This window comes from Tenrec ecaudatus, chromosome 11 (assembly GCF_050624435.1).
Source record: "Tenrec ecaudatus isolate mTenEca1 chromosome 11, mTenEca1.hap1, whole genome shotgun sequence".
NCBI classification, from domain to species: Eukaryota; Metazoa; Chordata; class Mammalia; order Afrosoricida; family Tenrecidae; genus Tenrec; species Tenrec ecaudatus.
The window spans coordinates 46,244,379-46,315,952 of NC_134540.1; the positions used below are offsets into that span (position 1 = coordinate 46,244,379).

Below are 71,574 nucleotides of genomic sequence, written 5' to 3' on the forward strand. Positions count from 1 at the left end.
CTGCTGGCAAACCTCCTGTTTCTTCCCCAACCCAGCCCAGTGGGGTTGCCCAAAAATACTGCCCCTGGTTGGTTGCTGAGGCTGGACCCTCGTTGGGTGGGTTCGGTTCCTTTGCTCATGAAGATTGATCGGGGCCCTGCCGCATGCTCAGTCAACGCCTTCACTGTGCTGGTGGGATGAAGGTTGCTACCTGTTCCCGAGAGGCCATCTCCTGGGCCTCAGTGACTGGTCAAACAGCAAGCGCTGTTCCAAGTGACGCCAAGCCCGATGTGCATTTCATAGCTATAGTTTCTGGCCCAGGGATGGCCATGAGGTCCTGAGGCTTCCAAAGAAACTAGGAATGAAGACATTGAAGTCCTTGGACTCAGTCCTTGAACTCGGTCATCCTGGTTTTCTATGGTTTGGTGAGAGACAAACTTTAATTTTGTTTATGTCACCGACAATTTAAAAAAATCCTGTATAAGCCAGGAATGGTGTTTTTGAAGTGACAGACCCTAACATGTGCAACTGGCAGAGTTAAGGTTATTGTGAAGGTTTCAACATGTCTGCAAAGAGGTCTGTAAACAAAAGCCGGTGTTTCTCGGTGGTTACCAGGGTAGTCTAGAGGGAGAGGGAAAGGAGGATTCAATGCTTAGGGGACACTGAGCTTTTGTTAAGGGTGGTAGAAAAATATGGGAACAACTCTCCGTGAGGTTGGAGCAATGAGGTGAACATACATCCATGCCACATGTGAAGAGTGTTGGAATCGCAAATGCTTTGCAACATATATATTTACCACAAATTGAAAATTGTTTTATTTTGACTTGGGGGGTGGGGGGAGAGTCTGCAAATTATTTCATTCTTCCCTTTGAGGAGTAGGGAGAAAGACAAAGCTTTCTACTCCCATAAAGAGTTACAGTCTCCGAAACCCACAGGGCAGGTCTACCCTGTCCCGTAGGGTCCCTATGAGGCTGAATGAATTCTGTGGCAGTGAGTTTGGTTTGGGATCTGTCAAGAAGTAAGAAGCCCCAGGGACCAGGGGTTCAGCACTTGAATGCAACCCAAAAGGTCTGCAGGTTGACCCCCCAGAGGTTCCGTGGGAGGAAAGACTTGGTGGTCTGCTTCTACAGAGATTAGAGCACTGGAAGATCAGCGGTGCAATGGGACTGGGTCCTAGGTCACTGTGAATCCGAATGTACTCCGCTGCACCGGCAGAATCTCATAAGTATTTTTACAGGCTTGTCAACGTCCCTTGCATTTGGATACAAAGACTAGTGCTCATACTCTGCTGGGTAGGACTTTCTCCAATTGATGGATACTTAGGTGATGTCTGATACTTAGGTGGATCATAATCAGAAACTTTGATATGTATATTCCTATGCATTCTTCTTTATACAAATGAGTGAATGTCAGAAAGGGCCCCCAGCATGGCTACGCCCATATATAGCTTTCAATAAACAGAAGAAGTCTTTTTTTTTGTTTTGTTTTTCTTTTTTTTAAATTGGGGCTCTTATAACAATTCATACATCAATTGTGTCCAGCACATTTGTACATTTGTTGCCATCATCATTCTCAAAACATTTTCTTTCTACTGAAGCCCTTGGTATCAGTTCCTCTTTTGTCCCTCCCCACCCTCCCATACTCATGACCCCTTGATAAGTTATAAATTACTATTATTTTCATATCTTACCATCTGCTATCTCCCTTCACCCATGTTTCTGTTGTTCATCCCCGGGGGTGGGCGGGAGAGTATATTATATGTCAATCCTTGTGATCAGTTCCCCCTCTCTCCCCCTCCTTCTTCACCCTCCCCCCTACCCTCATGGCATCACTGCTCGCATTGCTGTTCCTGGAGGGTTACCTGTCCTGGATGCTGTGTGTCAAGAGCTCTTATCTGTACCAGTGTACATGCTCCAGTCCAGCCGGGTTTGCATGAAGTCATTCTGGGGGTAGGCCTTTGAGGTTGCCTCAGTGAGCAAACTTCAGTGGGACTGGCCTGCAGGACTGACCAGGTTAGAGAGAGTCATGCGCTTCCCCTGGTGTCTCTCGGAACAGTCACTGAGAGCCTTCAGCTTCCTGTAAGATGGCCGAGGCTACCTGGCTATCTGGAGAGACCACATGGAGAGAGAGAAGGTGTCCAAGGAGGGCCAGCAGTTCCAGCCCCCAGCTGTTGGAGATTTCCCATCCCACACACATATTCATGCGATAAAGAAGCCTTTCCGTGAACCCCAGCCGGAGCCCTGGTAGCATCATGTTTACATGTCGGGCTGCTAACTAAATTGGCAGTTCAGAACTACCAGCCACTCTATGGGGGAAAGATAAGACTTTCTACTCCCATAGAGAGTTACAGTCTCCGAAACCTACAAGGGCAGGTCTGTCCTGTCCTCTACGGTCCCATGAGTCAGAATCGACTCCATGGCAGTGAGTCTGGTTTCGCGTAGTTGCCAGTCCAACTCCTATCTGATGGCAGCCAGTTAAGGAACCACAAGTGTGAATTGCTCAGCTGGGCCAAGTCATGAGCAAAATAAGTGACTAATTATCTTAATCCACTTGTCTTAGTTATCTCCTGTTGTTAAAGTCGAAATCCCAGAAAGCTGTGGTTTTAACAAACAAGAATTTGTTCTTTCAGTTTGGGAGGCTAGAAGTTTGAACTCAGGACACCAGGTCTAGGGGAAGGACTTCTCTCTCTGATGACTCACAGTTTAGGAGAAGAGTCCTGTCTCCTTCCAACATCTGTGGAAACTGTATCCCTTGAAGGTGTCTATGTGTCTTAGCATCAATCTTCCCCTAGGTCTAGGAATTTCTCAGCACTGGTACCTAGGGTCCAAAGGACATGCTCCACTCTCTGCTCTTCTTTATTGGTAGCACTGAGGACCCTCTGACCTCTACTTGTTTACTTAATCTCTTTTATAACCAAAATATATTGACTCACGATACAGCCTAATCCTGTAAATTGTATCCCGCCTTGGTAACATCAGAGAGGTTAAGATTTACAGCAGAGGATAATTACAGCAGCCACAGAATACTGAGAAGCATGGCCTGGCCAACTCAACACATCTTTTAGTGGAGGGACACGGGTCAACCCAGACATCAGTGTTTCGGAGTGGCTTGTTTTGCAGAAATTAGTAACCAGAATAGCAAGTGGAAGACAGTTGGGAACCCTTCTGAACAGCAATATTTGAGATAGTAAATAGTAAAGCTGTTTGTGAAACAATTACTGCCTGTGTCTTGGGACTCTGATCATGCCCGATCCACTGAGACTAACGCCTTAGGGATGTGAGTAAGTTGAGAAAGATTAAATTTGTTCTGTTGCCCATTAGTTGCTAACTCTGGAGCTGATGAAAATGAATGGATGCCACCAAAGATAGTGAATGTTGTGCCATGATTGAACAGGCTTCAGAATATATCAAAATGCAGGAGAAATAAGCATATTTATAGATTTGCATGGGATAATTGCATTATGTCGAAGAAAACGTTTTCAGAAATGACTTAGAAAAAGCAAGGGGTGTGTATGTGTCCTTGAGTCCCCACCTGTACGCCGTCACTGTAAGGTTGGAAGCTACCATCATCAATACCCCTCCTCACTGACCACAATGAATGCTCCGGGTGGTGACGTGAAATTGCTTGGTGTGGCTCTTCCATTCATAGTCTGTAATTCTTCTGCAGTGCCTGGGTGGGAGCATGCAAATAAGGTGTAGAGGACTCTAACTTGGGGATCGTTTTGCCATCCCTCTGGGCATTGGGGAGCCATCTCCAAAGGGGGAACAGGACATTCCACTATCATGAGTAAAGAAGAGCCACTTGGGAGCGTGTGCAGAGCAAAAGGGCAGAACTGAGACAACGAGGCAGAGTGGAACAAGGCAAAGGGCACGGGGCCACGTGTGAGAGGCTAAAGGACCAGAGAAAGGCAGGGCAACTGACTGGGAAGAGCTGTAGACCAAGGCCTCTGTCTTGCCTGTTTCCTGATCCTGAATTGTAATGTGTTAGCTTCCCTCATAAATCCCCAACATCCTGGGGGAGCCCGCTGTGACCAGTGCAATGACATTCCAAGCCCCGCAGAGAAGCAGCATGCCATGGGAGGAGAGGTCGGCAGCCGAGTAAAGAGGGTTGGGAAGGAGAGGCGTGTCTGACCTCTGCCTTGGGCAAGCAGCCTGACTTCGTGTGGAGTCAGGTTCTCCCGCTCCTTTGTAAAGCCTGGGGAAGTCAGAAGTGGGCCCGACACCATGTCTTCAGTCCGGAAGTCAAGAGCTGGCCCAAACAAAGCTAAGGAGAAGTCCCCCCAGCATTCTGCACAAGTGATTTGGGAGAGGGGAGGCCGGTTGGAGGAAGAGGCCCTTTCTCTCTAACTCTGAATCTCTAAAGAGGTAAGAACACATCTGTCTATAGAAACAATTCTAGCTTTTGGTGAAGAATAAAGCCAGAGAAAAATTGGTGCCCCCTGGTCTGTGCGTCCAGGCCTGTTCTCCTGCAACGGAGAGACCCTGGAACCCTGCCGGGGACGCAGAAAACATCCAACAAGTGTTTCTCATGTCTAGCTCGTTCCCTCTGCTGCGCCTCTAACCAGCAGGGGAGACGGCAATGATGACTCGGAAAGTGTCCCAGGACACACGCCACTGCGGCTCAGCAGACCACGCAGCAGTTCACGCCAGCACCCCACTATGGTGCCCTCAAAATGCTGGGATGCCCAGGTCCCACCCCAGACCCTCAGAATCTGAATCTGCTGGGAGAGAGTGTGTGGGACTGACTAGATCTGAAATCCCACACGGGGAGTGGGGGGGGCGGTTCTAGTTAAATAACTGCAGGTGTTTATCTCCACTCCCTCATCAAACTCATTAAAATGACAGCAGAAGCATTTAAAAGCTAAAAATACACACACACACACACACACACACGCCAGAAGAGGAGCCAACAGCAGATGAGAAATGTCAATCACATTTCGGAACATGGAAACTAAAGTGTGTCAGCAGAGAAAGCTGGATCTAAGTGCCAGCAGCCTGTTTGTTCCGCGGCGTGGAAAGGCGTAGGAACTGATCCTTAGAGGTACCTCCGCAGGCAGGGGTGCAGAGTTATCCTTAGAGGTACCTCCGCAGGCAGAGGTGCAGAGTTATCCTTAGAGGTACCTCCGCAGGCAGGGTGCAGAGTTATCCTTAGAGGTACCTCCGCAGGCAGGGGTGCAGAGTTATCCTTAGAGGTACCTCCGCAGGCAGGGGTGCAGAGTTATCCTTAGAGGTACCTCCGCAGGCAGGGGTGCAGAGTTATCCTTAGAGGTACCTCCGCAGGCAGGGGTGCAGAGTTATCCTTAGAGGTACCTCCGCAGGCAGGGGTGCAGAGTTAGGCTTGAAACAGAGGGATTCGTTGGAAAGTTTGTGTGAGGAGCTCTCTGTGTCCCAGATGCCTCCTTCCCCACACGTAGCCGGGCAACGGCCCTCAGGCTCCCGGCAAGCACGGTGTATTCTCTGAGGAAGATGAGGTTCACTCTCTGAAGAGGATGAACAAGTGAGGCACTGGACTCTGGGACTTAGACACAGGAGACGAGAGAGCAAGCCCAGGTGCCTCTAAGGCCAGGAGAATTCAAAACAAAAACAAAAAATGCCAGGGTGGAATGGGAGAACCCCCATCTCTTTTCAGCTCCCCAAAGGCTGGAAAAGCTCACACTGTGGAATCTGTTGCCACTCACAGGGACTCTACAGCACGGAGCCAGGCTGCTCCCTAGGGTTTCTGAGACTTAGTCTTCATGGGAATCGACAATTTCATCTTTCTCCCTCCTAAAGTTACGGTGGGTTTGAACTGACAACCTTGTGGTTAGCAGCCCAGCCCACAGTGCCCACAGAGCTCCTTCCGAATGCCAGGAGTAAGTTGACACTCTCCAGAATCAATAGAAGACTCTGTGGAAAGAACTAACAAGCCCCCCCTCAAAAAAATGCCCACAGATAAAGACATTGGTTGTCCACAACAACAACAACAAAGAAAACAACCCCCCCACCCCTCCCCATGGACCAAACCAACTCATAGCCTTTTTCTAGTGCACGGAACCTCCAGAAAGCTTTCCAATACCTCTCTTTAACATGGGTGACGGGCAAGGATGGCAGAAGCTTGAGAAGAAGCCTGGCAGGAAATGAGGGATGCCAAGCAAAGCTCCGGAAAACAGCCCCAGAAGCCCAAGGCACACTGCAGCCAGTCAAGAAACACTGCTGTTCACTGTGAACAAGGGGAGTGCAGAGTGGACACCCAAAGCCCATCTCTAGGCAACTGGACACCCTCTTACTGAAAAGTCACGGGGAGGAGAGGAGCCAGTCAGAGTGCAGGGTAGCAACGATGAAACATTCAACTGTCCTCTAGTCCTTAAATGCTTCCTCCCCCCTGCCCACTATCGCGATCCCAATTCTACCTTACAAATCTGGCTAGACCAGAGGATGAACACTGTACAGACAGGAACTGGAAACACAGGGAATCTAAGGCGAATGATCCCTTCAGGACCAGTGGTGAGAGTAGCGATACCTGGAGGATGGAGGGAAGGTGGGGTAGAAAGGGGGAACTGATTACAAGGATCTACATATAATCGCCTCCCTGGAGGATGGACAACAGAAAAGTGGGTGAAGGGAGACATCGGACAGGTCAAGATATGACAAAATAATAATTTATAAATTATCAAGGGTTCATGAGGGAGGGGGGAAGGAGAGGGAGGGGGAAAATGAGGGGCTGATATTAAGGGCTCAAGTAGAAAGTAAATGTTTTGAGAATGATGATAGCAACAAATGTACAAATGTGCTTGACACAATGGATGGATGGATGGATTGTGATAAGAAATGTATGAGCCCCCCAGTAAAATGATTAAAAAAAACACTGCTGTAAAACCTCACAGATATGAGATGGCATGACAATAGTGAAGCCGGAACAAACCACGATTCTCAAGAAAATTGGAGAGCAAGAAATATAGCAATGCTAAAAAAATTGAATAGAAGAGGAGGAATATAAAATTGCCAAAAGCTCACAGAAATCAGATTTTTTTTTCATGGAAAGTAATAAAGAAAAGATGAATGACCATTCCGCAGCTAGTCCAAAAAGGGAACGCATCGGGAAAGAAACTGCCAGGAAAAATAATAATAATACAAGAAAATGTTCCTGAATTGAAGGACATGCAGGTTCTGTGAGGCTGTGGGAATTAAGACGCTTGGGGATAAGCAAGGAGCGGCCGCTTCTCAAGGGTGTGCTTTAAGCCGAGTTCTGGCTGGGCTGTCTATCTCTTTTCATCCTCACGACAGTCCTGGGAAGAAGATGAGAGTACGGGCCCGCCTACCCAGGGAAAAAATCCAGACAAAAGAACTAACTTTTGGCTTTGATTCAACCCAAGACGCTCTTTCACTACTTTTCAGAAAGTTGCGCTCCTTTGTGATGCGTCGTGTCCTCCGTTTTGAACTAAATTGGCCATTTTCTGCTTTGCACAAAGAAATGTGAAGAACAGACCTGTCCTCGGGTCGACCATTCTAGTGCACATCACCCTCTGGCCTCACAGCCATTCTTTGGAAGTCAAAACTCTCCCAGAAAAGGAAAAACGCTCCTCTCTTGACCCCCTTTGGTTTGGTGAGAAGCGGCTTACCGAAGGCTGTGCCGAGATGCAGCAGAGTAGAGGCTGGACCTCAGGGCGCCTGTGAAATGGAAAGAGGGCCTTCAGAGCCCATGTGGATAGATCCTGCGGTGGGAACCAGCCCGCCTTTCCCCGAGGAATGTTTGCTTTGAATCTGCAGAGATAATGTCAACAATGTCTGTCTGTGGGCTTCAGGAGCACGTGGTGGGCTGGACTGAGCCAACCCGCCCTGAAGAAAGGAAAGGAGGGGGCCTGATGCCGTCGCTGTGGGGACGCCAGGGCGCACTGGCGCTGGGAAACACAGCACCAAGAGGCCTTTTTGTTCCACCTGCCGTCGAGCTGTTCTCCACAGAGGCCCCTCTACTGCTCGGCGAAGGCCCAGCACGAGCAATGCCAGCGTGTGGGGAAAACCGTCTCTGGTACTTGCGGCGGGTGAAAAGAGCAGCGAGGGAATTGGAGTTGGCTCCAGGCCCGCGCGGACCAGCTGTACAATGCGGAGAGAAACCCTAACGAGATCCGAAAACAGGGGCGATATCAGCTACCAAAAAAGGAGAAAAAGTTCTCCTTCCTCTAAGACTTTCCCTTCCAGTCTTTGATCTCTCCCCCTCGCCCTTAGTCCACCACCCTCGGCTCCCCTGCCCCATCTGCCTCCACTACCACCTCCCCCCACCCAACAGAGCTAACTACCCGACACCCTTCCAGCGGCCCTGACAGCTACACCAAGATGCCAAGGAAACAACAGAAAATCTCAATCCACACACAAAAACGAAAGGGTAAGCACAGGGAAGGACCAACTGGAAAGACGGAGCTGTCCTGGGAAGGACTTTTTAAAAAATGACTCATCGGCGGTATGAGACCATGACTTTCTTAATCCATTGAATTATAATTTTACCTGTGCCTATGTAAGGGATTAGTTGTTGTTCTTGGGGGCCACCGAGTTGGTTCCGGCCCATAGTGACCCTAGGCACAACAGAAGAACACACTATGTGGTCCGGCACCAACCCTCTAATTCTTCCCATGTTTGCGGTCCTTGTTGCAGCCACTGTGTCAGTCCATCTTGTTGAGGGCCTTCCTCTTTTCCGCTGCCCCTCCGCTTACCAAGCATGGTGTGGTCCAAGGACGAGTCTCTCCTGACAACATGTCCCTAGGGTGTAAGAGAATGCCTCACCAATATTAGAACCTGGGAAATTACCTGTAGATTGACTTTAACAGATGACACCATTCAACAAAATATTAATGGTGTGGCAGCTACATAATCTCCTGTCAACTTGAGCGAAAGGGTGGAGTCTACCCTGTCAATCAGGTCATAGCCAATGATGTCTCTGTGTGGGAATGGCCTTCTCCTGAGGATTCTGGGAACGCCTGTCTTCCTCCCGGAGGCAGAACACACACCCTCTCTCCACTACACCTTATTGACAAGTCACATGGTGCCATGCTGATGGCAGCCAGAGCCCTGGAGCTAGAGGAGCCACGTGGAGACCCACACCAGGGCTGAGATGCTTCCACCACCACTGGATCCACTGGCCTGCAATCTTCCTGCATTCAGTATCATTTGATGTGCTGTGGGAGTCTAAAGAGGAATTTATGGACTAGTGTCGATATATGGGCTAATATCGGACGATGCCTCGATTTGGACAGGGCTGGGATGTTTTCTCCGTAGACAATTACTCTTTGGAACAAAACTCGCTCTTAGACACATATGCGTGTCACTGGATGTATTTCTTCGGTCAACCCCGACCACCACAAATGGATAGACAGATGGATGATGGATGGAGGTTGGGTGGATGTACAAGTAGATGGACGATAGGTAGATAGCACTACCTTACATACAGGAGAATGAAACACAGCTGAGTCCTACATCATCCTCAGGATCACTAACATGTTCAAGGCCGTCGTTGTGGCTCTGGTACCAGTCCATCTCACTGTGAGCACCCCTGCTTCCCCAGCCACGATGCTCTTTTCCAGTGATCACGCCCATCTGATGATATGTCCCCGGCAAGCAAGTCAGACGGCGTTCAGTTCTAATCCACAAGGTTTTCACTGACTACTTTTCAGAAGTCTGTGTCCCGACTTCTATTCCTAGTCTGTCTCAGTCTGGAGGCTCTGCTGCAGCCTACCCACAATGGGCGGTCCTTCTGCTTTCTAAAGCACTGGCGGTATTGCTTCCAGCATCACAGCACCATGCAAGTCGCTGCAGTACGACAAACTGATGGTGGCAACGAAACCCGGACACTATCCAATCATTCCCAAAGTGGCCGATACAGAAGGCGTTTCACCATGATTGTGTTTAATTAAGTTAGAACCACTGCTAAGATAATAAAGCCGTTTGCAGTTTGCCCAAGATCTTCACATCCTTTCATTTTGAGCTTGAAGATGACTTTATTAAGTAGCAGAGTCTGCCATGCGCCTCTCCTTAGAGACCACTGTTGCTAGTTAGTCAACAAAATAGGGCTTCTGCTGAGCCTCTGAGAGGCAGAAAGTTCTCATTGGTAAAGTGAAGCCAATGACCAGGGAGGTCGATACCAGACTCATGTTTCCAGGTGCCACCTCTCTCACCCCCTTTCCACTGGAGTGTGAGCCCAGGTCTGCTGACTACAGATCCATTGCATGTTTTGCTAGTCCACTCGCCTTGGGAGTGGAAGTCGTCTGTCTCTTTGGTTAACGTGTGTGGAGCCAGCTAGTTTGAGCTCTTGCCTACTGGGGCTCTCTGTGGATTCTTACAGCTTGGTGTGCCTGCGAGACATCATACAACAGCGGCCGTTCAACTGACTTCCACTCACAGTGACCCCAACGTGCCAGAGTAGAAGTGTCTGCTATTCACTTTCAGTAGCTGGGTTTTCTGAAGTAGATCATCAGGCCTTTCTTCCACAGGCCCCGTAGGTAGCTCCATCTGCTAACCTTCCAACTGGGAGTGGAGTGGGTTATTCATCTGTACCCCCAGGGCCTCCTGGATGGGAGCAATAGCCTAGCCAGAACATTTCATTTTATCTAATTTTCAAAGGAAAGGGACTATAGTAACTGCAAAAGTCTTAAGGAAGCTATCTCTATTGTAATACTGGGGACATTTAGTGTCACCCAAGAAAAGGCTAAGGAGCCCTGGTGTCACCGTGGTTACGAGTGAGCCTACTAACTACAAGATCGGCAGTTTGAAGCCAGCCGCAGGAGAAAGACGAGACTTTCCACGACAGTGATGATTCACAGTCTCGGAGAGCCACAGGGGCAGGTCTACCCTGTCCCGTAGGTTCACTGGGAGTGGCACTCAACTTGGTGGCAGAGAGTTTAGTGTGGCTTTAAGAAAAGGCTTTCGACCTAAGACCTAAATGTGCCTCAGCATGCCTTCCCAAGGTCAAGGTACTGAAAGCCTCCTGGCCAACCTGAGGGTCATCAAACACTGCGGCACCCCCAGGGGTGGTGCGTCATCTGCAAAATGTCCAGTTGTCCTGTGTCCCCTTGGGTCCCCCTCTCCAAGTCATCTAAATCAGCGACCCGTGGGGGGATATGAAGCTATCTGCTCACAAAATAGCTCCGAAGTTATTCATCTAAACTGGGCATTCTGTCACTTATTTTTCCATTCAAAGTTAACTTCATTTTGGCATTGATTTTGGTGTCCAGTATAATTTCATTTTTCAAGCAAAATTTAGGGCCTGTCATTTCCACACACTTGCACCCAATGAGAAACAGCTTTGGTGACAACTTTTTTTTTTTTATGAAAGTTCCTCAAGACCAAACAATGGTGTTTCATTCATCTGGCGTGAAAGACAACGTTGTCAGAAAATCTGTAAACGGTTTCCACACAAATTCCCAAGCGCAGCTGAATAGAGCCTCTGTCCCGCACCTCTCTCAGCTCTGGCTGTGGCAGGCACACAACCGGACTCCAGAGGTTTCATCAAACTGACCTTCAGGCACCATGAATGCCCGCCAGGTTTTCCGTTCGCTCTGAATATACAGTCTGGAGTATGCAATCTTCTCATGCAGCCTGCCCATTAGTTTGGTTTCCACATTCCCGAAATATTGGAAGAGTTTGGTTTGCTCAGGGTGGACTTTGGAGGCATCAAAACAGCTGATTGCTGTTAAAGTTTTGCACAAAATAATAAGGACCAATTTTTCCCCCCAACAACATTTTTACTTTCCTAAACACACTGAAGGTAGAGGGAAGGAGGAAAAAGAATGAAAACAAGCAAACAAACAAACAAACAAAAAGCATACCATTTGGGGCCAAAATTCCAGAGTTATTGTTTCGAGTTCTTATGTAACTCTGAAGGTATTCTTTGAATTCATATTGAATCTCAGAGCTAATGGGAATCTTGTTCCCCAGAGAACTGCCGGGAATTTAAAACAGAAAATAGCTCACATGCTATATGTAGCTGGCCTAAATCTGAGACGTCAGCTTATTAGGGAAGCGTCCCTTTGAATCTGCGCAGGAAAAGCTAATGGACGCACTGCAGACTCGGTCTTGACTCAGAGAGGGGAGGGCGAGCACGTGCTGAGCATGACTCTCAGATTATGCATCTGATTATTTTTTCTTTTTGCAATTCAATAAGAAGTGAGGAGCCTCTCGATTGCTCATGTTTGCTTTGTTATCGCAGCTCCCAGGAGAAACGGTCTTTTTGCCATCTGTAAATTGGCAGTTGCTCCCAGCAGCCGGACCATCACAGCCTCTGCGAGCAGCAGCTTCCTGTTTCTCTGCACTTGCTGTGCCCCTTTGGCCCCTCTTTAAAACTCACTTTGACCGCAGGTCAACCCGAACCCCATGCGTGCGCCTCTACCCATTGCCGAAGCATGCTTCCACTTCTCGTCCTCTGGCCACCTTACAGTTAGCATCTACGACATGCCCCGGTGGCGAAGCGGTTATACTTGGGGCTGCTAACTTCAGGATCTGCAGTTGGAAACCACCAGCTGCTTATAAAGAGTTACAGCCTCAGAGATCCACAGTGGCAGATCTATCCTGCCCCTACAGGGGCACTGTGAGTCCGAATCAACTTGATGGTGGTATGTTTGGTTGGGTTTTTTGTTTTTTAATCATTTTACTGGGGGCTCATACAGCTCTGATCACAATCCATACATACATACATTGTGTCAAGCACACTTGTACATATGTTGCCATCATCATTTTGAAAACATTTTCATTCTACTTGAGCCCCTCCCTGGCTTTTGTTTTGTTTTATTACACCCCTGCCATGAAACCTGGGCAGATTCTGGATGGTTCCCATGGGGCAGATGGTTAAAGTGTGGCTCATCTAAAGCAGGGTCCTGTGGGGGAGACAAGAAGCTGTCCGCTCAGAGCACCAAGGTTAGTAGTCTAACTTGGTATTTTATCACTTATGTTTTTCATTCAAAGTTAACTTTATTTTGCCATTGCTTGGTAAGAACTCGCTCACAGACACGAAACTAGCAGGTGCAAGAATGGGGCTGTGGCCCAGGGCTGTCTGATGGCACACCTGGTCTAGCCAGTACACGGTTATTGTTCTTGTCACCATTGTTAGCTGCCCGAGTGACTCCATGCACAACAGAACTCACCCTGTCTGGTCCTACTCCGTCCCCAAGATTGACTGCAGTCTAACGATTCCGATCTAGAGGGCTCTGCTTGGCTGGTTTTCAGAAGTAGACCACCAGGCCTTTCCTCCTGGTCTGTCTTAAGTCCGAATGCCCCCACTGAAACCTGGTCAGCAGGCGGGCGATATGTCAGTAAGCTTCCATAGACAGGCAGCTGGTGGCTACGCCTGAGGTGCCAACCCGCACTGCCATCGAGTCCATTCCTGACTCATAGTGACCCTACAGGACAGGGCAGAACTGCCACTGTGGCTTTCCGAAACTGTCACTCTTTAGGGGAGTAGAGAAGCCCCATCTTTCTCTGGAGGAACAGCTGGTGGTATCGAATTGCTGACCGTAGAGTGAGCACCCCAATGCCTAACCACTATGGCACCAGTTGGAGGCGCATCTCTGGTGTTCCTGAAATCATGTGTATTAAGAGCCTCAACTGTGTAGAAGGGTCACATGCCTGGGCCATGTGTTAGGCACACAGAGTCAGCAGACCTGCAAGGTCTTGGAGTTCAAGGTTCTATCCAGTCAGCCTGCAAATGGCTTCCCACCTGGAGCTTGAGTTGTTTCTTCCCCCTCTACCCCCTCCCCCCCCTCCCCCCGTCAACCAACCCGTGGGGGTGCGCGCGCGCCCGCCCTGCGTCACACAGCTCCCGGGGGCGTAACCATGCCCCCTTGAGTTGTTTCTAAAAGAAAAAAGGAGCGTGGTAAAGGGCTGCGAGTCCGATTGCCGTTGCCACAGGAAGAATGGCCGGGATGGCGAGGATGGCGCAGGACTGGTCGTTTTATTGTGCATGAGGCTGCTGTGGGTCGGAATCAACTGGGTGGCACCTAACAACAACCGATGTTCTTGATAAGCTCTGATGCACTATATAGACGCTGGGGTAGCAGTGCAAGGGACGCTGGCCAAGGAAACAGTGATCTTGTGGGGAGCCACGAATGTGAAAGGTGCCCAATGGACAGCCAGACAAGAGGAGGGAAAGAGTCTCCGCTGATGTCACCATCGTCTATTCATCTTGAAATTGGTGTGTGTGTGTGTGTGTGTGTGTGTGTGTGTGTGTGTGTGTGTGTGTACAGGGGTGGGAGGGTTGCATGCAATTAGAGATTGCCTCTGGGCGCTCGTTCCCCTTGCTACGCCCCTGGCAAGCAAGCGCCAACAAGCATGGTGAGTTGGAGCCGAGTATTCCCACCAGACGGCCCAGGTACCCAGGAGAGCTGCCGCCCGGCCGGCCGAGCGTCCTCAGGAGCCGCAGCCCTCCTCGCTGTTTATGCTCCTTCCTGAAGGTTCCTCTGACAACCTTCAAAGCTGTCCCCACGCAGCGGAGCAGCCTCCCTGGGAACCTGCGCAAACAGCACACGAACCCTAACAGAAAACGCAGAGGGACAAGCAACGACCCCCCCCCGCCCCCGCCCGCTCCAGCCTGGCTAATCATCTGTTTGCAGCCGTGTGTAAACATGCTGTTCAGACTTCCAATCCATTACGCGCGTGATTGGATGTTGCGCTTTCCATGCTTCACATTGTATTATAAGCAGTTTGCAGCTTTAGGTTGCTGCCCGCGCCGCCGAATTATCATTTTAGTGACTGCATGATATGCCATCAAGTTGGCACAGCGCGATGACTTGACTACTCTCTGTTCCTCCTTTTGTCCTTGTTATAAATGACTCCGCCGCGACCGTCTCCATTTTTCTTAGGTTTTCCTCTTCTCTCGGATTGTTTCCTCAGAGGCCACAGTCCAGTGTCCTCTTCAAAAAGGAACGTTCCGTTCAAATGGGTCCCCTTGGGGTAGGGGGACCCACAGGATAGTGCAGCTGTGGGAAGAATCCACACTGGGGTGGGCGGTTCTCACACAGGGTTACTGAGTAGTGGGGCCGAAGTTGGCAGAGTGCCTGGATGGAGAGGTCGCCCACTCACCTTTCAGACCCACGCTCCTTTTTTCTTTTAGAAACAACTCAAGGGGGCATGGTTACGCCCCCGGGAGCTGTGTGATGCAGGGCGGGCGCGCGCGCACCCCCACGGGTTGGTTGACGGGGGGAGGGGGGGGAGGGGTGGAGGGGGAAGAAACAACTCAAGCTCCAGGTGGGAAGCCATTTGCAGGCTGACTGGGTAGAACCTTGAACTCCAAGACCTTGCAGGTCTGCTGACTCTGTGTGCCTAACACATGGCCCAGGCATGTGACCCTTCTACACAGTAGAGATATATCAGAAGAAAGACCTAGCTATCAACCTCGGACAGACAGAGCAGCGTAGACGCAGTGGAGCCCAGGTCCCCACTGACGTGTGGAGGCCACTGGCCCGTGTGTACCGGTCTATCTGACAAAAAGAAAAAAAGCTAAATTCCTGGTCTCTCAGCGGGCTTGTGTTCTAAAAGAAAGAAAACGAGGTTTTCACAAAGAGAAAATAATTGTCAATCTTCACCCAAATAAATCGTTTGGACTTCCGTTCTCACCCTGTCTCACGTCTTCCGCATTCATCTTTTACAGTTCATCAGGCATGAGTTTTTAAGCAGAAAGCTGGTGCCATTGGGCTTGTTGTTCCAGCCAACCATTTTGCCCCAGCGTGGGAAGTGGACTGGACCAGGAAAGATCAGAGGGGGGCATCCAGCTAGGGGGCCACAGCTCTCAGGTAGGCAGGGGTCGAGGAGGCTCTGAAGTATGGTCATAGCAGTGGGGAAGGTCTACCAGTGACCATTGAGTTCAGTTTGACTCATGATGACCACATGTGCTCCAAAGGGTTCGTGGTGGCTAATTTTTTGTCAACAGATTGCCAGGCCTTTCTCCTGAGGCTCTTCTTGGTGGATTCAAACCCTTGATTGATCACAGAACATGTCAACCACTGTACCCCCTAGAGCAGTGGTTCTCAACCTTCCTAATGCCACGACCCTTTAATACAGTTTAACCATAAAATTATTCCCGTTGCTACTTCATAACTGTAATTTTGCTAGTATTATGAATCAGGTGACCCCTGTGAAAGGGTCCTTCGACCCCCAGAGGGGTAGTGGCCCACAGGTTGAGAACCGCTGCCCTAGAGAGTCGGGGAAAAGAAAAATAAGGTGCATGGGCTACTGGGTGCATGTGGAAGCCAGTTCTTTGGGGCTTTTCGGAAGAGTGGCCCTGCCTCAGGCTTAGGTGGAGGTAAGGTAGAGGGCATGGCCAACTCAAGATCAGTAGAGGCACTCCGATATCTCTGCTCTCGTCTGCTGGGAAGGACGCCACAGAAGAGTCAACCATGTGAGTTGACGTGCTATCTGTCCATGAGCCTCCAGTTCCCATGCAGCCTGACTGACCTGCAACAGCATTAACCCATCAACCACCACGTGGTATTGAAGAGGGAGAATTAGGTTAGGGAGTCAGAGGGCCTGAATTCTAAACCTTGGCTGTATGATTTTGCCAAGCTGTAGTTTTGTTGTCCAAAACATGGGACTAGCAATAGCTGTTTCACAAGTCGGTTTGGTGTGAAATAATGTGAGCCTATCCCCTTTTTCGATGCATTTGAATCGTGGTGCTGGAGAAGAATATTGAAAGTACCAGGAGCTGCTAAAAGGACAGACCACTCCGTCTTGGAAGCAGTATGACCACAGTGCTTCTTAGAGACAGGGAACGCAAACGTTCATCTTACAGACTTCGGACATGTTGTGAGGAGAGACCAGTCCCTGGAGAAGGACATCATGGTTGTTATCGTGGAGGCACAGTGAAAAAAAGGAAGGCCCCCAAGGAGACAGATGGACAGCGTGGCTGCAACAATGGGCTCAGGCACAGGAAGAATTGTAGGATGGCGCACGAGTGTTCATTCTGCAGTGCATGAGGTTGCTGTGGGGCGGAACTGACAAATGACATCCAACAACCGGGGCTCTCTATAAACTCTGATGCACTACATAGACACTGGTGGGGAGGGGCAAAAAGAGGGACCAGGAAGTTGTTCCTGAGCAGTAGAAAGCAAAGCCCTCAATGAATAGACCCACATAAGGTGGGATTTGATGAGAGCCTGAAGGATTCGTTTGGGAAGATGGAACATCCCAAATGGGATGCTGATAAGGCTGCTGAGGGCGCTCAGAGCATCTGAGGCAGAAGGATGGAAGAGGGTGTGTCAGAATGGGTAGACTAGAGAAACAAATTCATAAACACCCATATGTATATAAAAAGAGGTTTATTTATAAGAGTAATTGAATATTGAGAAAAAGTCCCAGCCTAGTCCAGATCAAGTCTATAAGTCCAATATTAGCCCATCTTTCCAATACCAATCCCCAAAGTCCTCTTCAGACTCATAAAACACATACAATGATGCTGAATGCAGGAGGACCACAGGCCAGTGGGTTGGAAGTCTTGTGGATTCAGTGGCGTTGTAAGCATCTTAGTGCCTGGCAGGGGTCTCTACATGGGTACTCTGGCTCCAGAGGTCTGGTTGCTTCAGGATAGGTCCCTGGGGCTTCTCCAGTTCCCAGGGCATAGCGCCATGTGTCTTGTCACTAGAGGGTCTCTCAGGAGTGAGTCTTGTCAGTAGAGAGTCTCCAAGGGAGTGAGCCAAGAGGTGTCTCCTGCCTCCAAAGAAGAAAATACAGGAGTTCCCAGAATTCTCAGGAGAAGGCCATGCCCACAGAGAGGCCTCATTGGTTATATCTTGGGTGACAGGCCAGACTCCGCCCCTTCACTCATAATCCTCTCCAATTGACACCAGATGATGTAACTACCAACTACTACAGAGGGTGACCAAGGAGAGAAACTGGACCAGTGGATGAAAGCAGACATTTTGGCTCTCTCAAATTCTAGCGCTGGGCAACTTTGGACAAATGACTTAACTTTCTGAGTTCCAACCACCTCGTCTGAATTGGAGATGGACTCATCCCTCAAATGGTTTATTGAGCAGCCGCCGGGGGTGGGACCGTTCTAGGCACCAGGTGTCTGGAGGTGAGTCAGACCAGGTCGCGGAGCCCCTGTGCAGTGTGCATGCGCGGGAACAGCTCAGCACGCCTGAGGGGGTGCGCGCACGACAGCTCCTGAGATCCCAGGAAAGCACCAGCGTGGCAGCCGGGCGCAGTTGGGGCTTGAACGTGGTGAGCGGCTACAGACATCTGTGCCCCGTTGTTCGTGGGGCCGGGCCTGCGATCCTGCTATCTGGCTAAATCAAATGAATGAAAATCAGGGGCATTCACCCAGAGGTCCAATCCTACAGCACATCTGTTTATTTGCTGGTGTGGACAGAACTTCCAGGCTCACCCCGCACCGCTCAGCTCCCAGGGTAGCCGGTCCCGGGCTGTTTAACCATTCTCCAGGTCCCTCCGCTAGCGAGTCCAGAAGGGCCTTGCTTACTTAGGAAATGACATGTTCCGAGCTTTTAATACATTCCAAATATTAAAATTTCACGCGAAGCACTGGGAAAATCATGGCAGGACCGTAATTTAGGGAGGCCAGGTGGCTAATGAACGCCTGCTGCCCAGGAATATCTCGATGCTTCTGCCCCTCTCTCCCAATTAACAAAAGCGCTGATGATCTCCGGGCTCGCTCTGACCAGCTGGGATAAATCAGCCTGCTGGCAGCCGCCCAAATGATGTATTTGAAGGGCACAGGCCTTGAGGCTCGCGATTGCAAAGCAATTGGGGTCACCGTATCTGCATATGGATCAACTAGCTGTTCTGGGGTCCTACCCACTTTACTGTGTCCGCTGTGGGTCTGCACTCCATCGCTATTCAGCAGTGATAAAGGGGAGCAGACTCAATGGGCCTTAAGAAGGCTTTTCATCTTCTTCCTCTCTATTCCTCCTTCTAATTCTTTCCGCAGAGCCACCTCGGTTGTCTTTTCCTATCGACTTTCAAAGTCGATGTCCTTCTGAGAACTGAGGGTGTTGTTTTGGGGTTTTTCCCCCAAGGGACAGATCAAGGTCATGGAGTGAGCACACCATGAAGCTTCATCTAGACAGGATTTGAGAATCATCCGCTTGGCCCATGTTCCCTAGTGATTCCAAGGCCAAGGTACAGTAAGAAAATCCACTATTAATCGGATGAGCTGCTCCCTGGGGAGGCCCAGGGGAAACCCAAGTGAATGAACTCAGGTGGTAATTTCCCTGATGTGAACAATCTCTAGAAGTTCTTGAATCTTCTGCCCTCATTCTCTTGCCAAGCAACATAGAAGAGGTGACAGGCTCAGCCTCTATTCTGCCACCCAGCAAACATTTACCAATGACCCTACCATGGTCAGCACACCACAGCAAGCCCTGGGCGGAGGGGAAGGGAGGGTTCAGAGGTGTAGACATGGTCTCTGACTGCCAGGAACTTGTTGTCTAAAAGAGGACTGAGCATTTCTATAATAATGACAAAGGCTTCAAGTGCTCCCTGGTCATTAACTAAATAAAACCAGTGTCACAGAGTGGTCCTCAAGTCATCAACCTCATGTGTTCCAAAGTAGAGCTGTACTTCATAGAGCTTCAGTGACTGATTTATCCCAAGTCGATGGCCAGGCCTTTCTTCCAAGGTACCTCTGAGTTCGAACCCCTAACCTTTTGGTTAATAGCAGAGCTGGTTAATCATTGCTCCACTCAGAGACTACTCTGTTATCAGAGGGTCTGGGTTTTTGAGGTTTATTCTCATACTTTATTGTCTATGATATTATCACCAACCATCATTAGCATCCTATAGTCAGAATCCAAACTACATTTCTCATTCTACTCTTATACCTGGGTGCAAAAGAAAAGTCCTCTGCCAAACCATTAGTTCTCATTGTTGGCAAAAAACATATGGCTACGACGGGGAGAAGGGGTGGCCATCTGCTTCCTTGTAGATTTCAAATGAAAAACCAAACCAATTACTATGGATTCATATCCATCTTGTATGGTCCATGAGTTGCTGTGTCAGAATCCACTGTAGGCAATGGGTTATTTAGGTTTTTCTTTGCTGAGTTACTGAGATGTTTACTTATTTTATTGGGAACTGGGAAAGGTTTACAGAACAGATCAATTTCCCATTCCACAATTCATATACCTTTTGTTTCAAGTCATTGATTGCAATCCCTGTACTGTACCATCACTTATCCCATTTCCTCCCGTTTTCCCTGTTTTCATTCTCCCGTCTGTCTTAATCCATATGAACTTTGTCATTGGATAATGGGGAGATGCAGTGTGGGGTGCATTTTGGGTCAATCACTTTTGGATTTTAAAGGGAGAATATTATACAAGCTGAGATAAAGGAATATAGATGCCACACCACATGAAGATCACCAAAGGGTCAAGGAACAGGCACCTTCCCCCAAAGCTGAAGCAGAAAAAGCCTTTCCTGAGAGCTGGCACCCCGTATTCAGACTCCCAGTCCCTTAAACTGTGAGTAAATCGGTGCCTGCTCACTCCAGCCCCCCACTTGAGTCACTTCTGCTAGAGCTGCAGTAAACACAAGAGGAGCTCCTGCCACCAGGAGCATGACCAGTCATCATTCTGCAATGGCACTTAGCAAGGACATGAGTTTTCAGCCAGGTCTTCTGAACTATGACTGGGCAGATGTTTTTAATGAAACTTCACATGGCTTTTTTCATCGATTAATTTAGTATGCACCCATCCAGTGAACAGGAAGAAAGATCCAGTCCTGGCTTCCCAGCTTACATGGCGGTCTGATGAGGAAAGCTCACAAGTCAACAGATGGAGGCAACTGAGCAAGTGGTGAGGGGCTCCTATTGCCTCAAAGGCATTTGGACTCAGATGACACCAGAGGCCGCTGCAGTCGTAAACAAAGGCACAAAGGAATCTGATTTGCACTTTAGAAAAAACACTCACTACAGCCCTGAGACATGAAACAGGTGGAACTGGAGGCAGGCAGGCAGGCAGGAGGTTCAAGCATCTGCCACGTAAGGCTCCATTGAGAAGGATTTGAGCCATCGAGAAGGGAAGCATGAGACAGAGCTGACAAGCCAGACTAACCAGCTGCAGGGGGGAAATTCAGTTTCCTGCAGCTTGAACATGAACCGACTTTTATGGACCTGCAAGGAGCCCTGGTGGCGCGATGGTTAAACACACTTGTTGCTCACCCAAAGGTCTGTGGTTTGAACCCAGCAGCTGCTCCACAGGAGAAGGGTGTAGTGGTCGGCTTCCATAAAGATGACTGCCTTGGAACGTCTATGGCGCTGTTCTCCCATGTCCTACAGAGTTGCTGTAAGTTGGAATGGGCTCAACAGCATTAGGTTTGACTTTGAAGGTGGGCCGACAAAGATTCAGAATTGGCTAACTAAAGGAAAGAGTCAGCAGCGGGGCTTCAGTAGGAGAACTCTTATCTTGCCTGAGCTATGACTCCTGACCAACGCACACCATGGGTGGCCACCACCACCTGTCAGTGGAGGCGTGCATGTTGCTATGGCACTATACATGTTTCACTGGGTCTTCCAGAAAGAAAGGCCTTGAGATTAACTTCTAAAAGCCAACCAATTAAAGCCCTATGGATCACAGGAGTCCAAAGAACAACCAATGAAGGTGCCGGACCCAGTGATGGTGCCGGATCCAATGATGGTGCCGGACCCAGTGATGGTGCCAGACAGGCAGCATTTAGGTTCAATGTGCACGGAGGCTGACTCAATGGCAGTTAACAAGAACAAAGAGGACAAATCCTTGACTTGATAATCCCCAAAGGCCGAATAAGGAAAGTCTCCCTGCTCTTAACTTTATTTCAGGAGATAGCATCGGATAAAGAAAGCTATTTATCTGTATTTTATTGGCTATGTAAATACAATCAATTGTGTAGATCGTAACAAAATATGGATAACGGGGCAAAGAATGGGAATTCCAGAACACTTAGTTGTGCTCATGGAGAACTTATGTATAGAGCAAGAGGCAGTTATTCGAACAGAACAAAGATTTTAAATGAGGAAAGTTGGGTGTCAGGGTTGTATCCTTTCACCATACTTGTTCAATCTGTGTGCTGAGCATGTAAGAAGCTGGCCTGTACGAAGAAGAACATGGCAGCAGGATCGAAGGAAGACTCAGTAACAACCTATGATGTGTGGACACAGCCTTGATTGCTGAGAATGGAGAGGGCTCGGAGCACTTACTGAGGAAGATCAAAGACAAGAAACACCTGCCGGAGGGAGCGCACCACAACCAAAAGAAAACAAACGTCAGCAAGACTCAACCAGTGCGAATCCCCTCCGATCACAGCGGAGGGTGAACAGCCTTGTTAGCCGGCAGAGCGCCTTGTAAAGTTGACTATAGCCGACATGGTTAAGTCAAATGTAATATCATTTTATCTCCCTTTTGACTCATTCTAAAGCTGGTTCCGTTTTTTAAAGAGGTGTAGGGGAGATCGACAGGAATGAATGCCCTGGTGAATGCCCTCCTACCATGGACCAGGGATATAGGATACAGGATAACTATACAGGATGATATTCTACTACCATGCAGAGTGCAGTGGAAAGTGGATTGTTGCAAATGCAGCTAGGTTAAAATTTAGCACCCTATCATTTGATTGCCCTTAGGATCTAGTTAAATTTATCCTACTTTTTAATATTTTCTACTTGCTTTTCAATGGAGGTTTTAAAAAATCTGTTTTACTTTGTATTCTTGTTCGGTTATTTTGCTTGTTTGCTTGCTTTTAATGTGTTTCCATATGTGAAATCCAGGATGGGTAAATCGATACAGACAGTAATTGGATTAATGATTCCTTGTGGGGTGACGGGGAGGTTGAGGAGGAGTAGGGCTCTAACAACAGTGAGCATAAGAATGAAGAAAATTTTCTAAGACAGATTGCAGTGATGGTTGTTCAACTCTTCTGGATGGGATTGAACTATTTAATTGTACAATACGTGAATGATATGCCAATAAAGCTGCTGAGGGAAAAAAGCTGAATCAATAAGCAAAGAAAATATAGAAGCTATTAAGAATTGCGTTGCTTGGATCCACAATCAATGCCCACAGAACCAGCAGTCAAAAACGTATTAAGCGAATCTGTGGCAAAAGATGTCACTTAAAGGATTGAGGTGGGCCTGCCCTGGTGGCATAGTGATTACACGCTGGGCTGTAATCTATCAGGTAAGCACTTCAAAACTACCAGTCACTCCACTGGAGAAAGACAGGACTTTCTACTTCCGAAAAGAGTTGAAGTCTGGGAAACTCACAGGGCCAGCTGTTCCCTGTTCTATGGGTTGTTATGAGTCGTCATCAGCTCTGTGGCAGTGAGTTTGGTTTTTGATTGGGCCTAAACTGTGGGATTTTTAATTACCTCATGCTCATGTGAAACTTTGATACTGACTAAGGAAGAGCAAAGAAGAACTTATGCCTTGAACTTCTGCCTTCAACGCCATCGGGTTTTGATCAGATGTCGCCTTTTAAAATGGATCCATGTTGGCGGACTCTTTTTGGTGTACAGTAACCCCGTATCATCCTTCCAGCTGCTCTGGATGCTTCTCGTGTCATTCAACATTTTGCAACGTGAGGCTTGAATGTGGCCTACTCTTTCAGCGCAAGAAATGCTAATCGTGTTCTTCCCTTTTGGTTTTCTAACTTGGTCTTAACACATTTCAGTACACTACTTTACTTTGTCTTCTCAAGCTGCCTGTTGAAACTTTATACCCCCTTTTGCCCCCTCAGTTCTTCCATTTGCTTTACCTACTTTCAAGAGCAATCCGAAGAGTCTCTCTGACATCCGCTGTTTGGTCTTTCTTGCCTTTTTAACAGCCTGCTGCTTTCTTCATGTATGACGTTCTTGATGCCATCCCACAGCTCGTCAAGTCTTCGTCATTAGGGGTCAATGCATCCAGTCTGTTCTTGAGATGTGCTCTGAATCCAAGTGGGAGATAGTTAAGGTTGTATTTACCTCTCATGGCTTGTTTTCATTTTATTCACCTTCAACTTGAGCTGCATATGCTCAGTTGGTCGTTTGTTCCACAGTTGGCCCCTGCCTTATTATGGCCGATGATGCTGAGCTTCTTTCTTCATTGTCTCTTCCCACAAATGTGGTCAATTTTATTCCTGTGTGTTCCATTTGGTGAAGGCCATGGGTACAATCACCATTTATGTGTTGAAAAAGGTATTTGCAAATAAGTTGTTGGGCTTGCAAAATTCTATCATGCCATCTCCAGTTTTGTTTCTATCACCAAGTTCATATTTTCCAAATACTGAGCCTTCCTCGGTTTCGAACTTTTGCATTCCAACCATCAATAATTGACAATGCTCCTGTCTGCATGATCAATTTCAGACTGAAGACATGGGTAGAATTCTTCAATTTCTTCATCACTAGCTTTAGTGATTGGTGTGCAACTCTGAATAAGAGTTGTATTAACTGGACTTTTCTGTAGGCATATAGATATTATGCTATCACAGTCAGCATTGCACTTCAAGAGAGATCATGAAATGTCCTTTTGTCAATGAATGCAGTGCCATTCCTCTTGAACTTGTCATGCCTGATAGAGTAAACCGTGTGACTTCCTGATTCAAAATAGCCCATATCAGTCCATTCCAGCTTGCTAATGCCTAGGATGGCAATCTTTATGGGTTTTGTTTCATTTTTGATAACTTCCAATTTTCCTGGATTCATACTGCACACATTCCATGTCTGACTATTAATGGGTGTTTATAGCTGCTTCTTCTCATTTTGAGTCAGGCTCCATCAGAAAATGAAGGTCCTGAAAGCTTCACTCGGCCCACATCATTACATTGTGAGAAGGCAACTCTTCCTCACATATTTTGAATGCCTCCCAGGCCGAGAGGTTCATCCTCTGGCATTCTAGCGACAATGTTCACAAGGTTTTCAGTGGTGAATTCCTCAGAAGTAGATAACTTGTTCCTTCTTCATAAGCTACCCTGAGTCTGGAAGCTCCTTTGAAACCTGTTCAACATGGGTGACCCTGCTGGGGTTTAAAATACCAACGACACAGCTTCCATCATCACAACAACATAAAAGGCAAAATGACCAACTGACAGGCAGACTAACAGACAAGTGATCCTATATAGGATTTTCAAGACTGTAAATCTTTACAGGAACAAATATCCTTATCTTTCTCCTGAGGAGTAGTTGGAGGATTTGATCTGACAACCTTGCAATTCACAGCACAATACTCACCCACCAGAACATTTTCACAAGGTGTAATCTCCCTGTCCATGAGCATGGTATGTTTGTCCAGTTATGTTGTACTCTTTAGGTCTCTTGAACTAATCTTTTGTAGTTTTCTTTGTATAGGCCTTTTGTTTTTCTGGTTAGATTTATTGCTGAGTATTTTATATTTGGGGTGGTTGCTGTAAATGGTATTGTCTTCCTGATAACCTTTCCAGAGGTCTCTTTATTAGAATAAAGGAATCCGACTGGCTTTTGTATGTTGATCTTTTACCACGTCACTTTACGGACTTTTTTCCATTAGTACTCACTCACTGAGTGCCACCAAGTTGGTTCTGATGCACAGAGACCCTATAGAACAGAGTAGAGCTGCCCCTGTGGGTTTCCCAGTCTGTAAATCTTGACAGCAGTAGAAAACCTCATCATTCCCCCATGGAGCTGGCTGGTGGTTTTGAACTGCGGACCTTATGGTTAGCAGACCAATGCTTTTACCCACTAAGCCACCATTAATTTTCTTGTTGGGTTTTTTTGGTTATTTCCTATGTATAGGATTATACCATTTGCAAATTGAGATAGTTTTACTTCTGCTTTTCCAATTTGGGTGACTTTCATTTCTTTCTTGCATTGTATCTCTGGATAAGACTCCGAGCATAATAGTGAACAGGAATGGAGAAAAGGGACATCCTTATGTAATTTGTCTTCATCTCTATTGAGACTGAAGTAGTCCACTGGTTTTGCATATATGCTATTAATTATATTGCAAAATGTCCCTTCTGTTCCTATTTTCATGAGGATTTTGTCCGGAATGGGTGCTGATATTTCGCCATATGCCTTTCTGCATTGACCGATAGGATCGTGTGTTTCTTTTCTTTTTTTATGGATGTGGTGGATTATGCTGAGTGTTTTTCTAAGATTAAACCATTTCTGCTATAAATCCCCAACTGTTCATGATGGTGTGTGTGTGTGTGTGTGTGTGTGTGTGTGTGTGTGATATTATTGGATTCTGTAGCTAGGATTTTGTTGAGAATTTGTTCATAAGGGATATTGACCTATGATGCACATGTCATAAAATGATTTGGGCAGTATTCCATTCTGGGACAGAATAGAATTGATATCAGCTCTTCTCTAAAAGTGTGGTAGAGTTCACCAAGGAAGCTGTCTGGGCCCAAGCTTTTTGTGGGTTTGTTAGGAGATTTTTAATGATCTCATTAATTTCTTCTTTTGTTGTGGGTCTGCTCAAATATTAATTTAGATAGTGCGTTTCTAGAAATGTGTTCATTTCTTCTAGGTTTTCAAACTTGTTGGAATATAATGTTCTGTCACCATCCTTTCTATTTCCACTGGTTCTATTGTGACATCTTACGTTCTTTTCTTCTGTTAGATTTGCCTGTGGTCTGTTGATTGTATTAATCTTTTCCAAGAACCACTTTCTAGTGCTGATTCTTTCTATTGTTTTTATGTTCTATTTATTCTGGTCTAATTTTAATTTCTTTCTTCTAGTGATTGTAGGCGTCTTTTACTACTCTTTTTCTAGTTGTTGGTGATGTTAGACTAAGGTATTGATTTTATTTCTTTCTTCTTTTTGATATGCACTTATTCCTATAAATTTCTCTCTGCTTTTGTGTGTCCCAAAAGTTTTAGGATGCAATGTTTTCATTCTTATTATTTCATCTCTTATTTCTTCTGCTGGCCAGCAGTTTTAAAATAGGGTGTTATTCAATTTTCCATGTATTCAACTTTTCTCCTTGATCTTGCCATTGTTGATTTCTAACACTGTGAGCTGAGAAGATGCTTTTAGTATTTGGATGGTTTTAAGTATATTGAGACTTTCTTTGTGAACTAACATGTGATCTATTCTAGAGAATATTCCTTGTGTGCTGGAAAAGAATGTACACTGTGCTGTTGTTGGCTCTGTGTAAGTCCATGAGGTCAAGTTAATTGATTGTGTTGTTTAGTTCTTCAGTGTCTTCACTGAGTTTCTTTCTAGTTGTTCTGCCCTTCATCAAAAATAATACATTACAAGTGGATTCCGCCTCAGACCAGGGGACCAGGGCTGTGAAGAGCCCTGCTATCATGTGTGCAGAACCATTTAAGTTAAGAATCTAACACCTTATTATTTGATATCCCACTTGATCCATTTAAATTTTGTTCTAGTTTTCAATATTTCCTGCTTTCTTTTCATTTGAGAATTTGCTCTGGTTTATTTTGTTATTATTGCTGATGGTTGCTGGGGTTTTTTTGGTGTGGTTTCCAGTATATGTATGAGATCCGGGATAGGTAAATCTATAGAGACAGTAACTGGATTAATGGCTTATGGGAGGTATAGAAGGGGGAGGTTGGCGGGAAATGGGAGCTCATGGCCATGTGTCCAAGAAGGGGGAAAATGTTCTAGAACTGATTGTAGTGATAATTGTACAACTCTTCTTAATATGACTGGACTATTGAAGTGTATGATGTGTGAATTATATGTTAATAAAGCTTTTTAAAAAGCATATATCTTGGAGGAGGACTTGATGCAAAGGGCTTAAGTGGAGAGCAAATGCTTTGAAAATGATTAGGGCAAAGAATGTACAGATGTGCTTTATCACAATCCATACATTTATATAATTGTTTGTTTGGAGGTTTGTTTCTCTTAGAATTTTTATTTATGTATTTTTTGAGGCTCTTTCATTGAGTACACAGGTATTTATTATGGCTATGTCAATTGACTCTTCAATCATTATTTAATGTCCTCCATTTCTCTTATGCTGGATTTTTCCTTAAAATCTATGTTATCTGAAATTAATATTGCCACTTCCACTTGTTGAACTCCATTTGCTTGACATTTTTTCTGTCCTTTGATTTTTAGTCTCTTTGTGTCTGTGCTGCGTCTCTGTAGACAGCATCTTGATGGATCCTTTTTTCTTATCCCCAGTGCTGCTTACTGTCTCTTGATTGGTGCATTTAATCCATTTTCAGTCAGTGTAATTATTTATATGGGTGAATTTATTCCTGTCATTCTGCTGTCTGTTTTTAGTAGTGCTGCTGGCTTCTTTGTTCCACCTAATTTTCTATGCTTGGTTCATTTTATTTGTGGGTTTTCTTATCATCTCTCTCATTGCTGCTGTTTTAGTTTTTACTACAGCTTTGCGATTTTCTTCTTTTTTATTTTGAGGTTTATTAATTTTCTTTGAGATTACCCTGTAATTTATTAATTTCTCCCCAATTTTAAAACAGTCTGTTCTATTTCAAAATCTACTTGACTACTTTTGGAAGTTCTGTAACTATATTTTCATTCCCTCTTTTTGCTGTGTAATAACCATCATTCGCAAATGGAAGCCTCTGGCTCCCTATTTTCTGTCTTGTGGATTTGGTGGCAGCTGAGTGCTTAACCACTGCACCACAGGGGCTCCTTCTTCAATAGCTAGGCTCATGCAATTGTGGTGGCTGCAAAGTCCAGGTTCATAGGTCAGGCAATAGGGTGGAGGCTTCTATTGGCTCCAGGATTGTGGGGTCTGACAAGTCCAAACCCTGTAAGTCAGATACATCAGGAAAGACTCACCAGGTCAGAATCTGGCATGTTTACAAGCCCAGATGGATAAATCAAGTGATGAGAAGAGTGTGGAACCAAGAGAGAAAGAGGAAAACAAAGCCAGGTCTGCCCTGGATTGGCTGAAGGCAGGCCATACCCTCAGGAACTCCCTTTTCAACTGGTTGGCTGCTTGCTTTACATGATATTGCATTACATTGCATTGCATTATACAAGATCCACTAATCTAGTGTTTGGGAACGATGGCTCAGTCAAAGAGGACCGTACAATGAATCATCGCAGTACAGAATGCCCACGCCCCAAGGGTGCACAGTGGACACCTTCCTTCCGCCCGTCTTCCTAAGCCCTGCAGTTCTCAGAGCCATCTGTGTTTTCCAGAAGCCAGGTGTTTCTATTCAAATGGAAGCACTTAGACACATCTCACTGTTTTAAAATTGGGAAGAATTTTCTACACTTGGCTTTTTCCATTTAAAATATCTTAAGGAGTGTTCCATATCAGTCAGGTTTTGTTTTGTTTTTACCAAAGAGCCTCATTCTTTTAAAGGCTGCCAAGATTCCACTAAGAGGGCGTACCATAAATTATTTAATCAGGTCTCCACTGTGGCTAGTGAGGATGTTGCCAATCAGTCCTTGGTTCTGACAAATTGCAGCTGGGAGTAAACTTGTGCAGTAGTTAAGTATTCAGCTGCTAAAAACATCCCACCAGGTGCTCCTTGGGAGAAAGAGGTGGCACTCTGCTTCTCAAACCAAACTCAAGCCATGGAGTCAACGACAGCTCATCGAGACCTGACAGGACAGGGTACAACTGGCCCTGTGAGTTTCTGAGACCAGAAGGGTTTACAAGGGTAGAAAGCCCTAGCTTTCTCCCAAGGAGCCAAAGGTAGTTTTCCATGCAGACCTTGATTAGCAGCCCAGCTGGGAACCACTCTGCTAAGAAGGCTCCTCCGTGAAGACTGGGGCCTTGGATACTAGAGAGACTCTGTATAGTTCAGCATACAGCTCTCTATAGGCTGGCTGTGAACCTGAAGCCACTGGACAGACACAACAACAAAGGGGGCCTTCGAAGGTGGCGTGACCCTGGTAAAATTTGGTCAGGTTGCCCCGTCCTTCCGAGAAACCCTACTCTCCTGCCTGTTACACCACCGCCCAACACACATACCAAGACTCTGGAGGAAATGCCTCCGACCAGGTGTCAATAGCAAATGCCCTCTGAAATTCTGAGAGCCTTGGATGAAGGAAAGAGCCCAGGGAATTTTCTGGCGAGCCAGGCCCCGCCCCACCCATCAGGAGTGCCAGGACAGCATTTGGAGCCCAGCACACCTGAGCGAGCAAGGAATCCTGGCCTGGAATGCGAAGGCCCAGCTAATCGTGCTGCCGGGGGAGGGAGGGGGGAGGTGAGGCGCTAGAGGGGGTGGGGACCTTCGGGTTGGCCCGGGAGGGACGGTGTCCGGTGTGTGTGTGTGTGCGTGAGTGCGTGCGTGGGTACCAGGCGTTGAAATGCCCGCCCCGTCGGGGCAGCAGGACAGAGCCCAGGGCGCGCGCTGAGCCTCCAGGGTCTGGCTCTCCCAGTCGCAGCCATGGCGCAGAACTCGGACAAAGTGCCCATCGCCCTGGTGGGGCCTGACGACGTGGAGTTTTGCAGCCCCCCGGTGAGTACAGCAGCCCCCCCCCTTAGTCCCCAAGCAGGGCCAGGTTGCTTGCCGGTCTGGATCGGTGGGGCGGGGGGGTTGAGGTGGGGGGGGGTGTGTGTGTGTGTGTAATTGGTACCAGCTAAGAGGTCTTGATGGCGAAGGTGGGGGGTGCGCCAAATTGTGGGCTCCCCTGTGTTGGCGGCGTTGGACGAGGGGGCTCGCGATCCACAGACGGATGCAGAGGGGGACGGTCCCGAGGGGCGCCGTGTGGCTGGCCGGGGGTGCAGCACGGGGGGGGGGGGTGTCGCACGGCCACGTCTGAGTCCCAGGGACCTGGGAGGGAGGAGGAGGAGCGCTGAGCAAAGGGGTGCCCTTGATTCCGCGCGGTGCTGGCGGCGTGGACGCCACCCTAGACCCTGGCCTCTCCGCTGGCCCGCAGGTGTACGCCCCGGCGACCGCGAAGCCCGCTGGCCCCGCGCGGCTGCTCCAGGCCGGCGCCGTGGTCCTCATTTCCGGGGCCGTGCTGCTGCTCTGTGGGACCATCGGTGCCTTCTACTTCTGGAAGGGGAGTGACAACCACGTAAGTCCCTCCCGAGGGGGCGCGGGGCCGGGAGGCGCACAGGCTGGTGCGTGCCCGCGGTCTCCCCAGGATCTCCCCCAGGCTGAGCCCCGTCGCTCCCCAGACGATTCTCCTGCCCCACCCCCCATCGTGGCACCTCGACGTGTCCTCTCCGGGGGAACCCTCATCCTCCACCCTGCTGCCCCCCACCCCTCTCCCCCGCTTTCTGAGCTTAGCAACTTTGAACCCAAGCCGGCAGGATTTTAAATGATGGTGTGAAAGTCTAACCCCCAACCAAACCCATTGTCCTGGAGTCATTCCCACTCAAAGGCACAACCCTTTAGGAACAGAGGGATGTCAGCCTCTTAGCCTTTCCAAGGCTGATATCTCTTTGGAAGCAGGTTGCCACTGCCGCACCCAGGACCTTTCGGGTAGCAGCTCAGCGCTTCACCGTTAGTGCCAGGAGGCTCCATCAAAACAAACCCACCACTGCCATTAGTGACTCGATAGGACAGAGGAGAATTGCCCCTGTGAGGCCACAAATCTTTGCACAAGCAGACAGCCCCGCCTTGCTCCTTCCTAGCACAAGGGGGGGATTCGAACTGGTAAGGTTGCACTTGGCGGCTCACTGCCTAACCCACGACTCCACCAGGCTCCTTAGTCAGAATATCACATAGCGGGAAGTGCATCTCGGTTTTCAAAGGCCCTTCCGGCCTAGGAAAGCCCGGAAGCATAGGAACCTGGGACGCAGACCCCACATCTCACCCTCCTCCTTCCCCACCCCTCGAAGCTCCTGGGAGTTTCTGAGAAGGTAACTCGTTACTGGGTACAAAGCTTCATCTGTCTTCCACGGAGCTGCTGGTGGTTCTGAATCGCTGACCTTGTGGTTAGCCCCATGCGGAACCACTAGCCGCCAGGACAAAGCTAGTGGAAGAAGAATCAAATTCCGATAAACAAGCTCACTGCCTTCCCGTCGATTCCGACTCATAGCGACTCTATAGGACAGAGTAGAACTGTTAAGTCTTTTATTTAAAGTAGTTTGTTTTTCATAACCTCACTGACCTATAACTCACCTATCATACAATTAAATGGTTCAGTCACATTCGTAAGGGTGGTGCAACCGTCACCATCATCAATTCCAGACCATGACTCTTCGCTGGGGTCCTGAGCCTTGACTTTCTCTCCAGGAGTGTCTGGGAATTTCCCACCACACAACCGCCAGGGCTCCTTGCAGAATATTAAGACGCAGCAATTCAAGAGGAATCTCTTTCCAGGAGATTTTGTCTCATGTTTTAATGTCCTGTGACCACTCCATCAAAGCTCCCTTCTTTTCTGCTGCGGTTTTTTTTTTTTTAAGTCCACCATCCTTAAAGGTGGAAAATGGCCTTTAAAACACGTCTGGCCTGATCGCATGCGATTCAGTGGTCAGTGTTTCGCTAACTGCTGCCCTTTCTCTGCATGTAACGATCGGTAAAGCCCCGGGGGCTCTCAGGGAGGAGGGAAGCGGTGTCCGACTTCACTGGGCCAGATTCCAGTGTGTTCTCTAAAGACTTGGCATTTTGTTCACCTAGGTAATGGGGGACATTGTCTCCTGATGACCATGTGCCAGGCTGGGTATAAGCTTCTTTCTACGAGTGGAAAATAATTCCATCTCCCGAGTGCACACAAAGGGCTGTTTCTTAATCACTATCCTCATAGGATCTGTTCTCTGCTGCTTCCCTCACCCCTCCCACCACGAAACGCAAAGCCTGAGTGAATTCCAGTGCATAGAGAAAATGGTGCCGAAAGCAATTCAACCATTTTACACATCACATCTTTCGCAGTCACTGCATAATTTGTATTTTTAACTCAAATGCCTAATGTAGATAAGCATGCCACTTAGCTGAGTCTGGTTGAGAGACTCTATCAAATTTGCAAGCATTGATTTGTAAGATGGGGATTGCTCAGTAGTTTGTGTATATTTGAAAAATGCCTTAATGTATTTGTGTTTTAAATATAGAAGCTGGGCCAGATGCTCATATCTGAAACCCGCCGATCTGAACACGATCTGCATCTCTGTTAACAGTGGCGTTGAGATTGCCATCCTTTGGGAACTCTGGTGGTATTGGAACGTAAATGCTATCTTTTGATGATAAAGCCGGCGGGATAGGCCATTTGAGGGACAAAAATAGCTGTGCCTTTTGGGAGGAGCTAAGGATTTTGATCACAAATATATCAAAATGAATGTCATTTGGCATTTCATTACTCAAGACACACAGAAGGAGCTGACAGGCTTTTAGAAGGCGAGGCTGACCCTTCACTCGGGTTACCTTATTGTACGCGACTGCAAGCTGGTTGGTGACTTGGTTCAAAGGAGCAGAATTAGAGTCCAAGGATGCCGAGGAATGGAGAATCACATTTTATTGCCGACAATCAGAGTTACTGCTCTTTTCGAAACTCGCAGAAGCAGGAAGAAAACTATGGTCATTTCCCCCCACCTGGCCCCACCCACAAATCTCTGAGGTGGATCCACAATATCCAAGTCTGGGAAACAGCACAAAGCACCACCGAGAGTAGATTTGGCACCATCTATGCATAGCCTGCTTTTCCTGAATCCAAATCTAAATCACGCAAATAAAACCTAATCAAAAGAGGTACATCTCCGTCAAACAGGAAGCTATTCCCCAACCAAAGGGGTTATCCACGCCGGGGGTGGGGGGAAATTCTTTTTCTGCGCCTCTGCTACCTAGACTGGCTCCTGGAAGAGAACCAGCAGTGATTCACCTGCTTTCCCCCTCAGATGGGCCATTCCCCCACAGGTTCACTTGGAAGACAATGAAGCATCGGTATGCTAATAATCGGGCGAAATTGACTGGGCTCCAAGATGAGGCCGCTTCTCATCCATATTACTGTGGATGGAACAAGGCATTGAAATATGGGGAGTCCCATCGAGATGAAAGAGCAGACAATCCTTGCCCTGTGGGCCGAGGGGAGGGGGGTTGTTGCCTGCAGCGTTTCTTCTCCGACGGGACTTACTAGACCTGTCTTTCCAAACACTGTAATTAATCATAGAGAACCGGGCTTTATTAAACACGCATTAGCAAATACCCGAGGTTGGAAAAGGCACCACACTGAGCAGCATTTTGGCAAATAGCAACTTCATTGCGCTTGGCTAGAAATAGCCTCAGGTGCCAACGGTAGATAATGTGATTGCCACTCCACGAGGCCAGCCTCCTCCTGAGCTCTGGAAGCCAGTGCTTCAGCAGTCACTGCAGATGGGCCACCCATTGCTTCAGAGGGGCGCAAACCTCTCACTGCTGCCCCCTGCAGATGGGGCACTGATGTCTAAGATGGGCTAATGGTGCCTTACAGAGCATGCAATCTCTAGCGAGGGATCCTTTGCCTTGGGGGGTGCAGGGGGAGGGAGGTAGCTCCTGGATGGTACAAATAGGCAACACACTCATGTCTTAACAGTGAGGTTGGAGGTTCCAATACACCCAGAGATGCCTCATAAGAAAAGCCTGGCTATCTCCTTCTAAAAAAAAAAAATCAGCCGCTAAAAACCCTTTGGAGCACAGTTCTACTCCAACACACGTGGAGTTGCCACGAGTCAGTCGGTTTGCTGGCACCTGGTAGTGGTTCGCTGGGGAAGGAGGTGGCGAGGGGTGAGGGTGGAGGAAGTGTCTTTAGAATTACAGCCCCGTTTTCTGGAGTTACAGCTTCTGGTCCTAAAAACATGGGAAGAATTCAGAAAGCATTCATTTCTTCGATATATCACTACCTTACTGATGAATGCTTGTGTAAGATGCTTCACAGATAAGAGGCTTAGGAGGTGCAGGGATGGCCAGCCATGGGAGTACTGGCTGCTCAGCCAGCCGGGACACCGCACCAAACCTGCTTCTCTTCTCAGCCTTACCTATAGAATCGTGGAGAACACTGGCTCAGCCCAAGGAAATGGGGTTTCCAAGCTTCTTCATAAGGACCACCTGAGGTGGGAGACAGATTGGTCTGCTCTGCTCTGCTCTGCTCCAGCTCCACCATTTCAGACCTTCTAGAAGGGGCTCTGGTGGCCAGCCCAGCTTGGGGGGCCAGGAGTTGCAGGACTTGGGAGTTCTCCGAGGAGAGGAGGGGAGTGGAGGAGTGAGAGATGGCTGAGAGGGAAAACCAGCTACTGCCCGGCTCCTTGGAGCCCTAGTGGCATAGTTATTACCTGATTGGCCGTGGATCACAAGATCTGCAGTTACAAACCACCAGTGATTCCTGAGGAGAAAGGGCGCTTTTTACTTCCGCAACGAGTTCGCATCTCAGACACTCACACGGCCAGTTCTAGCCCGGCCTGGAGGTCTCAGTGAGCCGGCTGACTCCTGGCCCTCCGTGCATGTCAGAGCAGAACTGTGACCCATAGGGACTGCAATGGCTGGTTATTTGGAGGTACATGTTCAGGGCCTTCCCACCCCCCGCCACCCGTGCCTCTGGGCAGACTCAAAACTTCAACCTTTGGGTTAACTCTTTGCCCCATCTAGGATTATAGGATGCCAATAAAAAGATGCCCAAAATAGCAGAAATAGGATCTGACATGGGGCTTCAAAGAGTTCATGGGAAATGGAATTGAAAGTTATATAGGGAAGAGGAGAAAAGATATGACCATTTCCATATATCATCTATAAAAAGGTTTTCTAATAAGCTCACTGCCTTCGGGTCAATTCGAACTCAGAGCAATCCTATAGGGCAGCGTAAAAATATTTAATTGGTTTTAAAAGGAGTAAAACACATTTTTACCTGCATGATCAAAATAAATAAATAAATACAACTTACTGCCATTTATTGATGCTCAATTTTTCTCCCTCAGAGGGACTAGTGGTTTGAACTCCTGACCACCAAGGCCCCTCTTTCTACAAATTGGGACTTGGTAACTCCAGACACTTTCCCCACTGTTTGAAGGCAGCTGGCATTCTTCAGGACAAGAGAGGAAAACCAGGAGGGAATTGAATCTGGGCTATTTACAGCCCCGATCTACTGACCTGTCCTTAGGGGGCCACTGTCTCTCACCCACTCTTGTGGCTCCCCGCTGACAGATCTGCATGCCACAAAGCTCGGGGTGGGGAAGAAAGAAAAGATACCCCACCCCCCACACACATACGCAGAAAGATATACTTGGGAAGCATCCTGTCCTCTAGCCTTCTGCCCTTTTCAGGAGCATCATGCAAATCTGTTTTGTTTTTTATCCTAAAAGAATATCTAATCTTGGAGAATCCCTGAGTATCATCTGATTTAATGATCAACTCAGAATAAAGAGAAAATTTAAAGGGGTCCAAATCATTGTTTCCCAACACAAACTAACTCGGAAATCCGGCACATCAAGCACTGTGAGGGGCAATGAGAAGGCAACCTCCCGGGCCCTCCTGCTCTTTCTTACCTTCACCTCCAGGGCACCGAGGGGCACCTAAAAGCTCTGGGGACCCCAATAAACATGGGGCCCTGTGAGATCGGACATCTTCACTGTCTTCTGCAGGCAACTGCCTGGAGCAGTGCCAGTGAGCGGTCTCCCGTGCCCCTTCCACGGGGCTGAGCCCCTGCCACACAGTTCATTCTGGCAATGTCCCCGTCCTGTCATTAAAATGAGACTCTCCTCCATTGAGCTGAAACAGATGTGCAGGTGACCTTGCTCTCTACAAGTGCTGCTATCGGGCTTGTTCTTTGGACATGGCTTCAGGAGAGACAGTCCCCGGAGCAGGTGGTCACGCTCCTTAAAGTGGAGGAGCAGCAAAGAAAGGAAGGCCTTGCGGAGCTAGATTGGCACCGTGGCTGCAGCAGCGGGCTCACACACATTGTGAAGATGGCGCGAGGCCGGGCAGGGCTGTGGTCTGTGGACCTGAACAGCGCCAGGAGGCCTATCCGTGCCGGCTGCCTCCTTCCTGCAGGCCGCTCGCCACAAGGACAAATCCTCCTCCAACAAAGGCGCTTTATCTAGCAACGTGGCGGCTCCCCCGCTGCTGAGCCCAATTAAGCCCTAGAAAAGGAAGACCACTGCCCAAGGCCTCCCATCAGCAGGCCCAAACCACACCCACCACCATCAAGGAGATTCTGCCTCACAGTGGCCCCATAGGACAGCAGAGGGATCCCTGTGGGTTTCTGAGAGTTCAACTCTATAGGAGCAGAAAGCCTCATCTTCCACCCTCTGAGGAGCTGGTGAGTTAGAACTGCTGGCCTTGTGGTGAGCAGGCTGATGTGAAACCCTTTACGCCACCAGGGCTCCTTCGTCACCACCAGCCTCTCACAAAATGAAATTAAATAGCAAGGGCCATCCAGTTTATTCCAACTCATGGTAAGCCCACGTGGATGCCAGGGAAGAGCTGCACTCCATTGGGTTTTCAGCAGCTTTGGCCTTTGGGAGGTAGATTGTCAGGTCTTTTCTGACGTACTCCTAGGGGGATTCAAACCACTAACCTTTTGGTTCGTAGCTACACTTAACTGTTTACATGACTCCGGGACTCCATTCCCAGCCTAGAGCTTATGATTTGATGAGTCCAGGATACGGAAATCCAGACATCGCTAAAAATTCTACCCAGAAACTTCTAAGGTGCAACCAGGCTTGTGAATCACTAAGCTACGCTAGATTGTTTCAGGGAGCACCAAAGGTTCTACTTTTAAGGTCTTCTTATTAATCACTATAAAATGACTAGTGTGTGGATGAAGTCATGGTGTATGAATGTGTAACTACTAAGGACGCTTCAGTGTCTCTCTGGAAAATATGGCCCCTGCCTCCCATGCTGCAGACCTTAGAGATGAGGCCAGCACTGCTCGCAAAGGAAAGCGCCACTAACTAACGCTTCCGTTCCCTTCCAGATTTACAACGTCCATTACAGCATGAGCATCAATGGGAAATTACAAGACGGGTCAATGGAAATAGATGCTGAGAACAACTTGGAGACCTTTAAAATGGGAAGTGGCGCTGAAGAAGCAATTGAAGTTAATGACTTCCAGAACGTAAGTCTATTTCATGCATTTGGAGAGTTTAACCAGGCAAGCCTGGGGGACTTCTCTACGTCAGAGAGGAGCAGCTTTCTCCTGGAGCTACAAGCTGGGAATGGGCTTCCTGCAGCCGATTCATGTCTAGCGCGGCCGCTTTCCCTTTACAGTTCCAAAAGAAAAGGAGCAACCCCTTGGCAGAATGAGTGCAACTCTGCTTTTTCCTAATGTTGCGAATAACAAAACACACAAACACACACACACAAAGTCACACTGTGTGGACCCCTAGCGACCCTATAGGACAGGGTAGAACTACTCCTGTGGGATTCCCCAAAGGGCTTTGCGAATCTCAGGCCAACGTGTAAGCACTAGGCCGCCAGGGCCGCAGGTGCTGCGAATACAGGGCGCACCCGCCCCGGGGCTGGGCTGCCGCTTGCGAGGTCCTCGTGGAGGACTTGGGGAGCGGGGACATCTACCGACCGAATCATGCCAACCACAGGTGGGTGCATTGGCATCCTTTGCTGGATTCTTGTGATTTCCTCTCTCGTGCAGCTCAGAGAAATGCCCTAATGTTTTGAGACCATATGCTTTCTGCCTGTGAGAGCGAAACCATTTGAGTCGACTGTGGAAGGGGCACAGATGATTGGATTGCTTTTGTTTTTCTTTCTCAAAACCCCCAAATTCCATTTACAGCCCTTTTGAGACTTTCACTTCAGTAGCAGAGGCCCATGGGCGTGCACCGTCACGTGCTGACACCAGCCCACAGGCGGATTGGACAATCAGCATGCATGGGCTCCAACAGGGCAACCCCTGGGAATCGGGGTGGAACCGGGCTCCAGCACAGTCCCCAGGGCTGCTCTTTCAGATCTGCAGGCCCGTCTGCCACAGAGCCCATGGCTGGGCTTGACCGTCCAACCCGGTGATTCTCCACCTTCCTCAGGCTGCAGCCCTTTCATGATTCCTCACATTGTAGTGACCCCTGAAACATAACATTATTTTCGTTGCTACTTCATCACTGTAGTTTTGCTACTGTTATGAATTGGGCGACCCCTGTGAAAGGGTCGGTCGACACCCAAAGGGGTCGAGACCCACAGGTTGAGAAGCGCTGCTTTAACCAGTTAGCAGCCAAGTGTGCTAACCATTTGCTCTTCCAAGGAACTCCTTGTTAGGCCACAGAAGTATCTTATTTTCTCTTGTGTTCTAAGATCAGGAAGAGGCATAATCATCTGTCCCTGTGTTAACTCTGTAGATGAAGGAGGGGGGACTTTATATGAGGTGCCTGAAAATCCTATCTTGCCTCAGGAGTTGATTGACCCATCTCCCTCTAGCTCAGTAGTTCTCCACCTTCCTCATGCCGGGACCCTTTAATACAGGTCCTCATGTTGTGGTGACCCCCAAACCATAACATTATTTTCGTTGCTACTTCATCACTGTAACTTTGCTACTGTTATGAATCAGGCAACCCCTGTGAAAGGGTCATTCGACCCTCAAAGGGGCTGTGACCCACAGGTTGAGACCCGCTGCTCTAGCTGATGGAGAAAACTAGGGATGCCTGGCATTTGAATGGAAGGACTTCTCCTCTTGGTACGAAGACAACGTTCCCGTGAATACTAGCTGATAGGTACTAGCATTAGAGCCTGAATTTCTCAGTCCGTGTCCCTTAGCTGATGAAGACGCCCTGCTGCACGCACGCACTCCAGCCAGGGCTCTGTGAGGGCCCTGGTCAGTGCACAGGACAATTGCTCCAGCCCTCTTAAAGGCTTTTACTGCAAAATCCAGGAGAGCACATAATCCGTTTTACCTTTGTACTGTTCAATATAAACTCATAAAAGGTGATTCACCTCCACAGACCTCATTCAATACAGGACAAAATGGAATACTTCTGACATGCCGCAGAATCAAGATATGGAAAGGGAGTAATAAAGATTAAAAAAATCATCTAAGAGGTTCATGTACCAGGAATATACAGTTCAAATATTTTAATCCCAGGCCTATATTTCTGTTTTATAATCCTTTGGTTCTTTCTAATAATGGTATTGATTGTGCTTTGTTCTCAGAGGTCAGCAGGGCCACAAATATTTTATAAACTGATCGATTCTCTTTGATAGCTTCCACATTTCTCTAAGTCAGAACTGGAGAGTAGAACATTTTTTTTGATGGATAGAACCTGTTATGGGTTTAAGCAAGTCTGGGCCTTTGAAAACGCATGACTCCGTCACTATGGTACTTGTGCTATGACTTGCTCCCGTTTTAAAATCACCGAATTCAAGAGGCATTTGTGGGAGCCTACTGTGTGCAGGGGCGTTGCTAAGCACGGAGGATGCAAACAAGACTGACGCTGGTGCCCTGACCTCAAGCACCGGGAAGGCCAGGGATGATCACATGGGGCTGGGCTCAGGGTGGCCTGCGAAGCCTGCTTCAATAGGGGCTAAGCAGACTAGCCCAGAGGGTACAGAGGGAGGCACTCACTTCCTCTTAGAGGGTTGACAGTGACGTTTCAGAGGTGGCGACAGTTGAATCAGCTCTTGAAGAACATTGAGGATTTCAACTGGCAGGGACATGGAGGCAGGACATGGTAGGCCCAACGGAGAACAATGAGCGCAAGTGCACAGGCCTGGTGGGGAGTTCTTGGTAGACCACTACATGCATGCTTGTTTCCTACGGCTGGTGGAGCAACACTCAGGTGCCAGCCAAAAGGTTGGTGGTGGCTCATACTCATCTGGTGGCTTTACAGGATCGACACCTGTGATCTGTTCTCATAAAGATTACAACCAAGAACCCCCTCTGAGGCCGCACTGGCCCCTCTCTGCGTCGGAATCCCCACAGTGGCATTTGCCAACAATGAAACAGTGCTCTCAGTGGCAGATACCATTGGTCTCCATCTCTCTGAAGTCTTTCTTGTCTCTCCCAACCATTCCTTGGCTTGTAGATGCATCTTTACACAGCCACCCTTCCCTGTCTGTCCCTTCGCTTCTTTCATAAACAACACTCACCACTCAGATGGAATTACTCCAATGTGTCAACTGAGAGCACCTTCAAGAAACTTGTTTTCAAACAAGGCCATGTTCACGGACACTGGGGGGGGGGGTTAAGACTTCATCTTTTTTGGGGGACACCATCCAGAAGCATGGGGAAGAAGAGATGGGGGAGGGAGGCTCAAATTATGAAATGCTCTGGATTGCAAACCAATAGCCTCTTCCATTGACCCAAGACCTCCCCAAGATCTTAACAGAGTCCAGAGGAAAAAGGAACTTCTTGAGGGGGAATAGTGAGGCCCAGGCCCAAATGCGCTGCCCTTTGAGAAATTGAAACCCTGGGTCAGTTCCTGGTGTATATGTTACATTCAAGAGGACGCCAAGTTCAGAGGCATCCGTGCTGTTCGATGAAGCCAACCCTCTCAGCCGCACCAATTATCAGGGGCCATGGGGCAGGGTTTGACTCCTGGGTCAGAGGAGAAGCAGGCTCCACTGGCTTCCAATGGCTGCTTTTCCAGAAGTCCATGGCCAGGCCTATACTAGGGCTCCTCTGGGGAGATTCCAACCTCTGTTTCTGCTCAGCTGTTAACTAGCACGTGGCCCAGGCACTCCTTCTGGACCTTCATTCCTTCATAAAAACCCGGATTTGGAATGAAAAGAATCGATGGAAAGTGTTGACCGTGGATACTATTGACGGCTGCACAAAGGGAGAACCGTGATGAGTGTCACTGAATTGGGCACATAAAGATACGAAAATGGCAACCCTTGGTATGCGCCAGAGGGTCAAAGAGCGGCGCTCCTCAGGATGCAGTTCACCCGAAATGCCTTAAACATGTCTCTGCAATTGGGAGATGCCTGCAGGTCCGTTCTCCCAGTACTACCCTGGTGCAATAGTCACGGAGCCGCCTTACCAAAAAAGTCCATTCCAAACAGGGTGTGTAGGAGGGGTCTGCTGGGCGAATTCACTTCAAGGCGGACAAGCCCATTCTGACAGATAGAGAGACTAGTGGGGGACTCCCCAGGGGGTGTCCTCTTGTTCTCGCAGGACCCAGGATGGTCAGGAGGGCTTTTAGCATGAAATTTCAATCAGATGACCTCACTGTTGAGAAAAAGGGCGGAGGAGCTGTGTGGAGGAAATGTCTCCATCAGGACCGTGTACTTGCTCACTCGGCGAAGGCAGCAACCTTGCCTCACCCACCCTGCGGCTCTGCTCTTCCGCCTGCAGGCTTCTTTAGGTCCTGAAAGTCAAAGAACCTTCCCCAGGAACATGGTTGGAGGCCCCCGAGGATGCCCGAGAAGCCAGTTCATCGCGGTGGAAATGGAAGAGGGCAGAATTCTTCCCGGAAGAGTTAGAGAGAAGGAAATGCCCTTTCAGAAGTGTGTAGGTCATAGAAGGCGGCTGTGTGGAGAAACAGTAGTTTGGTCACTAAATGTGCCCATGGTTTTGTAACAATACTTCTTGAATTATCCTTGTACAAACTCACCACACACGAAAAAAGTTTTTTTCATTGGGGTGGGGGTGGGGTATAAACTGGTGCTCTATGTACAATTCTCTTAACCTTTTTAAATGTTTGACAATTCTCATTTTAAAATTGGAGGGGGAAAAAGGACAGCAAAACCTACTGAGTGGATAGGTAAGTCATTAATTTCAAAAATCAATATAATCCCCAAGCTATCCCACCAAGGAGGAACAACATGAAAGCCGTACAGAAGAGTGCACATCGCGACGCCGCGCTCAGTGTGATGGACCGGAGGGCACCGAAAAGTCAGACAGCTGCGTCGTAGTGGAGTCCCTCCAGGCTGCAGCCTCAGGTGCCACTGTCCCAGTGTGCGTTGGCAAATTAAATACCACGTCATTTTCCTCAACAGTGACCTGCTCTTGGTAAAATTTCCGACAGAACCAAGTACCATTTTCTCTCCATTTTCACAGTAATTGCATTCCTAAGAAAGTCATTTTTCAAATAAGAAAACAAATCTGGACTTGAGGTTGGGAGCTTCTTTGTCACAAAGAAAGCCCATTCCCTGGAGGCTGGGGAGACCGTTGCACTGGGGGAGGGGTCTGTTGGAATAGAGAGGCTCCCTGGTCTGAGAGCAGCAGTCCTGTGAGGGCTTTTTCTTTCATGACGTGAAAAGGAAAGGAGGCCAGACCAACCCGGTGCGGAGCAGCCACCGCAGGATGAGAAGGTCCCCTGGGCTTACCGCGGAGGGCAACCCCTTCTCGGGAGTGTGCGGGCTCAGGAGGGAGGGCAAGGCTTGAGATTGATGGGAATGAGAAGCTTAACCACAGCCTGGTGAACAAGCTCGTTGTTTCTGGATTGTTCAGTAGGAACGGCAATTCACTCAATCCCTGACAGGAAAAGAATGGGGCGATGGACGGGTGGTGTCTAGTCTTGCCACAGGCAAACCAGGGGCACCACGATCTGATCTCAGCCCTAGGGGCAGGTGGCTATTTACAGAAACTGGTTTTCCTGTCCTGATGTCCAGGAGGAGGAAGAGGCTTTCTGCTCCCATGAGCAGATACTGGCTCAGAGATGCACAGGGGCGGTTCTACTGGGTCCTGTAGGGTCACTAGGAATTGGCTTCTGCTCAATGGCAGCAGAGTGAGGTGTTTTGCACACAAGAGACAGTGGGGATTCATTTATCACGGCTCTTTTCCAGGATCAGAGAATCCAGACAAAATTTTAGAATGTCATATTACACAAGGATTACTGCCAGGTAGGCACTGGACTGCTAGCCTCAAGGTAGTAGTTCAAACCCAGCGGCTCCTCCAGGGGAGAAAGATCAGCTATCTGCCCCATAAACATTTGAAGCTTCGATGGAGCCTGGCTGTCAAAAGAGACAGTGTCTGGGGTCTGAAAGGCTTAAAGATAAACAAGCGGCCATCTAGCTGAGAAGCAACAAAGTCCACATGGAAGAAACACACCAGCCTGTGTGATCATGAGGTGTCGATGGGATCAGGTATCAGGCATCAAAGATCCAGAACAAAAAATCATATCGATGTGAATGAGGGGGGGGGGTGGAGAGTGGAGACCCACTCATCTGTGGACAATTGGACACACCCTATACAGCAGGGTCACAAGAAGAGTGAAGTATAGCACAGATGAAATATATAACTTTCCTCTAGTTCTTTAATGCTCCCCCTCCTCCCCACCACTGTCATGATCCCAAGTCTACCTTACAAATCTGGCTAGACCAGAGCATGTACACTGGTACAGATAAGATCTAGAAACGCAGGGACTCCAGAACAGATAAACCCCTCAGGACCAATAATGAGAGTAGTGATACCAGGAAGGTAAGGGGAAGGTGGGGGTGGGGAAGGAAGGGGGCCTGATCACAATGATCAACATATAACCAACCCCCTCCCAGGGGGACAGACAATAGAAAAGTGGGTGAAGGGAGGCAGTGGTCAATGTTAAGACATGAAAAACAAAATTTATCAATTATCAAGGGTTCAGAAGGGAGGGGAGAAAGAGGTAATATAAAGAGCTCAAGTAGAAAGAAAATGCTTTTAAAATGATGATGGCAACATATGTACAAAGGTGCTTGAAACAATGGATGGATGTGTGGACTGTGAGAAGAGCTGTAAGAGCCCCCAATAAAATGTTTAAAACAAAAAACTAAACTTAATAAAAAAAGATTTGTAGCTTCAGGAATTCTCTGAGATCTCTCTGAGTCAGCATCGACTTGATTGCAGTGCATCTGGTCATTTGACACATTAAAGCCATGCCAACAGATCATCACCTGTTTATATGTAAAACCGTGTCCAGTTCTAAGCCGATCAGGATAAGGTTTTATGCGGAACTCAGGACCCTTGGTTCTTTGGGATGACCCCAGGCGGGGGGGGAGCATTCTTGGTCTTGCCCAATAAAGGCCAAGTGCCTGCAGTGTGTGTGACAATAAATTCTCCCCCAAAGATTTCCAAAATGGCGCTTTGAGGCTGGACCCCATGCCCACCATGGAACTCAGGTTTAAGCCACAGAAATAAGAGGAAATACCAATGTGTCCGATAGAGTTGTGTTTAAAAACAAAAACTCGCTGCCATCAAGTCGCGTCTGACTCAGTGACCTGTAGGACAGGGTAGAACTGCCTCAGTGGGCTTCAGAGTCTGACTCTTCGCGGGAGCCATTTGTCGTTTCAGACTGCTGTCTTTGCTCTTAGTCGCCTAGTGCTTGGCCGTGCACCACCTGGGATCCTTGGGAGCTGTGCTACATAGGCTTCCTTTTGGGCTCCTCCTGGTGGACTCAAAGCGTCCACCCCTTCGGTTAGAAACAGTGCGCTAACCATGCGTCCTGCCCAGGGACTCCAGGAGACGCAGTGGTGCTTTTGATCAAAGAACATGGGATCGTTGGGATCTTCGCTTGTTGCCTTTGTTAGCAAATGTCTTCATTATCACCAGCTTCTGAGGCCTTGTTTGATTCTGAAAATGGTGGTTTGCTTGGCTCTCTGGTGATTTTCATTGCTTCTGTTCAGCCTCTTATTCTATCTGCTGTTTGATGTGAACGTGAAGCTAGCCATGGTGATGACTGGCTGTGAATGCCTTCCCGCAGGTTCTGTCCCCACAGGCTTCCTTCTCTTCTCTGCTGTGTCGACTCTCAGAACAGACTCAAGATTAGATTCGAGTTTGGGGCTGTGAATCCCTCATCAGAATCGTGGTGGTGGTGGTGGTTAGATGCCTCTCCCCCCCCCCCCCCCCGCCCCCATCTCATGGTCAGACAGTGAAGGTTTGAAGTTTAGGGGAATGTGGATCAGAGAGAAGCAGTCCCCTGGGTCTGCCTTCCTGAGTCCCCTCCTCACATTGCAGTAAAGTACAGTGGTGCGTCTGGGATAGCCCAGTTTGGAGCAGCGGCCCTCCAGGTCTAGTCCGCAGCCAGCTGGACCTGGGAACTGTTGCATAATGCAAATGCTGGAGTGTCTCAGAGTTGTGTTTTATGTGACAAGCCCTCCAGGAGATTCAGGAGTGCTACAATGGATAAGATACCCAGGTGCTAGCCGAAGGGCTGCAGGTGGGAGTCCATCTTGAAGTGCCTTGGAAGAAAGGCCTGGTGATCTTCTTTCAGAAAAGTGGCCACTGAAGACCCTCTGGAGCACAGCGCTCCTTTGACACACTGGGGTCACCATGAGTTCAATGTCTGTTGGTGGCCAGGTGGTCAGAGGTGCAAGGTCAGTTTGCCAATGCCTGCTTCAACAGCATGGGGCAGGCACTGGGCGGAAGATCAGCCACGGGCTCCAAAGGTTAGTTGTGTCATTTGAAAGCTCAGTAAGTCCCAGTAAGTTCTCCCTACCCTGGAGGTCTCCACCCAGGCTGTACATTATAAACACCTGGGGAGCTTTACAGATTACCAATACCTGGGCCCTCAAAAAAAGTCACTACCATCGAGTTGATGCCAACTCATAGTGACCCTACAGGACAGGTTAGAGCCACCCTGGTCAGTTTCCAAGACTGTACTCTGTATGGGAATAGACAGCCCTTTCTCTTGATAGGCAGCTGGTGGTTTCGAACTGCAGACCTTGCAGTTAGCACTCCAACAGGCCACCACTATGCCACCAGAGCGCCGGTGCTTAGGGCCCCCACCTCCAGCCCCCTCACACCAGGCCAATTAAATGGAGAAGAGCCCAGGCATCTGGGGTCTTAACATCGCAACAGGTGAGGTCGCAGGGAAGGGGGAAGAGCACTTCTGAGGTGAGTCTTGGGGTTTCAGGTCCACAGGAGGGAGGTCGGGGTATCACTCCTACTGGTGTTGAGAGGGAGAAGTGACGGGCGGGCTCTAGGTGCACGTGGTCACTTCGGACACAGGGAGCTTGAAGGAAAATGAGTTCTTCTTTCTCGGCTGCCCAGCCTGGTTCCACCTGCGATCACCTACAGAGTAACCTACAGAGTAACCCATATCCTCAGTGTCCCTTACACTGGGCTTCATCCTGCTGAGCCCTGAGTCAGGCCCCCCCACCCCCATCCCCAGCTCTGACGCCGGGACCAGCCGCTCTGCATCTTCCCAACAGCCCTCTGAACACTGCCAACGTTCGCCACTCTACTGGTGTCCTCATTATGGTTAAGAAAGTTTTTTTTGTAAAATTTTAATGTTGCTTCCCCATCCCTCCCCATTCTTTCCCTCTAACCATCGAAGTCTATTTCTTTTGCTATGAAAATATTTTTTCTTGACTTTTCCCCTTTGATAACAGTGGTCTCAGAATACAGTATGTGTCAATGTCATCGACCCACCTCACTGGGCACAGTATCTCCCAGCTTCATCCACACCTCGTGCTGTGACAGTCCACCCTTGTTCTGACGACCCACTGCGTGTCTGCCGCACAGGCTGGTCCTTTGCTCCAGGGGGGCGCGAGGGGGTCTCGGTCTTCTTGCTAGCATCAGGCGTGTGCGATAACACTGGTGCGCGTGTCTGGTTCTGCGTTGCTCCTTATGTCTTTGGGGAAGGTATGAACAGAGAGCTTGCTGGGTCTTATCAGTGTCGTCATTATCATGGATAGAATGTGTAGACCTCGGATACTCTTTTGGTCACACATGAATCCTGGCACTCACCTGCAGGGGGCAGTAAACACTCGCGGGGCAGAACCAGCTTTTACTCCGGATGCCCTCGTGGCTTTGAAGGCTAGCAGTTCTTATCTTCCTTGAGGTTGGAAGGGACAACTCTGTCTCACCGGAGACAAAGCCAAGGGATAGCTGAGGGCGACACATTCTATTCAATGAGAAGACAACATGACCCAGCAAGCTCGCTCTCTGTTCATATACACCCCAACCATGTAGATGGTTGGCCCTGCAAGACGGCTGCCCTGAGACAATCTCTTTAAACCTTAAGCCAAAAAATAATCCCTGAAGTCTTCTCGACACGAAACCGCAGTGCAGCTTCACCCATGCAGAGACGTTGTGCCCATCTTTCAAGAGGGAGCGACTGACATGGGCTCAAAGGACACAGCGTGTGAAAGACTGGTTGGGAAGCTGCCAGGGAGCAGTGAGGGGGTGCCAAGGAGGGAGACGCACTCACAAAGAAGAGAGACTGGCTGCGCGACTCCGGAGTGAGTCAGTGTCAGACTGCAGTGAAGGAAACGTGCCTGCGTGTATGTGTTCGCTATGTATATTCTCACAGTAATGGGTGATTAACCACTTTTAAAGTCAAGTTTAAAGGAGGCATTTCATCATATGGACTCTCAGGTCTGCTCAAATGCCCTTCTCCTGCCTGGTCTTCCCTGGGCACCAGAGCTAAAGCATCTATCTTTCCTAACCTCCTCGGCTTCCATTTCCTTCAACAGCACACGTTGTTGTTGTGCTGTCACTGAGCCAGCCCCGGCCACGGCAACCCCATACGCAACGCAGCAAGCCACTGTGATCCATGAGGCTCTTTTGCTTTGTGTGTGTGGAAATATCATCACCATCTTAATCATTTCTTCAGCCATAACTCGGTGACATTGGTTATATTTTCAAACTGTTCCACCACCAGTGACTTGAATTCACTCCCCACTAAGCTTCCCAATGAGCCTTTTGCGTGGAGTTGTCAGTTTGTTTCACTCAGATGAATGAAGGGTACAATGCTTGGGGAAGCCCACTGATTAATAGAAAACTATGCTTGGGTTCTAGCTGAGATCTAACAATGATCGCAGAGCAATTGTTTTGAGGGTTCAAGCCTCAATGGCTCCAGAAATTCTGGACCCCTTTGGGAATTTGAGGTTCTGTTCTGGATTTTCTCCATTTTGATTGAGATTCTGTTAGTGATCTCTATGGTTTTCCTAGATTGATTTTTCGGGACCCTCCGCTGAAAACGGTTCAGCGTCATAGCCACACCCAAGCTTCCACTGGCGAAGCATGAGCTGCCACTGACTAGGAGTCAACCCCGGGCACACGGACGACAAGAATTTTACCACCGAACACCCCTGCCCTCCCAGCACTTACCACTACCTTGACTGTATATCCTATCTACAGTAGTCTTTGTTACTGGCAAATAATGTTGAAATGTGCATTTCATGAGGGCAGGGAGCACTTCTGCGTGTTCATAAGTCACACCTGGGTCCGGGTGAAGGTGAAGAGAAGGCTGGATAACAGGATGGGTACCCATTTGCTCCGTAGGGCATCACGGGAATCCGTTTTGCTGGCGGGGAGAAGTGCTACATCAAAGCGCAGGTGAAGGCGCGCATTCCGCAGGTGGACACCATGACCAAGCAGAGCATCTCCTCCGAACTGGTGAGTACCGACCTGCCAAGGACTGCCAGGAGCTCTGGGAGACGCCGTGTGGACACACGCCCCCCCCCCCCCCGGTGTGGACACACGCCCCCCCCGCCCCCCCGCGGTGCTCGCACCAGAACCGCCATCTCCTCTGTCAAAGGAATGTAGGCTGTTTTAATCCTGGGGTTGCTGTCAGATGCCATCAAGGCCACTGGGCCTCCCGTTGCCTCCCTGTGGCAGAATGGAGCTGCCCCAGGGGGCTTTCAGGGAGTAGATCGCCAGGCCCTTTTCCCCGGAATGACTGGGGGGGGGGGGTCAGATCACCAAATGGTTTCCAGATCTGCTTGTCCACGTGAGTCTGCTCTGATCATGGCCTTGCTGGGGACCCTGTTCCTCAGGCGCTCTCCCCCTCAGGACGGCACACTGGATTCGCAGGGTGAGCTTCCAATGTCCCGCGGCCGTCTATCCCGACTGGCAGCAGCACTCTAGGCCCACAGGTTCCCAAGGTTACGCATCTTGATGAAAACCTACTGCCTCACCTTTCTTCCATGGAGAGGCTGGTGGGTCCAAACCAATGACCTTCTGGTTAGCAGATGAGCACTTTACCCACCGGAACCAGGGACACCTTTATCCTGGCCCTTGGCCTTCTCTTAGTGCAGCATGGCACTCCGTTCGTGGTAGGCACCCCTTAGGGACATTCTCCCCCAAAGTGGCCCAGGACTCGTTTTCTCTCTCCTCCCAGCAGGGCCTGCTTCCAGACCAGAGCAGACGCAGATCTAACCATAGGTTTGTCAACTGATTTTCTGTAATTTGGTATTGTTTGTCATTCCTGACTTTTTAAAAACAATACATTGTCATTGTAGAAAATTTAGCAACCACATCTAAGAATAGAGACAAAAATCACTGGCCATTGTGTAATTTACAGATAATGAACACTAATACTTAAAATATATTTAATAGAAGTATTTATTATCTATCCTTATATGAGCCAACCAGGATTTTAAGTCTTTTGATTTTTAAACATTTCGTTATCTTCTTTACCATTTCAAATTAACACGCTGGTACATAGTCTCATATTTAAAACTATCTACGCCTTGGTAGGTGGATTGCTTTTCTTGAGGTTCAGGTGTTTATGTTGTGCACAGTGGATGCTCGAAGGGACCCGACCACATTCAGACAGGAGGTTTGTGTGACTTAGAAGCGTGTTTGACTGAGAGCAACAGCCAACCCGGCGGAGTGCGCTGAACAAATAAGGGCAGGCTCTTCTCCGTGATGCTGCGGAGGCGGCGGCAGCTGCTGGCGTCGACTCTGTGGCCAGCATCTCTGGTTTGCTCGGCCTTTCCTTCCAGCTCCAAGCATACACCAGGCGTTCGGTAAGGACATCAGGGAGAGGCTGAGCAGCGCCAACTACAACTTCCTTAAGTCAGGAAAAGCCGAAGCTTCCTCAGCTCCCAACACCTGTCAGCCTGGACGCAGCTGGCAAGAAGCTGTCGTGCAGGTGCCCCTAGAGTCTGAGAAAGCAAGCGTCTTCTCTGAGCCCGGGCACACTGCTGCCTCAACAAAACCGAGATTGGGTTGCAAGGGACAGGATGTGGGGGAGGGGACAGGCTGGCAATTGCAAGTGTGTACTGCAAGATTTATTTCCCATTCCTAGCTTGTCAGCTGCATGCACAGATATATATGCGTATATGTGTGTATGCGTATATCTACATATATGCATTCTACCAAGCATTCCACTCTTCCCCACACTCTTAGATTATATTGGGGTAGATTTATGCACCACTCACTCTCATAAATGTTTCATCAGTTTTATGCACCTTTAAAAAGCTACTATCCCCAAAGCGCAGTCATTTCCTGGCTGGAGCCATTTCATTTAAGGTAAATAAGTGGATTATCTAAGCATCGGCTTCCACCGATAACTTTTCGTTGTTTTAATGCAGCCGTGCGCCGGAGGGGCGAGCACAAACGAAGGGCAGCGTTTAGCTAAATATAAAGAGAAAACGTTTCCATTTCGCCACCTGATTGTGAGTGCCTAAACACAGGAAAGGGACCACCTGGCAAAATGAACCCGTCTCCTGGGGTCGCCAAGCAGTCTCAGGGCTCACGGTGGGAGAGCCTGTCGGGGATGTCGTCCTGCCTTCGGGCTGGGGAAGGTGGGCACGGTTGGTGTTAAACTAGATGTTGAAATGAGAACCGCTCTGTGCTTCCCCGTTGTTGTGAGGAAGCCACGGAACAAAGGCCCCCAAGGATCTCCACTTCAAATGAAGGTCCCCCGCTCTCTGAGGACATGCCAAGGTGTGTGCCCCTGCTTATCCTCTACAACATCTTTGCTCAAACGCGTCAGGTTAGCCTAACTCTCCAAGTCGGTAGCAGGTAATTTTCACTTCCACGTGGGACACTCGGCATCCACAGTCACAGCTGTCTGAAGGCAGGGCCACGCCAAGGCCACTGAACCCCGTGAAGAGCCGCAGAGACGCCCTTAGGACTTCCCAGAGTGTGGGCGCGCACCCCTGCCGCCCCAGATTTCTCCTTCAGATTTTATAAGGCAGAATCATCTTTCAGCGGACCCTTCACATGGCGGCGGCGGCGGCGGAGACCCACATTGTTCAGGGTGCTTCCTTTCGACTGTCTCACAGGAAGGCAAGGTCATGCCGGTTAAATTTGAAGACAAGTCTCTGGTCTGGGTGGCTGTCGACCGGCCTGTGAAGGACCGCAGCTTTTTGAGAGCCACCGTGCTGGAGCTCTGCGGTGATCTTCCCATCTTCTGGCTGAAGCCCACCTACCCCCAAGGTAACGTCTAAAACGATCTCGGTGCTCCCAGGGGTGAGCTGGAGGTTCTGTGGGAGACCCAGGTTCCATCCCTGTCCATCTGATGCACTGTACAGGCCCAGGTGTTGTCGTGATGCAGAGCAGGTTTGAGGTCCTGGCAGTCTAGTTCTACTTCCAATGACAACCTTAGGGGTCTCCATGGTCTGAGCCCCAGATGACCACGAGGATGGTGCCGGACCGGGCAGCACTTCGTTCTGTTGGTTGTGCATGGGGTTGTCAGGAGCCAGAGGCCAACCAGGCCACAACCAGCAACAAGGCTACTGGGGTTCCTCTGAGCCACCCCCAACCCGGGGCCCCACTCCCAAGTCCGGTTATGTTTTTGAGGATGAGAAATGAGGACACACTAATGAGCATGCCAGAGGTGACAGCCCATGACGATTGTGCAGGAGAGAACAAGCGGCAGAGCTAACAGGAGGCAGAGCCAGCAGGCAGCACGCCAGGACATTCCCTGGGCTCTTTATTTACGAGGCCCTCCCTGCTCTCAGCTCTGCCCCTTAATCTCCGATGTTTGCACCTTCCAATTTCCCTTCTCTTTTATTCCTGAGGCACAGGACCAAGGGACCAAGAAGTTGTCATAGGCCTGGATCTTTATTATGTTCAAACCTAGAATTATGGGACAGCCAAGAGCTGATGTGGGTACAGGCTGAGCGTCTCAAGTTTAGGACTGGAGGGCCAGCGTCCAAGTTCAGTGAAAATAAAGGGGTCCCAGGGGCCCAGGACTCAGTTAGCGCATGCCTTGGAGCTATTTGCAGGCGGTGAAAGGCAGGTGAACCTCGTGGGTGTCGCATTGTCCCCCGAGTTCCTCCTTTCCATTTCCACCAGTCACCACACAAGGTCCCTAAAGGCCTACTTAATGTTTCTGGTTCAAGTTGTGGGAAAGGGGGCCTTTCTCCCAGCACAGCTGAGACCGTTATTAACCGAGAGCGTGCGGCGGGGACACAGACAATACAGCAGTGAGAGCAGCATTCAGAGTTCCTGCTTCTGCGGTGGCTCTTTCATTCCTCCAGGCCACACCTCTGACCATGTCCCTCAGCCTGGACAAGGATGGCTGCTCTAGCCCAGGGGAGGCCGGTGGCCCCCCGTCTATAGGGCACCCGCAGTGACTGCCAGGAGTTTGGGCTGAGAAGGAATCTGAGGCCCTTGCAGACTCAGTCCGAGAACAGCAGCAGCTGCCTCACCTGGGGGGGCTGCTGGGGACAAGGGATGGGCTTGTGCCATCCCTGCTCTCGCCACTTGAAACTCTACAGGCACTCTCCAAGTTCTTGCTTCCCTGTCCCTTCCTGCCTCCACTCACTGGCCTCGCCTCCTTTTCCTGTCAAAGACGAGGGGCTCCAGCTCTGCTCCCGAGTCATCTTCTGAGGGCTAGCCTGACACCGAGTCCTTCACTTCCCCGACAAACCTTGACCGGAGGCTCTGAGGCGCCAAACACGCCTGCTTTAGACCAGTGGCTCTCAACCTTCCTCAGATTGTGGTGACCTCCCAACCATAAAATGATTTTCATTGTTACTTCTTAACTGTAATACTGCTAGTGTCATGAACGGTAATGTAAATATCTGATATGCAGGATGTATTTTCATTGTTACAGATGGAACATAACTAAAGCATAGCGATTAATCACCAAACAGTATGTAATTATATATTGTGAAATGGCCTTAGGCAACCCGTGAAAGGGTCGTTTGACCCCCCCAAGGGGGTCGCGACCCACAGGTTGAGAACTGCTGTTCTAGACCCGAGGCCACCTGAGTGAAGGGAATGGACAGCCACCCTGAAAGGATTAGGGTGCTGAATGCCTTCGCCTGAGTTCCTTCAGCCGCCAGGGCATGGGACACACTTTGAATGGCAGCTAGACCTAGACAGGAGGGAGGGGAGTCCTGGCTGTGTGTCAGGCTGTGTGCTTGCTCGCCTCACCTAACCGTCAACAACTGTCAGGCTAACCACGGATGCTCCCAGTTTCCAGATGAAGGAAGGTTCTAAGGTTTAAGGCATTTGCCTGATCATCCAGCTACTTAAAAGAAGTGAGGCCTCGGAATGGAGTCCAGGTCTTCCGGAAGTTACAGCCCAGCCTCAGGAACCAAGAGGCTGCCTGTGGAGGCAAGCTCTGGCTTCCCAGCACATCCGGCGACTCATTACCCCTACCCATCACATCCCAGTGCTCATTATGGGCCAACGTTAAGGCAAATCTTCCGATGCCAGTTCTCATTAGCCCGATCACAACCCTGTGGATCAGGGCCCATTTTGCAGATGAGGAAGCTGAGGCCATGTGGTACTTTAAGCCTGGGTTTCTTGAAGCTGCAGTATCAGTGAGGCGGGGGGGGGGGGGGGGGGTTTGAAGTAAAGCCCTGGACTGGAACCTGGGAGATGGGGGGAATCACACTGTGCTCCCAGCTCGGCCACCCATTCTGTGGTCTTGGCCAAGTCATTTGGTCTTTATGCGTCTGGTTGCTTGTTTAGAAACATCTGCTTTGCATGTTCTGTGAAAGTGGTTGAGAGAATCAGCCAAGATAATGTATCCTTAAAAAGGATGGCATGCTATGAACAGGCAACTCATCAGGAGTGCACAGGGTGGCAAGTAACCGATATCGAAACAACAGTGGCCAACAAATGGCTCATTTTCACAATCATCAGAAGGCTGTAGGTAAGGGCTTCTGCCACCAACTGATACTCGCCGACCCCTTCAACGCTCCTCGCTTGCCACAGTGCCTCCTGGAGCAGGTGACTTGTTATCCCATGCCTATCACTTCCTGGTCACAAGTTGGCTCCAGACACCACACCTACTGTGGAGGACAGGGAACGGGAAGCAGATGCTTTCCTAGAAGCTACACCAGCAGTCTGGTGCTGTCTCACTGGCCAGCTGTGCTTACTGCAAACTGCAGAGGAGGCTGAGGGACCCCCACCCCCACCCCGCCGTGCTTTCCCGGCCTCTGCAGCAGAGGCAGGCAGGGGGAAAGGCTGAGAATCTCCCTCTGTTTGATCACGCCAACTGGCTGCCTCAGACAGAAACTAGTTCTCTGTAGGCTTTAACAACTACCAGTTAAATAGGATCCAAGCATGTAGGTAGGTGCCCCCTGGTGGCGTAGTGAGTTACACGTTTCGCTGTTAACTTCAAGGTCAGCAGTGCAAACCTAATAGCCAATGCGTGGCTCAGAAGTCCACAGGCGCACCCCTACTCTGTCCTACAGGGTCAGAGTTGGAGCTGACTGGAGGGCAGTAAGTTTGGTTGGAGTCACATGATGTATATGCTACCCTGTTCTTGGGGAGGGCACGCTAGTGGTGCAGAGGTTATTTGCTGGGCTGCTACCCACAAGGTCTGCAGTTTGAAACTACCAGCCACCTTGCTGGAGAGACTGAGCTTTCTACTCCATAAAGACTCAGTCTCAGAAACCCCAAGGGGCAGTTCACTCTGTCCTATTGGGTTGCTATGAGTTGGTAGATACTCCATGGCAGGGGATTTGGTATTTTCCTTGGGTATGTATTTTCTCCGATAATGCAAGATTTCCCACAGTTATTACAAATAAATTAATGCATGATTTTTAAAAAATAGAAATCCAGAGAGAAAGGAGAGAAGTGGTGAGAAAAGTCCAGAATGCCACAAGACGACAAAGCGGTGGACCACAAGCCAACCCTGGCCCCGGAGGACTGAATAATGCCTCCAAACCTGATGTTCAAGAGGACGCAGTGCCCTTCAACCCAGACAACCCTTACCACGTGAGTACGCGGCCGCACCCAGCAGAGCAGACCGTGGGCCACGGCGGCGGAGACATTCTGCCCCATTCTTTTGAAGTGCGAGGGGTCCTTGTCGGATAGCTCATGGGAAGAGTGAAAGGAAACTGCGATCTCCAAGCTCTTGTACATGTGAATGTTTTGTGGTGGCGGTTGTTGCTGGTGTCTCGGGGCCAGAACACTTAAGGTGTCGACTGTGCGGTGTCAACTCCTGATTCGTTCTAAGCCTTTTGAAGAGTTGTTCTCTGGCTTTATCTATAGCTTCCCCGTCACAAGCAAATCCTTGCAAAGCATGTCTCTGTCAGTGCCCTGGAGTCAACACAGACTGAAAGCGCGCTTTCTTTCCCTCCTATGGTTATTGTATTCATCTGTTCAACAAACATCTGTCAAGCGCCTGCTGGCTTCCAGGCCTGTTCCCTACAAAGTGAGAAGTAGCTTCTTCCCTCTGGGGTTCTGTCTGTCCCACTGGGGAGACAGACAGGCACAAAGGGTGACTCTCCTGTGCTAAAAAACCTCTCAAGCCTTTGGTGAAGTATTTCTATCACTGTACTTCCACAACCAGGGCTTCACAGTAAGGCGGAGGGTGGCGCAGGGACAGATGGTGCTTCTTCTGTTCTGCTGTACAGATAGGGCCGCTGTGGCTTAGTATCAACCCAAAGGCAGCTAACAAACAATACTTCCCAAGGAATGAAAAGGTAACTCGTCTAATGGAACCAAGAAAGATGCTTATCTCCTCACTTACCAACGAACTTGGTGACAGTTCATATTCCTATCAACAGTAAGGAAGCTACTAGCCAGCTATTTCTGGCTGGCAGTAATGAACACCGAGGTCCGCGGGAGAGCAAGCTGGCTATGGTGGGAACTGGGCTGGGTCATGATTCTCAGTGGTTTCCCAAACAATCTCACAGCCATCAAGTTGATTCCGATTCATAGCGACCCTATGGGACAGGGTAGAACTGCCTCTGGATTTCCTAGACTATACTTATTTATGGGACTAAGAAAACCTCATCTTTCTCCCACCGTGGCAGGTGGTTTGGAACTGCTGAATCTGAGGGTTAGTAACCCAATGCATAATCCACTTCACTTATTTGATGTCGTCATCCTCCGTTTAGTGATCTGATGAGACCATCCTCCATCTTCGCACCATGGCCTGCTTTTGGAACCTAATCCCATCAATACGTTAGGAAGGCAGGTATCAAAAAAGCGGGCGAAGAGGGCATACAAGAGAAGGAAGCCTTCCTTCCACTCAGACATCTTTCCCAAAAAAAACCCTACTATCAGCTATTACCCAATTTCTTTGCACACACACATGACAAAGAACAGAACTTTGGCATTGTGCTTTCTTTCCTATGAGAGTAGTGTTTTAGGGGCTTCTTTAGATCAGGGGTTGGCAAACTTTTGAGACAGGAGAGCCAATCTTGTCCAAACAATTAAAAAATTATTCAAGAGCCATAGATTTTTGAAAACAAATGAAATCACCATTATCCGAGTAATGTCCTTGACAACTTCCCACTGTACTTCAGTCACATGCATGTGCTGCAAGAGCTACATACAGCTCAAAAGCCAGTTGCCAACGCCTGCTCTAGATCCATTCCACATCTACCCCATTCAGTGTAACATCCATAGTATTTCCAGGCTTTTCCTTTGAGATTTCATAGAAATTTGACGTGTTCGGCCTCAAGGGACATATATTTCCCTTCTTACTGTCACTGTTCTCGAAGTGTTGGGCTGTGAACCTCCTGGTTGGCGGGTTCAAACCCATCAGCCACTCCCTGGGGAAAGATGAGGCTGTCTACACTCAAAGATTCACAGCCTCAGAAACTCTCTGTAGGCTACCGAGCCCGAACAAACTAAATGGCACTCGGTCTGGGTTTTGAGCTGTAAGCTGCATAACCTTGTACATGCCTTTTGGGTAATGGGAAGGGTTAAACAAGTTATTGTGCCTGAAATACAGGGCCTCAAGATTATTATTATTAACCCCCCTTGTGCCTATATGGTAGTCTGCTTTTAGAATAAACACTCAAGCATGGCTCTGCTGGGTCAAAGTAGATGGAATGCCATCGGGTACACAAATGGTAATCATCTAACTTTACCTCTGCCCATCTCTTGGGCATAAAACAGCTCGGTTTATCTTGCCATCCTTAGTTCTGCGTGTGGTTGCACCTCTCCTCCTACGCGGGGAAGTCATGTGTATTTTTTTCCTGTGTAGCCTGTTCAGCCCTACAGTTTGTCATGTGTTGCAAATCTATTTTCTATTTTCTAGTTTATCATTTTAGACTAATATTAAGTGAGATGTAGAGCAAACAGTATTTTCTAAATAACCCAAGGCTTCTCAGGAAATTCAGGCCATTGCAGCCCTTCATTCCCTATGCTCAAAGAATTAAAAAAAGGAAAAACATCTGAATAGGCCAACAGCAATTTTAATATAGTTTAGTCCCCCAGGGGGCTGGGCTGAGGGATGGGGCCACCAGCACCCTGTAGAGCTGTTTGATGCAGACACAAGAGTTCCATAGCGCTCAGAAAACTCCAGCTACACCCATTTATTCATTCACTTTACGGGGCTGCAGTTCTCCCTACGATCCTTTGAAGAGGAAATACCTTCACAGCAGCGGTTCTCAACCTGTGGATTGTGCCCCAATTTGGGGGGGGGGGGGAAGAGGGTCGAACGACCCTTTCACAGGGGTTGCCCAATTCTTAACAGTAGCAAACTGAGTTATGAAGTAGTAACAAAGATAATGTTATGGTTGGGGGGGGGGGCGTCACCGCAATGAGGAACTGTATTACAGGGCCCTGGCATTAGGAAGGCTGAGAACCACTGCTTAGAGCCACCCGCAACGCCTCCCAACTTCTTAACCCTAACGCACCCCGTGTTAAGATGCCACCAGGGCAGTTCTCACTCAAGCCCCAAGTCTTCAGCAGGCAGCGGCACCGTTCACCCACTGAGTGTCTGGTGGACTTGAACCACTGACCCTGTGATTAGCAGTCCAGTCAGGCCCCAAAGCCAGCTGTAATTAACAATGCAGTTTGCTTTCCCAGATGAACCCAATTCAAGAGGTAAGAAAGAAAAAAAAACGGAGGAGAAAATCATGTAGAGACAATGCGTGCTATTTTGGTAAGGAGGGACACTTGAGGACAAGCTTTAGCAGGCAGTGTGTGGGAGCTGTTTAAATGTCATCAAGTGTGATGACAGTAGGAAAATGGCTACCTACCTTGAAGGTACGGTCTAATGTATTTGTGTGTGAAGTATCACGAACATCCTTCAATTTTGTTTAACTTCACTTCAGAATTTAAAAAACTTCCGTCAAAAAATAAAAGGTGAAGTTGAATTTGATAAAAGGCAGTAGTAGCTATAGGTTTATTTGTGGTAAGTATACAATTTCCTCCCAGTGGTAGAAATTTATCATCATAAAACACCCCCCAAACCCAGCCTCCAATTAAAGACTAATGAAAAACTTGACTTTTTTATTTCGTATCCTTGAAAGGTAGTCAATCAGTCCACTGGGTGGTGTGCGTGGTTTGCACTTGAGGCTCCAGGGAAGGCAGGCCCGGTGGTGTGCTTCCACAGTGACTACAGCCAAGAACGCCGTCTGGGACCCAGCTCTACGTTGTAAAACACAGCCACCATTGAGTCAGAACTGATTCAACTGCATCTGGTTTAGACTGTTCCTTTGGTGCTCCATCCCCTCAAATTCAGGAAAGAATTTAACAGAAGGGTCAAAGCACAGAGCTGCTTAGCAAAGCAGCTCAATGACATGATGGAAGGCCCCGAATCTTCACCCCTAGTAGCACTTGAAAAAGAAGTCCAACCATCTCACCCCCATCGAGCAGGCACAAGTTCCTCCCCACCCTTCGGTCCTCTCCAGCAGTGACAAACAAGACAGACTTTTGTAAGCGATTTTTTTTCTTCCAACCTAAGTTTTCGTTTATGTAGCTGTTAAGTATGGCACATTTAACTTGGGAGGGAAAGTTTAAGGTCTTTTCTGAGCATTACAAACCCCCCTCATCCCCTTGGAGATGACATCCCGTTGTTTTGCCAGAAGGAGAAATGAAATGAGGGTGCAGTATTCCCAGGGTCAGTACAGCTGGAGCTGAAATCACTAGTTAGCTTCGATCAACGAATTTCCAAATATACTCCCAAGAGCCCTGGAAGCCATTAGGACAAGAAGACACCAGCTCCCCACTGGCTTACAATTAGCAGTGGGAGGAATGCTACTTTTGAGTCATGGTGCTTCCTTCTTGTTTAGCTTTTTAAAACCAGTTGCATCACTAGCGAGAGGTAACCTGGTTCATTAAAGGCATGCAGCAGCTTCAAGGCATCAATCATTCCCAAACCAAGTTCCAGCCATGGCACGAGCTAGGTGGAAGTGTCCTGAGCTCAGGTTGATTCTGAAAGAGAACAGGCTACCGTAGGTTACGTGGCCTTCTTGTGGCAGCGGAAAGCTTGGGATGCTATTTAAAAATAAGGCGCAAGCACGGAAGACTTTTCACCCACCTCATTCTCTCTCCCTGCACAGCAGCAGGAGGGTGAGAGCATGACGTTCGACCCTCGGCTGGACCATGAAGGAATCTGCTGTATCGAGTGCCGGAGGAGCTACACACACTGCCAGAGGATCTGTGAGCCCCTGGGGGGCTTTCACCCATGGCCCTATAATTACCAAGGGTGTCGGTCGGCCTGCAGGGTCGTCATGCCCTGTAGCTGGTGGGTGGCCCGCATCCTGGGTATGGTGTGAAGTCCTTTTAGACACCAACCTGCTGTGAGGTGAGAATGAGCGGAAGAGGCCACCAGAGCAGCTCGAGGCAGCTCGATGCCGTGGGACCAGTGTTCCACGCGCAATCTGGAGGACAGTGCTCTGGGCCCCTTGAAAACATACTGCTCAACTGCTCTGAATTCTATTCAGCGTGCAGATGAACCGACGGCTGGTCCAAGTCTAATCCTCCCGTTATTTGCTGCGGTTTTGTCCCTTCTTTGCTTTGCTGACAAATGCCTGCTTATAAACTTCCCCAAGCTACTGTGAAATAAACGTGAGAAATTATTTACAATTAGTCGAAGACCTCAATCATACACCTTTTTGGTACTTTTCATTTTAATGAAGTCATTGAAAGAATTCAGTTGTTCTGTTACTAGTACATAATTCCTTAATATTGCTCCTATCTTTTATAGTTCTTCCCCTGCAATGTCTGTGCCTGCCATCCTCCCACCCCCACCCCCAACTCCTCTGCAGGAGTTTCCAGTTATTATCAGCCAGACTTCAAACCGGGACCTGGAAATTTCCAAATGTGGGTGGATCCAGAATGGGCGAATGTAGGGGCCGAAGCACTGGAATGGGAGGCTCAGAGAAGGAGTCCTGTCACGCACCGGATACACAGGCCGTTTGCCAGGCCTGTGGAGAGTCCAGGTCAGGCTGCCCTTCTCGACTCCGCCATCCCAGGACTTCGGCTACTGTGCAATGTGCAGGTTACCCGTGTTGTCTAAGAGGAAAATTACTTCTAGCACTGACCTGTGATTTTCCCCTCATGGTTCACCCAGGCTTTAAAACATAGGGTCTGTTCCAGCATCACTTCCGTGACCACGCTGGAACCAGTTGACCACACTGAAGCGCAAGGGAAAGGAGGAAACAGAACGGAATGTAGCTAACAGTAAATATTCTGAGCCCCAGAGTGGCAGCGCCGGCAAAGCATGTGATGCACAGGTGGCTACCCTCTGCGTCCTGAGCCACCTCCAGGAACAGAGCAGTAGGAGCAAGGGGGGAGTGCAATCAAAGAGGAATCCGGCTGCTGGCGGGGAGGAAGGCTTTCCTGAGCCTGAAGAGCCAGGCTTCACAGGCGCTCCACTAAGTGGTGATTGGGCAGGAAGCGCACACCGGGCCACCGAGGGAGCCCAATTACCAGTAGGTTAATCTCCTAGTCACAGGGCCTCAGGGGAGGCTTGGCAGCCATGGCTGAGGAGGAAAAGCTTATTTATTAATAATGACATGAAGCTGCTCAGGAACAAGGAATGTCTTTAGAATGTGAAAACTATCAGATCTGGGAGGCATGTATTTCCTGTTTTTGACATTTAGCTTCAAATACCACAAGTTTCTTAAACTACTCTCCTAAAGTGGAGGATGGGAGGCAGGGGTAAGGGAGTAGGTAGGGAACTTTCCAAAATGGTAACACCAGGACAGAGATGGTAGGGGTCTGTGTGCCAGGATCTTAGCACAGCCCCGTAGTCTGAGTGCAGTTTGATGCCTCGTGTTTGGTCCTAGTTTATCAGATCTACACTAAGACGTCTGTACTGATGGAGAATACCCAGCAAGCCAGGAGAGAGGGATGGCACACACTGAAATACAGTAAAGACGTCGGCACTCTGCAGCCCAGCCACTGCCCAGCAACCTGCACGCGTTACAGAAGTACATTTGAACAGGAGAGAAACCACCCAGACAGGGGGTGGCTGAGTACAGAGAGGCAGGATTCAGTACATCGAGGGCTTTGTTAAAGGCGGGAGCACGAGGCTCCACGGTGAAGAGAATGTCTCAACTAGGTCTCTAAGGATGAGCAGGCGCTAAGCAGAGGAAAGTGACAGAGGAACACAGAGCTTAAGTCACCAAAATCTGGGACCCGTGAGTCTTCAGACACAGAAAACACCAAGACTGAAGGTCGGCAGCAGCTTGACTCCGGCATCTCATGATAGCATGGGATAGTCGGGGGCAAGGCAACTGTGGGCCTCCCCCTTAGTCCTCTTACACACCCTATTCAAATAATGACAGTGAAATTTAATTGAAAAACTACGTAACCCATTCAACAGTGTATTTCTTACATCATATTTTATTACATTCTGAAATACAAGCTACATTTTTACAAATTAGAAATTACTTTTATGAGTGGCATGGTTTTATCTTTGTATAAGCTGAATGTATGGATTGTTTGGGGGGCATCTGTCTTATAGAAATGGCCACCATTTCTTTAAAAGTTAACTACTTTTTTAAGCAGCGAGGAAGAAACAAACATCCGCGTGACCGTTATGCCAGCTGTCGCAGTGCTCAGAGAAGTCGCCCTTTGAAAGAAAGAGCTTCCGCACACTGACGGGAGCACGCTCAGATAGCAACAGCGTACACACGTCGGCCCACTTTGAAAAGGCCCCAAATGATAACATTAGAATCAAACTTACAAAACGGGTTAAATTACTGCTGACTGACTGCACAAAAAGACGCACACCAGGTTGTACGTAAACGGCTTACATTCAAAAGTTTTCAACTTACATATAATTTTAGGTAACTTAAAATGTAAAGCAAAGTATTATATCAATCCACAAATATACTCTGTGCGTATAATCAAAACCTAGCAAATGGATGACACCCTTTTATGAAGTGTTTGGCTTCCTGAACCCTGCCACAGCTTAACAGCTTTGAAAGCAAGTATACAGGAGTCAGTTCTCATTCAGGTAGGTGTTAACACGAACACTGACTGCCATCGAACTCAGTTCCCGACCCAGAGTGACCCTGTAACGCATGGTGAACTGCGCCTTTGGGTTTGCAAGACTCTCGATCTTTTAAACCCTTTAAGCCTTTACAGGAGTACATAGCCTCAGCCTTCTTCGGCGGAGCATGCGGTGGGCTGGGCCCACTGAATGTCTTAGTGGTTAGCAAGCGGCTCACCGAGCTAGCCCCCCACCAGACCTCCTAGCGTACAACAGAGTGGTAAACTCAGTAATGGGCCTGGAAAGACAGCGTGCCCACTAAGCTATGAAACCGTTACTAAGCTAAAACACCAAACTATTACAAAACCATTTGTTTTAAGAGGTATAACCTACTAAGCTCCTTCCTTGAGTTTATCATACTCCTATTCTCTGGGCCCACTACTCTGCAAAAATTCTCTCCACACCTAATTCCTATCAGTGAGTCAGAACTCCAGAAAATTCAACTCACCTGGCTGCAAAAATGGTAACAGTAGTGCGATAGTTTGAAAGTGTTATCTATACACTTAAAAACCAAACCAAACCAAAAACTAGGCCAGGGGCCCTGGCGGCTTAGTGGATTTTGCATTGCTGCTAAACCACCAGTCCAGCTGTTCAAAACCACCAGCCGCTCCCTGGGAGAAAGATGACATTTTCTACCCCCCGAAGAGTTAAGAGTCTCGGAGACCCACCAGGGCAGCTCTATTCTGTCCTACTGGGCCGCGATGGCTTGGAGTTAACTCCATGGCAGTGACTTTGGTTTGTTTTTTGTTTTTTTTAAATAAATAAGATGTAATTAGTATTCCTTAAAAAAAAATTTCAACTGCTTAGATTCCATTCACTTAGGCTATTATTTCTCTTTTTATAATGAATTTACTATATACCAACATAGTTAAAGAACTGAACTAAGCTAGTCAAGCATGAACTTCTTCTTAGCAGGGAGTGTAATGTGTATTATTCACTTAACACCTCGATATCATCAAACAGGCAGGCAATACCTGAAGTGATCCCATTTATTAAAAAAGACAAAATGCCCTCCTAAGAATCAATACTCTACCATGACTTTCCACCAGTATGGAGTGGCCTAGTCTTCTGCCCAAATTTGAATTTCACCTTGACTGAAACAGATTCTTGTCATGTATAGTAACAGAGTTACACAGACTCAATGATTCTGTCATAACTGTTAAGGTACCACTGACAGAACAACAAAGTCATCTGTGGGCACCCCCACCCCTCCTTTTATATAGGAAAGAAGCACATCCTTGCAAGCTTACCCCAAAGAAGTCTTTTCACTCTTTTCTGCAACTTAATGGAAATAAAGCATTAGAAGTGACTAGTGATAACTTCACAATCCCTTCCAGTCCCTTAAATCAGTGTTTTCTACCTAATCCTCCAGGTTACCTGATTCAGAATCAGTAGTTAGAGGATTTTACATTAAAAACACAAGGTGTCATGACTGAACCCTATCCAAAACCTTCTGAACCCCAAACCTCAGGATGGTATGCTGAAAGACCCATAGACATGAAAACAAGCTTCCCAGGAGACTTACAGGACCACATCCGCTATATATTACGCACAACATTTACCCAATGCCGTACTTTTCAATGCCCATTGGGTAAGCACTGGACTGCGAGCCACAAGCTTGGCAGTTCAAAACCACCAGTTACTCTGAGGGAGAAAGAGGAGATTATCTGCTCCAATAAAGAATTACAGTCTCGGAAATCCCATGTAGGGTCATTACGTCAGAATCAACTGGATGACAGCATTTATTGTTTGAATAGGTTTGCTTTAATATATTTGGCAGCCATCAAAACGTGACTCTAGGATTAGAGTAACTCGAATATTAAGCAACTTAGACTTGGATTTAATCACTGTACAAGTCAAGGGTTACTTCAGATCTACCCAGCTCCGAAATTCTGTATTTGTTTCTGTCGGTCTCCTCCTATGACCGGGCTTGGAATGCAGAGATATGTTTAAGAGACTAAGAGGGAGCAACCAGAGCTGTATCACGTCCTGGCAGATGGCTCAAACATGCTCTGCTGACCTGATGTCAACAACTATGAAATCCTCTCCACCCTTACTCTTTCTCATCCTGTCCACAACCAGTCACTCTGCTTCATCCGATCTGTCTCAGCGGCCGTCTGCTAGACCTGCTCTTACATTCAGGAGGAACAAGCGCTGCTAAACAAAGAGAGGAACGTGTGATCTAAGTGCAGTGTTACCTGTAATTTGATGTGCAAGGTGGGAAGGGCAGAAATAAGATGATGAATGAGGCTGAAGGCTTCTCATACACCCAAGAAATCAGTTAGTGTAACGCAAGTTACTCCGCATCTGGATATTCGGAGTAAAGCTCCATTGTAATCTGTTTGATGTATAAAGTACATTCTAGTTTTCATTTATAGTGAAGTAAAGTGCCAATACCACTTGTAGTAAATTCTACAGGTTGAAAATACAGGGGAAGAAAAAAATTACATTGAAATAGACACGCTTTAAAAAAATGACACGTGAGCTTTCTCATTTAAACTGGTAAATTTCCACCCTGATTTTCCCACACAAAGCACCAATGAAGCGGCCTTAAGAACTAACAGTAGTATTAACCTAGTGAAGGCAAAAACGATGTAAGAGCTGGTGGTATAGGGTACGGCAACATCGGGCCTTAGAAAACAAGACTAACGCCTTCAAACTGCTTCACGGACACTTGGACCTAAAATTCACAGCCAGTTCCAACTCTCAGTGTACACGCAAAATACGGGCAATTTCACTCATACCAGGACTCAAGTTCTCTCTCGCCCCCTCAAGCTCACACACCCATCCCCCCACCATGCATCCTTTGGAAGTACACATGCCCCCCCCCCCTCCAAATAAATAACAGTCAAGAGACTGGAGAATGATCAAATAAAGACCCAGAGTGACAAAGGCTAGAGGGTTGATGCTGAGACGGGGGGGGGGGGGGGGGGGGGCGGCGCGGGGCTGGAGGGTAAGAGGCTAAACAACTGTTGAAGTTATTTATCTGGGAAGGAAGACTGGGACTTTTCACGGTAAGCCTTCTAAGATTTGAGATTTTATTAGAAAAAAGAGAATGTTTTAAGCCTGACAATGGCTAACACAGTAACAGCCCAACAGGGACTTCAATTCAGCTGATAAGCCCTAGCTTAGGCAGCCAGTGCCCAGGCATCCCACTGCCCGCTCATACTCTTCTTACGACTCAACCCCTTGCTCACTCTACCTGGCCTCTTGCTATTCCTCACCCCACTGGGGCCCTTGCATGCTGCTGTCCTTTCTGCCTGTCACCTACCTGGCACGGTCACACCTCCATTTCTCAAGTCTTATTCAAATGTCACTTGTTAAGTAGTTCTTGACCTATCATCTCAAATTTCAATTACCTATCATGTCTTTCTCCAATTTAGTTTTCCTCCGGGGCACATAACATCACCTAACAGACATTTAGCTTGGTGTTTCCCCAACCACTTTCTATGCCCCATAAAGGCAGGAAATTTTGTTTTGCTGGCCAATGTACCCTGGTATCTGACATACATGTGGCATTCAATGACTAATCTGCTGAATGAATAACTGGGTATATAATATGACCTGTAGGTTCCTTTTCTTCCATTATTCTCTGACCTGTATTACAGTGAAAGCCCGGTAAGAAGGAAAAAAGGGAATCAACAAAGCCCTCACGGATATCAATAGTACCTAATTCTCACCATACGGGACTAGCTGGCTACATGGTTTCAGTACCTCAAAATACTTTCAAGGGTTTCCCACAAGAAACATACTCATGCATTCAAACTTGTGCCTTTAAAGTTGGGATGCTTACAAATGAAATGGGGTGACTGACTCTTCATTGTCCGATTTCTCCACACTGCAGACCTGCTCTAAGTCCCTCACTTCCCTGACTCCTCTACCCATGTTCTAGGGGCTCAAACTTTCTTCTGACAAGATGACCAATCCCAGTAAGAAGTAAACCTCTGCCCTTCCTTAAAGACACATGTATGTGTTCCCCAACGCCCCCCCCCCACACTACACGTTTTATAGTATTAACCTACTATGCAAACAACCAGGATAATAAAAATGGAATCTCAAAAAGTAGTAAAAAAAAGAAAAATCGGGGGCAAGATATGACAAAATAACAATGTATAAATTACCAAGGGCACATGAGGGAGGGGAAAGCGGGGAGGGAGGGGAAAAAAAAAAGAGGACCTGATGCAAAGGACTGAAGTGGAGAGCAAATGCTTTGAGAATGACTGGGGCAGGGAATGGGCGGATGTGCTTTATACAATTGATGTATGTATATGAATGGATTGTGATAACAGTTGTATGAGCCCCTAATAAAATGTAAAAAAAAGAAAAATCTTGGACCCCCACACTGGTTTTGATACCAGTCATACAACTGCTACCCCCTACATTAGGAAGAACAAGTTAGATTTCGCCCACATGGCCACTGCTTATATATCAACATTGATCAATTTCAAGGGCATGAAAATAACAAACATTCAAAGACTGATTAAGCTTGGAGTAAAGGAGCTTTTCATATAGTTGCAAATCCATGCGAAAGGCACTGTGGTCTGCATCAAAGACCCAGAGTGAAGTAAACCTGTAAGTGATGAAGGAAGACACACTGGACTCAACAGAACTACACTCAGACAAGCAACACTGGGAGAAGTGCCTCCATGAGGCAGCCGAGGCAGCCATTTGAAAAGAACACCGGCATTCGCATCTAGGGTTTTACAGGAGAGAAATGTATGTGCACTCCATGTAGCGCTAAGTCCATGAACGAATGCATCCATGCACTTATCCAGCTACCAAATCCTAAGAGCTTGTTCCGCACCCAACACGTACACAGATACAAAGAACTCCAGGCTCCCACGCATCTCAGCTACATGGGGCACAGAAAGAGCCGCCATGCAGTGACGTGACAGATTGCCATGCAGTGACATGACACACGCAGTGACGTGATAGACTGTAATGCAGTGACATGATACACACAGTGATGTGATAAACTGCCATGCAGTGACATGATACACACAGTGATGTGATAAACTGTCATGCAGTGACATGACAGACTGCCATGCAGTGACATGATAAACTGCCATGCAGTGACATGACACACGCAGTGATGTGATAAACTGTAATGCATAAACTGTAATGCAGTGACATGATAGAGAATAAATTTTTAACTTTCAAACATGCTCCCAAGACACTATGGTTTGGGTTTGACTCCATCCATCAAAGGAACTAATATAATAGGTGCTTCAACATAAGCAAATCACCAAATCCATTCACCACAGTGTCAGCTGCTGACCGAGGCACAGAGGAAAACCATTGTCCTTCTGGTGCAGGATGAGAGGACGCCAGGTGGGGGAGGAAACGAGTGTCCCAGGCAGGTGGAAGGGATGAACATACACGGTGCAGAGAGACCAGAGGCGTGCAAACGAACACAAGGAAGTATGTGGTAGAGACTGCACAACCAAAAATGTTTATTACGGGGCTCTTCATAGAAAGCTTGCTGGGTCAGAAGTATGAGTAGCCAGGTGTGACTGGAGCTCAGCTGTGTTTGGGGCTGATTTATCCAAGTCTTTGAGTTGCCAGAAAAACCCAGACTAGTCAGGAATCCCGCTATTCAAGAGAAGTGTAGACAAGCACAAGAGCCTTAGATTTAACATTAGTCACATCCTTTGAGTCAGGACTTTGAAAAATCCTCCAAGCTATGAGAACCAATTATCTAGTTTTACAGATGGGGGGGGGGGGGGGACCACACAACTATCCTCCAATCACACAGTTATTAAAGTAGCAGGCTTAGGACTTTTAGGCCAGATTCAAGTGTTTGTCCCTTTCCCACCACAGCAGGTGCCTCTGTGAGAACATAAAGACACAGTCAATCACCTGTCTAATGAAAATGCGCATGTTCCCTAACTACATAGCCCTTGCTAAGCTGGCTAACCTTTAAAAGTGTTCATTTTCAGTCAAGTAAGGTCACATGCTGTAGTACAGATGGAGCAGCCAAAACATGGGGGTTGAGGGAAAAGAACCCCCAAATTGAGCACAAGTCCACAGTGGTATCCACACACAGAGGACCATATCCACACACTGTTATACATCTATAACTTTGCTCATCCGAGAACTGGAAGGGGTGGGTCAAATTCATGAATTAGGCAAAGTCCTTATTGAAGTAATGAGAATTTGTGGCTTACCAGTGGCTCATTTTGCACATTAATTCTATATCTCCTAACAGTTTTATTATGTTTTGAGATGTAAAGTTAAAGTGAAATTAAAATGAAATAATTTGGCCACCATTACTTCTTTATCACTTTTTTGGAAATACTACTGATGATACTTGAGTTCTGATTAAGTAAATTAACATGACTACTCAACCACATTATTAGAAATTCTCCTGTGAACGTTTATGCTCTCAACGTACAAATTACACAAATTAGCAAAATTTTAACTAGATGACACATTTTTCCTCAGAAGGAATCCAGAATTGTTAAAAAATGAACTTAACACACAAAATGCTTTCTCTGGAGTTTAAGCCTTCTAGTCTTAAAGGCATATTATAAAATAATGTGATCTTACTGGAACATTAAACACAGCTCTATGTACGTTACATGTTTGAGCAACTAAGTATTAAGAACTCTTGGAGTCAAATGCATTTCACAACTCAATTATTTTAGACTTTAGAAAGCAGTACAATATAAATACATCAATTTTTTTTAGCACCTTCAGTCTGGGATGTGCTAGCATCCTGTAATTAAACATAACAGTATTTCTGCAGTGAAATATAAGATTATTCATACTAAATGCAATATACCAAGACTAAGTTCCGATCAGGTTTTATACTGCTTTGTTTGCAAAAATAACAGCAGTAACAGAAATAAAAAAACACTTGTTTTTAGAGTTTTATGGATTAGAACCAATAATTGTGGCCTTAAGTGAATTCCTTCGTTTCTCATAAATCAGGAGATGGATACATTATCCCGATTTTACAGACAGGAAATCAGAGAGGTTAAGTACCTGGCCATGGTCACACAGCTCGTATGATCCCAAGCAGTCTGGCTCTGGAGTCAGTGGGTTTACCCGTGATTTAAGGTAACCTTTCGATGCACTTTAACAGAGCACCACGCATATGCAATATGGGCTCAATAGTTTACATTCAGAGCTCTTTGTGGTTGGCATTATGTAGAACAGTTTCTAAAATTCCCCCTATAGACGTTAAAGATTCCCTAACATCCACTTGGGATAAGATTAAAAATGCCTTTAGCCAAATAGTATTGCTTTTGAAATACCTGTTTATAAAGATAAACCCTGTAATACTCATAAGAAAAAAAAAAGATGGAGAGGTGAGCGACATCTTAATACAAGGATGAAAAGCTAAACTGAAGGCACACAGCAATATTGAGAAGGCTTCCAAATGAACCAAATTTCAATCATTCCAACTTTACTGAAGAAACCACTGACAACACAAATCTTAAAATGACTCTCTAGGAAAAACCCTTAAAACAACATATTTAGAGAAAGCCCAAGACCAGGGTTCGGTGCCTTTTCCTCTGTCCCTAGCCGGTGCCTGGAACCCCCCTCCCCTTCCTCCCCGCCCCCTCCCTTCCCCAGCCCTGCCCTCCCCCTTGTCCCGGGATTGCTCCGTCGCACCCACCATGATGGAAGACGATGGGCAGCCCCGGACTCTATACGTAGGTAACCTCTCCAGAGATGTGACCGAAGTCCTTATCCTTCAGTTATTTAGTCAGATTGGACCCTGTAAAAGCTGTAAAATGATCACAGAGCATACAAGCAATGACCCATATTGCTTTGTGGAATTTTATGAACACAGGGATGCAGCTGCTGCATTAGCTGCTATGAATGGGAGAAAAATTTTGGGAAAGGAAGTCAAAGTAAACTGGGCCACAACACCAAGTAGCCAGAAAAAAGACACTTCCAATCACTTCCACGTATTTGTTGGGGATTTGAGTCCAGAAATTACAACAGAAGATATCAAATCCGCATTTGCCCCCTTTGGTAAAATATCGGATGCCCGGGTAGTTAAAGACATAGTGACCGGGAAATCCAAAGGCTATGGTTTTGTATCTTTTTATAACAAACTGGACGCCGAAAATGCAATTGTGCATATGGGAGGTCAGTGGTTGGGTGGTCGTCAAATCAGAACCAATTGGGCCACTCGTAAGCCACCTGCTCCAAAAAGTACACAAGAAAACAACACTAAACAGTTGAGATTTGAAGATGTAGTAAACCACTCAAGCCCCCAAAATTGTATTGTCTACTGTGGAGGAATTACTTCCGCGTTAACAGATCAGCTTATGAGACAGACATTCTCACCATTTGGGCAAATTATGGAAATCAGAGATTTTCCAGAGAAGGGCTATTCATTCATCAGATTTTCAACCCACGAAAGCGCAGCCCATGCCATTGTTTCGGTGAATGGCACCACGATTGAAGGCCAAGTCAAATGCTATTGGGGTAAAGAATCTCCTGATATGACTAAGAACTTCTAACAGGTGGACTACAGCCAGTGGGGTCAATGGAGCCAAGTGTATGGAAACCCCCAACAGTATGGGCAGTACATGGCAAATGGGTGGCAAGTCCCACCTTATGGAGTATATGGCCAGCCATGGAATCAACAAGGATTTGGAGTAGATCAATCACCTTCTGCTGCTTGG

At 48.0% G+C, this 71,574-nt stretch overlaps 1 protein-coding gene and 1 pseudogene across 2 annotated transcripts; both read left to right on the forward strand.

Moving 5' to 3' along the window:
• The first annotated feature begins 30,218 nt into the window (after positions 1–30,218).
• On the forward strand, positions 30,219–60,317 carry CNMD (chondromodulin). 2 transcript variants are annotated; one of them, XM_075563626.1, is made up of 7 exons: positions 30,219–30,290; positions 30,712–30,852; positions 37,657–37,797; positions 48,829–48,942; positions 51,561–51,714; positions 55,295–55,458; positions 59,988–60,317. In XM_075563626.1, the coding sequence occupies exons 1-7, from the start codon at positions 30,219–30,221 to the stop codon at positions 60,201–60,203; spliced, it is 1,002 nt and encodes a 333-aa protein (XP_075419741.1). In that variant the 3' UTR covers positions 60,204–60,317. The 2 variants fall into 2 exon arrangements, with proteins under 2 accessions (XP_075419741.1, XP_075419742.1); XM_075563627.1 differs by having other exon boundaries at positions 59,991–60,317.
• A 10,179-nt stretch (positions 60,318–70,496) lies between these two features.
• LOC142461250 (nucleolysin TIAR pseudogene) overlaps positions 70,497–71,574 on the forward strand; it is a 1,296-nt pseudogene continuing 218 nt past the window's right edge.

Excerpts from the sequence above, each read along its gene's own strand:
- CNMD (XM_075563626.1), top strand. The coding sequence starts at position 30,219 with ATGGCGCAGAACTCGGACAAAGTGCCCATCGCCCTGGTGGGGCCTGAC. Across the intron at positions 30,853-37,656 it reads GGAAGGGGAGTGACAACCAC|ATTTACAACGTCCATTACAG; the intron begins GTAAGTCCCTCC and ends GTTCCCTTCCAG. Across the intron at positions 37,798-48,828 it reads AAGTTAATGACTTCCAGAAC|GGCATCACGGGAATCCGTTT; the intron begins GTAAGTCTATTT and ends TTTGCTCCGTAG.